This window comes from Oncorhynchus kisutch, linkage group LG24, assembly GCF_002021735.2.
Source record: "Oncorhynchus kisutch isolate 150728-3 linkage group LG24, Okis_V2, whole genome shotgun sequence".
Classification (NCBI taxonomy): Eukaryota; Metazoa; Chordata; class Actinopteri; order Salmoniformes; family Salmonidae; genus Oncorhynchus; species Oncorhynchus kisutch.
In genome coordinates this window covers 14,434,878-14,506,966 of record NC_034197.2, presented here as the reverse complement: position 1 = coordinate 14,506,966, position 72,089 = coordinate 14,434,878, and the positions used below count along the sequence as shown (strand labels likewise).

General features: G+C 41.5%; 2 protein-coding genes across 2 annotated transcripts; both read left to right on the top strand.

Annotated features, from left to right (window-relative positions):
- The first annotated feature begins 40,611 nt into the window (after window positions 1–40,611).
- On the top strand, window positions 40,612–49,593 carry scrt2 (scratch family zinc finger 2). The gene is made up of 2 exons (XM_020460080.2): window positions 40,612–41,142; window positions 45,147–49,593. Exons 1-2 carry the CDS (start codon window positions 40,983–40,985, stop codon window positions 45,962–45,964), a joined length of 978 nt encoding a protein of 325 aa, XP_020315669.1. The 5' UTR covers window positions 40,612–40,982; the 3' UTR covers window positions 45,965–49,593.
- An 11,306-nt stretch (window positions 49,594–60,899) lies between these two features.
- srxn1 (sulfiredoxin 1 homolog (S. cerevisiae)) lies at window positions 60,900–62,938 on the top strand. Its single transcript, XM_020459468.2, has 2 exons — window positions 60,900–61,288; window positions 61,740–62,938. Exons 1-2 carry the CDS (start codon window positions 60,968–60,970, stop codon window positions 61,947–61,949), a joined length of 531 nt encoding a protein of 176 aa, XP_020315057.1. The 5' UTR covers window positions 60,900–60,967; the 3' UTR covers window positions 61,950–62,938.
- The last annotated feature ends 9,151 nt before the right edge of the window (window positions 62,939–72,089 follow it).

Here is a 72,089-nt window from a genome sequence, read left to right as displayed (position 1 = left end):
ACCACACTAATGGTCTTGTGGCTGATTGGAAGCAAGTCCCCGCAGCATCTAGTGGAAAGCCTTCCCAGAACAGTGGAGGTTGTTATAGGAGCGTTTGCAAAGGTTTACAGAGTCAAGTATATTTTTCAAGGCCTCAATTGTTCTTTGTCACGCACCATTCATTCTCACTGTTGATAATTCTAATGTTGTAACTTAATAGTAATAATAGTAACTGTATCCACTGGCGAATTGGGAGAGAGTGAGGTGAATGCCATATAAGAGCCAACATCTTTTTTTCCGGCAGTGCTGCCTGCCAGCAGTAATTGTCTCTGATTTATTGAGTCATTAAGTAACATAGTAGATGCAAAGCATTGAATATTTACATTCATTCACTTTGAAATGGAGTAACTTTGACCCATAAGCATTTAACTGCAGGGCAATCACACATCCTATGAAGGAATGTGCCTACCTGATTTAGGGGACACAGTGAGCAGTCGGGGCAAATTTAATCTTAAAACGTTTCGTTGGTGTTAAATACAATCTGTTAACAAACTTCAATGTATAAGGTGATGGTTCGGATTATGGGATGCCAAAGTCATATTTTTCATATTCTGTTCGAGTTAAAGGGTTGTTCATATTTACTTAGATCTGTGGACCATAATTATTTTAATGGCTAGCTCAGAATATGAGCTTTCAAAAAGTTGTTTATATAGTATAGAGATCAGCCCCTTTGGGAGTCCAGGTTCAGTAGTTGGTTCTCCCAAGGGACTCCATAGACCAGCATAGTTGACCTAAGTTGTACATATAGAAAAAAAGGAGTTGCCTGTAATGTGCCTTTCAAATTTTGGAGTGTTCTCAAACCATTACTGTCCTTGATAACGGCAAGGATACAGATTCCACATTTGGACTATTGGGGGGAATGCAAAAGGCTACCCTCAAAGATCGCAAGGCATTATAGTGAAATATTGAAGTATGAGCATGCCATTTTGATTCTCAGTTACATTGTTTTTAAATGTTGTGCCAAATAGAGATTGCTTAAGCAATAATGGCACCAAACAGTAGTTTACATTGTTTAACAGATATATTGGTTAAGACCAACACGTCCATGGCAATAGAAGACATAATATTTCTCTATATACACAGCCAGGGGGCAGAAGAATCATGTCTAAACCAATTTAGGATGGTTGACTTTTTTCATACATGTATGATTATTTTAAACCAAGTTAAATATGTGGAATAAGCAGAATCCAGATTCACTCAAAATCAAGTCAGTTAAGTAAATAACACCTTATTAGATCAATTATTAAACAGACACAAGACTGTTTATCAGACAGATGATGTCACCTTGTATTGCTACTAGTGAACCCACTGGGCTCTTTGCTGTGTGTAAATGTTTCCCATTGCAACTCATGATGGCATCGCTATACCGTGTCAGAAAAAAAGTGCCTACAATTCTTTGCATTCCTCTGGCACCCCAGCAGATTCTCTGAACACAAAGTACATTTAATTACACTTTGTCCATTTAAGACTTCTTGTATAACGGCTTTAATATCTCTATGTTTTTGTGTGTCTGTGAAAGTTTTCAAGAGCTTTCCTTGTAAGATCATTATGTGACTTGCACTGTTGATTGTTTTTGTAAATACAATACAGATCACACAACGTCATGTGTCAATATTGTCAACGTCATGTGTTCACTCACATACAATGTGGCTTCGAGACATACTGTGGCTATCATGTATGTCTGAGAATTGGATTACTGCAGATTACAGCACCTTCTCTCAGGAGGATGCTGCTCTTCCATGGGAAGCGTGATGTCCCCATCAGCAGCTGTTGTTCCTTCAGTCTCTATCCCTCTATCCCCTTCCCCTCAGACGAGTGGAGGACCACAAATAGGTCCCCCCAGCAGCCCCAGGTCTGAGGAGAAGCCCAGGGAGGGGGTTACTAATGAAGGGAGGTCAGAGTAGAGTAGGCAGTCAGTTGGCTGTTGGCCCTGTCGCTGGTCACTTGGGAGCTTCGCTGACCCCGGCACTGAGTAAAAACAAAAAAGAAAGAGGGCAATGATTATCCCCACCCTGCCTCTGGGTCAGCTGAGGATCAGGCTAAGAGCAGATGTGACTTTCTCTCTTGGATTTGAGGAAAGGAAACCGCCTTTTCCTGAAATCACTGCAGTGGTTTACTCACATTGTTGACAATGAATAAGCCTGAGCTATTTTATCATTAGTGGATTATATCATGTAAAAGAAAAATGTAAAGGTAGTTTAAGATAAAGTATTACATGAAGTTGAAGATGAATCAGAATTTGTCTGTATTCATTTTTTTATTTGATATAAAAGCTCCCTTTTTTGTTTTGGGCACTTACACAGCTTGTTACGCACAATTCACTGCATCTTGCATGCTAATGTCGTTCCGCTTCGCTTCACAACGACCATGAATATCTCAGTGCAACTAAGAGGTTTTCTGCTAGCTTCATTAGCTGAATTCCTTGATTGGCCTGGGCTTTTGTGGCGAGGCATTGACAAGGCAGCACAAAGCAGCAGCAGCAAAATAAAAAAGTGTATCATTTTCATCAGATGGCCCATCGCTTCTCCAGCTGGACAGGAGGGGCTACGGCCACCTGGATTCCCTGTCTTGGTCCTGTGAGATCCTGCAGTCTCCTCTGCCATGCGAGGACTCCACTTACTACGCCACTGAGAGGCCCATCTGGTCGGGACGACACCTCCCAGTGTGGACCCCCACCCTCACACCCATAAAGAACCCCCACCCTCACACCCAAACGAACCCACACCCCACTGAACCACCACCCTACCCAGCCGCTTCCCCTCCCAGCTCCCAGCTAAATGAGCAGCGCGTCAAATTGAATAGGGAATTTACCCTCTTTAATTAACAGAATCAGAGGATGAATTCAGAGAGTTATGACACAATGAACTCTAAACCACCACTCTAAATAAATATTCTATCTGACTAGTTGCTGAATCCACAGATATGTCACCTGTGCCTGACACTGTGATTATATGATCCCCTTTGTAAAGTTGGTAAAACAACAGTCATTTAAGAATTCATGATTAACATTAATACTCAAATTTACTAACCAGCTAAAAAGTAGCATAATTAGACTAGTAAAATTATAAAGCTGTTTTGTCAAAACGTCAACAAAATCCAGAATGTGGGGGAAATTTGCATGGGGACATTTTTGCTTGAGCAAACCCAGATGGAGACAAATGCTGGCAGCTGATATTCAGGTGAACAGCTTGTGGAAACCAATTGCTGATGCATGCAGACAATCAAGTGACAGACACACAAGGAAATATTCAGACATTAGTACTTCAATAAGTACGCCCCATCTCCTATCAATTTCTATTTAAATAATGCTATCCCATAAAATTTGATTGAACGTTACAGCCCTCTGTCATTTCCCTATATTCTCTCCCTGTAGACAGCAGTGCTCATGCCTGCTCTTCTTTTTCCATCAGCCGATATTGATGTTGGTTTAATGAAGTGCCTACCGCTCCACTCTTGGAAGGGACAAGTCTGTCAGCATATGTAAATGCTTCCTGCTTGTCAATGTGGCAGGGGGTTCTGCAGGGGTCAGCATGCACCCACCAACCCCCTCTCTGGGAACCCTTTGTTCTGGGGGCTGACTGTGCCATATGTGGGGACCAATGATAGAGATGCACAGCAGGGAGGAGGGGAAAACTTGTTACGCTGTTGTAGTGAGCTAATTACTACACTTACCTAGTTGATAGAAGAGTGCTCATGAGTGAGTAACTAAATAGACAAATGTTTCACCTATTCTTCATGGGATGTCTGTCTGAAAGCATGTTTACTAAAATGTCAGTGATTTGGACTGTAGTTAAATTCTTACGGCACTTTGATGATCAATGTTTGGGAAAAGGTTTTTCTCATTTTGTAACCATAAACAGGTACAAATGGTAGATAACAGGATATAAAGTAAAATCCTCACAGTGCTTCTTTGCATTGTACTGTGCAATTCAAAGGTAATTGACTGGTTCATAGTACCTGACTGCCAGCCCCATAACCTTGAGATGACATAAAGAAATGATATCATTATAATGTATAGCTTCCCTGATGTGTCCCAAATGGCACCCTATTCCCTAAATAGTGCACTACTTTTGACCAGAGCGCTATGTGAATAGGGTGCCACTTGGGACACAAATCTCTGTTCCTAATGCTCCGAGTTATGTGATGAGGCATTGGCAGTCTGTGCTACATCAATGAGTACAGGATGAGTAGCCAGGCTAGCATTGATGCAGTGGCACAGTTGACATGCCAGGCTGTGCTCAATAAAGCAGCGGACTCTGGAGACCATGGACAGTACCAAGCAGCATACTGTACTGCAAGCAGTAATGTGGTGAGAGATCCCATAAGGGTCAAAGGACCTGTGGATTATGGTGACCGGCTTCCATTACCTAGGACCATTTTATCTTTCTGTGGACCACCTGTAGAATTAGCTAACCATTTCCCACTCGGCGCTGTGATGATCATGGGTTAAGATTTAACTATATAAGCATTATGGCCATTCCCTGTAAAACTAGTTTTTATATCTATGGTTATCAACAATAGAAGCATTGAGTTATTTATCGCTACTCTGATGGGTCCAGTAAGGGATGATTTGGGGCAACAATATTGGATGCCCCTTTTGGATACCCATATGATGATGGGGATTTTGACCCCCCTTTAACACTGAGAGCTCTCTCGTTGCATGGACCCCCCCCCCCCCCTTCCCCTACAGCACCCTACCCCCCCTTGACCAGTCTGGCACAGCTGCTGGGAGTTGCCAAGCCTGGCCGAGGCCGAGCTATAGGCCCTTTGTCTGTGGGGCCAGTCAAGTGGAAAATGGCCACTACAGAGAGACCACTTCAGAGAGCCGTCACCCTTTGAAGGGGATTGATGGCCTTTGACAGCCACAGTGTTAACATGGAGCACATAGGAACACAGCACGGCTATTATTGTGTTTACCAGTGCAGGGGGAGAAAAGAGAAGATAAAGGGGAGACCCCCTTGGTTGATATTTGCAGCCAACAGAGACAAGGGGCTTGTCTTACGGACAAGCATCACAGACAGATGACGTATGATATCTGACAGCCAGGTATAGCTGTATATCATATTTGCATAATATCTGCTGCTCCATTGGTACTGTAAACAAACCACTCGTCTGCTGAATTATATGTCCTCGACCAGGCCATCGTAGTAATATTAGGGACGGTTCGAAAACAAATGCACCCCCCTTCCCAAGGTAAAAAACATCTTCACATGACCCCCCCGCACTGTAAATTAAATGTGCACACCCTCCCCCTCATTGAATTAGCTCAAAATAATGTTAACGACCACACATAACAATAACTGTACCAACCTTGTGCTTATAAATGTGGATATCGACGTTGCCACTACAGCATGTTTTTGTAGTGGCAGTTTGATGCCACACATGGTTACGGGCCAGAAGGTTGGTGGTTCTTCGACTACTCACGCTCACTGCCTGTGTCATTACACTACGATCAAAGCCAGCTGCAGACAATGATCAGCTAGGGGAAATCAGATTTTCAACATTTTGATGGTATATTTATAATTACAGTGAGCTCCAAAAGTATTGCTGTTTTGGCTCTGTAATCTAGAGTTTTGGATTTGAAATGATACATTGACTATGAGGTTAAAGTGCAGACTGTCAGCTTTAATTTGAGGATATTTTCAAGTTTCTACTGTCACAAGCTTGATGTAGTCGTTGCATGCTAGGAATATGAGACCAAATACTTAACTTTTTACTACTTTAATAGTAATGTACATATAAGTGAATTTGTCCCAATACTTTTGGTCCCCTGAAATGGTGGGACAATTAATTTGTATGGTGTATGGTGCCAATGCACCATACAACCAATAAGCAAAGCATACCAACTTCGGGCACTTCAACATCAAGGTTAGCATTTTCAACACCACAATCAAATAGACTATGTCAATCTCGACAAACAGAAAATACATCCCTCCCTACCCTGTCCCCAATATTGAAGTATTGGCTATATGGAGTACCACCGTATGAGTCATAAAACCCGGGAAATGGTTCCAATCGTTATTTCACCATTCATTTTTCCATATGGGATTTTAGAACTACTGTATATAAGGTCTATGTTTCATGTAGGCTTACCCTGGCATTACGTTTTGATAACCGCGCAAATATTTAACTTTTATCAATAATTAGTATTGCACATTTTTGGAAGTAAATTGAGGTGAAAATATACCAAATGTACCTAGTCCAAGAGAGAATTACACGGCTAACAAAACGTCACGCCAAGGTAAGCCTACACCAAACATACAATTTATTCGAATTTGTTGTAAAATTCACGACGTGAAAAACGAATGGCGGAAAAAACCATTGCGAAAATTTCCGTGTTTTTATGGGTATTATGACGTGTCCACTGTTGCGGACTATTGAAGCAGGTCCCATGTGCGCAGTAAGCTTTCCTGAATAACTGGGACTGCTGAGAGCCACATTATTAAAGGACGACTTGGGAGAATTATGATCTGCAACGAACAGCGCATCTCAGTATCAGAAGTAAAATTATAGCCAGACTGACTTGCTACAATGCCTTCTAGAACTTATACATTGTTGAGAGTAGACCCACAACTGACCTATATGGAATAAATGGAATTAAATGTTCAAATCACAGGACTTTTGCGCTGTTATTCAAATGTCATTATTCACTGCCATTTACAGCCTAGAGGATAATTTTGTACTCACTTGTTGTAGGCTAGTCGAGATAATTTAATTGTCCCTAAACAAGATCAATGGGGGAGCTTTTTGAGTTGCGTGTCTCACGTCTTCAATGTTCTTTCATGCGCAATGACGTACCTGGCCACTTCGCTGCCTATCAGCTATTTCTCGTTGTTCTCGTGGATTTTTAATTGCAGCTTTTAATGATTTTAGTTGTGGTATGATTGCTAGTTAGCCCATTGCCGATCTGGACAAACGACCACCTACCTCTATTTTCACTATGAATGGTGGATAGAAGGCAGAATAGACAGTTAGACTGGTAGACTATATTGATCTGTGGTATATTTAGCGCATAGTGCATAATGGAAGTAGAAAAACACTTCGATAGGGGAAGCGCATGTAAACAGATTTGGAAATTTGGCTAGGATGGAAGAAATGATATAATAACACACTGTCCCTTGGTTATATAGGTTACAGTGAAACGTCTCAGCTGGTGTGCTTACAGTTGGTTAATTATTTACTCCATTTCCAATGTGTAGAGCAGCTGAATGTGCAACAGTGATTATATCTGCAACAAATGGTCTTGCTACGATATGTCATTATCCAGATTCTCAGTAGTTGGGCTATTTTCTGCCACAGATGCCACTGTTGTATTACATCTCACATGAGTTTGTCTGGGGGCCTAATATGGGTTTACTAGAAAAGAGCAGGAGGCGTCATTGTGTTAAAGCTCACCTGATCTCAGTCGTATGGCAGTTCCACCTTCTCACAGGTCCCTCTACTCAGGGCCCTGCCTCAGGGTGGTCCATCTGGGGGGATAGATGGTTAGGCTTTCATTATCCTCCCTCATGTTTAAGATCTCTCCCACTCCCCAGGTTATGGAACTGTTGTCTGAAGTGGGTGAGGGTGGTAACATATTACACAGAGACGTTAGTTGGCACAAACTAATTCTTAGACATCCATTGGAATGCAGCCATCAAGTCCCACTTTATTTCTGCACAATTTTACCTGGTAAAAAACAGTGAGACATCTGATCTGGAAAACACCCCAAAACCGTAGCTTACCTTGCATAACTTTATTTATTATTTTCTGCTGAGGCAGAGTTTTCCTCTTTGTCCTTGAGCACCTGCTGGTGTTATCTTCTCCTATAGTGTTCATTGTCAGAGGCTTTTGATGGTGCTGTGTTGTATGGCTTGAGTGTGCTTTGAATGGGAAGTTCTGTGTGTGTGTCACACAGCACAAATGTATAGGTCTTTGAAATAAAAATATTTCAACAACGATCCAAAAGGGTTTGCTGTGATTTTGGACTGTGGCGTGTATGCCTCTTTCTAAACAGGTGAGGGGACAGGACCACAGTTACTGGTTTATCCACCAGCCCACCCCTGACGACAGTGGTGCTTTGCATTAATGGCCAGATCAATGAATAAAGTTGTCTATTTGGACTCAGTTCAAGGGAAATGTCCTTGCGTGGTCTTCACCTTTCTGATTGAAATGTTGAACTTTGATACCTAGTATCTAACAGAGCACTCAATAAAAAGTGGTATTTTCATGGTTTGATGATTTACTTTCTCATTAATTTATTTAGTTGCCTTCTTAATTCCTGAAAATGTATGCCTATAAGCAGAATTATTGAAGATAAGAAATAAAGTATGTATTATGTTCATGTTGCTCTGTGATAATGTTCACTTTCCCTGCCGCACTCACTTTACTATTGATTTACTTCATTATGTGGATAGATATAGGATGCATGAAATAATGTAATATGCTAATTTGACATCTGCATACTGCCATGGCTCGGTGCCAGCTATAAAAGGACAAGAACACAATCACACTCTCTTTGATGACGACAATTGGCAAAGTCCCCAACCCTTAAAGTGACCTGCTCTGCTGTTGCTGGATGAGTCCAGTGGGGAAAGAGTGCACTCAGTATATCTATAGTACAGGGCCTAGATTCACACTGTCCAGCAGAGCAGACAATGTCCTTGAGAGTTAATGCCCTATTAGTTTATCTAACAGTTTAACTTGATCCTGTTTTCTTTCACAGCATTTATAGATCGCATTTTGAACTTTGTTTATGATTATGGATAGATAATCAAAAGCATTGGGGGATATCTTGACAAGTTATTTAAATGTGTGCCTCCCAAACATGCATTTCAGCAAATGCTAGTGAGGACAGCCAACAATCCCATTGAGAAATTAGCAGCCAGCCTCCTACCAACGACTCTCTGTTGTTTATGAATAATTCAGCTGTCAGAGAGAGGTGAAGGCTGGAAGACCTTGTCACTGACGTTTGACTAAGCACACTGTGGCCTGAGGGGGACACTCTAAACCTGAGAGATTGGTTCTGCTTAGTTTCTCCCAGGTTCTAATGCATACTCTGCTGATGTGACCGACTGGGTTTTGTTACCAACTGGGTTGAAACCTGGGTCTCTGGTGTGCCAAAAGAAAGTGTTAGCCTGCTGATCTAAAGCCTAGGTTTTTACCAGGGACCAGAAAGTTTCTGGATGTAAACTGAAATGTGGATTAACCACTAAAGTCCCACTGAAAGTCTGCTTGAAAAGTCAGTTGATTATCATCACAACAATGATCCAAATAGATTATACAGATGACTTGGGCAAGTGTAAGTTATTTTTACATTAAATCATTATAATTGCTGTTGTGCGGTTGCTGCCAAATTACTGTATGTGCTGTGTGTTAGCCTGGCCTGATTAATCATATTAAACCTGTTGTCATTATGACCTATAGGTCAGTCAGAGACAACTCTTCCTTTCTTACTCCCTCTCTCCCTGCTCCCCTCTCCCTTCTCGCTCTCTCTCTCCCTGCCTCCATCTGCCTCTCCCCCTCTCCCTGCTCCCCTCTCCCTTCTCCCTCTCTCTCTCCCTGCCTCCATCTGCTTCTCCCCCCTCTCCCTGCCTCCCTTTCCTTTCCTCTCCCCTCACTCACTCCCTCTCCCTCTTTCTTTCACTCTCTCTCTGCCTCTCTCTCCACCTTTACCCCTCGTTCTCCCTATTAACAACACATTCCTCCATTCCACTATATGCCACCATTCCCTCGCTACTGTCTTTCTACACTATGTTCTTCCATTTCTATAGCCTTTGTTTTTCACATAGACTACCAATGTATGCGTTATGCCCCTTGCTATTTGCCACTCTTATCTTATAGCCTTTGGAGTGAGAAGGCATTTTGGGACACTTACAAAAGAGTATTCCACATCCAGGTCATGCTGCCCCTCTGGGCTATAAGGCATATTTTCCTATAGGCCACAGACTCAAGCCTTAACAACACATCTGTTTGGCTCTGGAAGGATCCTTTGAAGTGGAAGGATCACAATGCAGAATGAGAATGAAGGACAATCTAAACCAAAATAGAAAGTTAGGGTTGAGGATCCACTCAATAAGCTCAATAGATTAATCTTTTTGATAGAGTTATTGTGGTTAATTGGCTTAACAAGCCAGCCCTATGGGTACACTGCAAAATGGATCAATACTACTGGAGAAAGAGAGCATTACTGTATTAGCAAATCTTCTCCAACAACCGCACTTCATAAATCAGTGTAAGGGTAGATGTCCTTTGATTGAGAATTCAAACAGGTGTCATCCTGGCTCATCCTGGTTCCTTGGAGGTGACATAAATGACAGTCTACTGGGCCGTAAACCGCAGAGCAGATGATGGGAGACTGGCCATATGTCCACTGTTTGTCTGTTAGTGCCAGCAAGCCACACTGGCTTGGTTTCTGATGGGAGGGATTCTTCTGGGAACATCTCAGTGAATGCTCCTCTGGGACAGAGAGAAACTTCATCTCTAATTGCTATATTTTGAGATAAGATTTTTGTTGTTGTTGCTGTTTTGACACGTTAGAGATGTGATGTTCCGACTCAACTTCTCAGTATTTACAATTAATGTGACATTATTAATGTAATGTGATTATTTGTTAACAAAAACCAGTGCCGTGTAACAGCAAAACTAGTGGCAACTGAGCTGCGACCAACTTGAAGGAGACGAAACCTTAACTTTGCTGGATTATTTAAGCACATCATCCTGATATTTTTTTTAACATTACATGGGGTGTTTTAACACCACTTAATCAACTATTGTGCAGCACCTTGCCAGGGACTGGGAGAACTAACAGAAAAGATTGAAAACACTATTTTGGTGTTTCGAGCCCTGTTTAGTGCAGAACTTGATACCTCTCTTTTGATGCTGTTTCCTCCCTCTAAAGCTTCTAAACACCGGTATGATGTTTTAAATCCTGCCTAGTGCAGAATTAGATCCCTTTTTCTGAAGTGTTTTAATGTTTAAGACTGTTTTATGTACTTGATCATTTGCCTTTTTATACCATTTTGGCAGGAATTGTCAAGCACAGTGTTTAAACCACCAGCACTAACAGGAGATTGAACTGCAAGAATAGAGGATTCTGCAGTTCACCATTGATAAATATGGATTTATCAATGGGTCAAAAACCCCAGCCACCCCAGCCACCCCAGTCATAGACTGTTCTCTCTACTACCGCATACCGGAGTGCCAAGTCTAGGACAAAAAGGCTTCTCAACAGTTTTTACCCCAAGCCATAAGACTCCTGAACAGGTAATCAAATGGCTACCCGGACTATTTGCATTGTGTGACCCCCCCCCCCCCCCCCCCCTTATCATCAATTAATATTTACGCTATATATGCATGTTTTGATGTTACCTTTTACATGCACTGAAATCCCAAAAAGTGTTATCACAACATTCCCTTAAAAACACCAATATTCAGGTTAAAGAACCGCTTACGGGTGTTTCAGAGTTCTTAATTTCTGTTATAAGATACAGTGCCTTGCGAAAGTATTCGGCCCCATTGAACTTTGCGACCTTTTGCCACATTTCAGGCTTCAAACATAAAGATATAAAACTGTATTTTTTTGTGAAGAATCAACAACAAGTGGGACACAATCATGAAGTGGAACGACATTTATTGGATATTTCAAACTTTTTTAACAAATCAAAAACAGAAAAATTGGGCGTGCAAAATTATTCAGACCCCTTAAGTTAATACTTTGTAGCGCCACCTTTTGCTGCGATTACAGCTGTAAGTCGCTTGGGGTATGTCTCTATCCGTTTTGCACATCGAGAGACTGACATTTTTTCCCATTCCTCCTTGCAAAACAGCTCGAGCTCAGTGAGGTTGGATGGAGAGCATTTGTGAACAGCAGTTTTCAGTTCTTTCCACAGATTCTCGATTGGATTCAGGTCTGGACTTTGACTTGGCCATTCTAACACCTGGATATGTTTATTTTTGAACCATTCCATTGTAGATTTTGCTTTATGTATTGGATCATTGTCTTGTTGGAAGACAAATCTCCGTCCCAGTCTCAGGTCTTTTGCAGACTCCATCAGGTTTTCTTCCAGAATGGTCCTGTATTTGGCTCCATCCATCTTCCCATCAATTTTAACCATCTTCCCTGTCCCTGCTGAAGAAAAGCAGGCCCAAACCATGATGCTGCCACCACCATGTTTGACAGTGGGGATGGTGTGTTCAAGGTGATGAGCTGTGTTGCTTTTACGCCAAACATAACGTTTTGCATTGTTACCAAAAAGTTCAATCTTGGTTTCATCTGACCAGAGCACCTTCTTCCACATGTTTGGTGTGTCTTAAACGACACTTTTTATGGATATCTTTAAGAAATGGCTTTCTTCTTGCCACTCTTCCATAAAGGCCAGATTTGTGCAATATATGACTGATTGTTGTCCTATGGACAGAGTCTCCCACCTCAGCTGTAGATCTCTGCAGTTCATCCAGAGTGATCATGGGCCTCTTGGCTGCATCTCTGATCAGTCTTCTCCTTGTATGAGCTGAAAGTTTAGAGGGACGGCCAGGTCTTGGTAGATTTGCCGTGGTCTGATACTCCTTCCATTTCAATATTATCGCTTGCACAGTGCTCCTTGGGATGTTTAAAGCTTGGAAAATCTTTTTGTATCCAAATCCGGCTTTAAACTTCTTCACAACTGTATCTCGGACCTGCCTGGTGTGTTCCTTGTTCTTCATGATGCTCTCTGCGCTTTTAACGGACCTCTGAGACTATCACAGTGCAGGTGCATTTATACAGAGACTTGATTACACACAGGTGGATTGTATTTATCATCATTAGTCATTTAGGTCAACATTGGATCATTCAGAGATCCTCACTGAACTTCTGGAGAGAGTTTGCTGCACTGAAAGTAAAGGGGCTGAATAATTTTGCACGCCCAATTTTTCAGTTTTTGATTTGTTAAAAAAGTTTGAAATATCCAATAAATGTCGTTCCCCTTCATGATTGTGTCCCACTTGTTGTTGATTCTTCACAAAAAAATACAGTTTTATATATTTACGTTTGAAGCCTGAAATGTGGCAAAAGGTCGCAAAGTTCAAGGGGGCAGAATACTTTCACAAGGCACTGTATATTCTGCTCCTTGAAACACTTACATTGGGTTTACATTCAAACCCCCTCCAAACACCAGATCTCATAATAGGTGCGCTACTTTTCATGGTTTCATTACAACAACCATGGGGTTTTGAGACTTTCCATTTTTACAGTGTATGATGTAGACCTACACCACATCCAATCTGAGTTTAATAATGAAAGGCATGTACGAACATGTATGAATATACATTACAAAAAGATTTCCAAATGCTTCATGTAACAACAAGCACATACTTTAACATTGTCTCATTAGCCTGCCTCTGTCCTCTCAATACATATTTACTACTGAGAGAATGCTATGAGGATTGCTGGGAGGTGCACACACACACAAGCACATGATTGGTGTTACACAAGGAGAGGCCATTCTCCTAGGAGCAACCAACTCCATCAGGGCCTAAGTAATTGGTCTGCTATTCATATTTCAGCAATAGAGCTATTCATACATTCACTCATGAACTAGATACACTGAGGACAATCAAAAGATGGGTTGACCTTAATGTCACAACATTTTTAGAAGTGGTGGACAGGTTGAGATGGAGAAACCTGGGTCTGGGGGGGGGGGGGGGGGGGGTGAATAGCTTATAGCCTTTTTTTATAGGTAGTTGTCATGAAGATCGAAATGGAGGTTCCTTGTAGATAACAGATAACTAGCCTTTAATGTTCCAAAAGACTAATTTCTTGTCAAAATTAGGAAACACACTATCTGAAATATACAGTTAAGTAAAATGTGACAATGGGAATTGATTTGAATTATATATCAACACCACTTTTAATAATAAGATTAGACTGCAACAGCAATATAACCTTTTATCAGAGATCACACATTCATAAGGAAGATTGCCTTATCCTCAGCAATACAACATCTATTCTTTCTCTAATATATTCAGTGAGTCATGAATTACTGTACAGCGGCAGTTCATGGTGAGTTATCTTCTTAAAAAAGTAAGAGCAAAAAACAAGCTCACCGCAAAGGCATTACCACCTACAGATATAGGATCTTAATTTGATTATTTGTTTGCTGAGGAAATGCAAACTTGAAGTGTATTCAAGGTTTAAAAAGTATTCTAGAGTTTGTAATTTCCACTTTAAAATGTCAGACTTGATTTGCCCTTATGAAAAATGTATCAACCCCTACACATTTTTCCATGAATTATAATTCACATAATAATTTGCATTGGCTTTTGCGGCAGGATTATTTTCCTTCTGTAGCAAACTGGCTCAAATAAAGATCCTACATCTGTATACACACACACACACACTCACACATATTCCTCTTGGCAACCATCCATCCATAGACCACAGCAGTAATACATTTCCATATTTCATCATTAATAAAAATTACTCATGAGGTATTACCAAAGTAATATTCCACCCCATTGTCAATGCAATGCAATGACCATAAACTCTCTTCCTAACAATGCTTACCACTTTAAACCTGTCTGCTATTCTACAAGTGGAACATAGATAATCAAAGGACAAAACCCTTTTGTTGTGAGTGGAGGTATAGTCTGTCTGGACAACATTTTACAGGACACAACACCTTTATCATCTGATCATTCCTCAACATGATGAATACGGTGGTCAACACATTGTCAGACAAATGCTGTCCTCTCAGTGGCAAAGGTTTTGGAGTGGTTTATTTATCATGGTTTGAAGAGGCGTCTGAGTCTATCCAAAGTACTGATTATACAGAGTGAAGAGGAGCCGCCGGCCCATTACCGGCCCGGAAAAAGACAATGTAAACACCCGCCTCCACCGCCTCTCCCAATGTAGTATGTCAGAGCTTGTCAGCTGCAGCGCCATTCATTCAATCTCAACAAGCCGTGTGCTTGAGTCCTCATTCGTTGTGTATCCTCTCCTCCTCTATCTCTTCTCCCCTCCCTTTCTTGGTTTCACTCTCCCTGGTACACCGCCTTCCATCAGGTCGGTCCCTCTTTCTTGCAGGCTGCACCCCTCCACCCCCCTGTCCCTATGAGCCATTGTAAGATCCAAGCAGATGGATGGGAACAAAGGGGGTGAAAGGGGGCCCCCCTCTGCTCTGCCTGTCCGCTCCCTCAGTATCACTGCCAGCCAGGCCCTGGGTAATCTTCTCAAGCTTTCACGGCAAGGCCATGAATAACCCCAGCCTCTTCTCTGTGACCCAGGCTCCACCACCGCCCAGCCGCCCCTTCTTATCTCCCCTTGTGCAGGCTCGCTAGCCAGACTCCGTGCTCCCTGGATAGCATCTCTCACCCTCGCTTCCCACTCACCATCTCTGACTCTCTGTCCTCATAGTCCTACGCACCCAAATATTTTTTTTTGTTTCTTCTCGGGGCTTGTTACAAGGCCTTGGAGATTAATTGGGGCTGTGGCTGTCTGACATCTGGTCCTGGTTTCATAAAGACCTGGGTCCTTGAGGTCTGCTGGGTTTATAATGAAGTGTACACATAAGTTCATTTTCTCACCAAAGACTACAATAGCAGTCTCCACACCGAATTGGGGATGATTTTGAAAACACAATTTTGACAGACTTGATTACTCAAATTAGTGTACCAACTCACACTCTGGTTTTTGCTATTTTCATAAAATCTGTGATTTGTATATTCTGATGATATATTTACAAAAACAGTATTTGAGAAATTGTGTCAAGATGAAAAGAATCCAAGTTTAAAGAATATATACACTTTCAGCCCAAGAACAATAAGCAACAGAAAATGTAACAGCTGTGAACCAATCAATTCAATTCTTAATTGTGTATATGAAAATAGAGTTGATAAAACAAAGGATGATAAATATATTTTTCAAACCACATATCACATGGAAATTCAATATAAATTCAAAAGAGGCTTTTACAATAACACCCATATTATTGTGGTGCAATTTCACACATCATTTGTTGCATCAGAAGTAATTTTGTCAAATAATTCGACTTGGTTTGAGCACGGAATATGAACCATAGTGCCTGGACAGTGATGGGTGAACTTGAGTGATCGGTTAGCCCAGAGGCTTTAAGAGCAAATTGCATGAATGGGGCTATACACTACCCATACTGTGGCTTAACAAAGACCAAATCCACCTGTACTAAAAAGGACCAGTCCCGCCATTCCATTCCCAGGCCTTCTTTCATGGCAACCCTGTTAAAATATTGAGCAGGTACTTAGTGCTATTTGGCCAAGTGTCATTTAGGCTGAAGGACCCTCCATCCACAAAAGACGTCTTGAAGTGACTCAATCAGAACTGGTAGTGAACCACAGACGAACATAAAGGTACTGAATTATTTACCGGCCATTAAACATTAATGCTATTGTCCCATAAACTAATAACCAGAGCTGGGGAAACATAGAATAACTTAGATTCACATTAAAAATGAGAAAATAAGACCACAATTATGTACGTTATCATATTTTTGTGGGTAAACCCTTACAGAAAAACCACATGAGTTCACATGTGGAAAATCACATGATTTCACATGAAAATCATGTGGTTTTGGAACACTTCAAATGTGACGATATTTCACATGAAGTTTCACATGGATTTTCACATTTGATCACATAACCTTTCACATGTGAAATCGTGTGAAACCATGTGGTTTTGGAACACTTCACAAGTGATGATATTTCACCTGAAGATTCACATGTGAAATCATGTTGTTTCTTGTGGATTTATACATAATCTTTCACATGTGAATTCACACATATCCTGCAAACAAAAATGTGTTGTTAGCATGTCCCCGGAATGTACATACTTGACACACGTGAATATATTTTGTATGTTTATTTATACAGTAATTATTATTCAACATTTTGTATGTAGTAAGGTCTGTTTATGCTCTCTTTTGTATTGCATTTGATTTATGTGGAGTGAAGTATGTTTATTTACTCATATCTGCTGTCCTGCACCTGACTCCTAACCAGCTACACACAGACCTCATTACACTACCTCTTGGTTCACGGCATTCTGATCTTCCTGCTACGCCATCATATCTGTGTCAATGACTGATTTCACCTGTATTCCAAATTCTACAATTTGGACTTCAAAGTAAATCTCATCTTTGTATAATACACTCAAGAAAAACGACTATATTTCTCAACATTAAATCATTAACATGCTTCCACCAACATTAGACAACTATACAGAAAACCCTCAAATTGCTGAAGTAAGTCAATTATATCAATGATGAGAGAATATTCAACTAAAATAACAGTGCAGATGGCTCTCTTTTGCTAAGTGCAGAGCTGTATTCTACACTGAGAGTACCAAACATTAAGGACACCTGCTCTTTCCATGACATACACTAACCAGGTGAATCCAGGTGAAAGGTACGATCCCTTATTGACAGTGGCGGTTTTAGCATGTAAATCTTGGGGGGGCAAATGCAATTTTTTTTTTAGATGCATGTCAGCAAAGCCACTACACAACACTAAACAACACATTAAATACTTCCTGTATATAGTATACTTACTTTATTGTTCTTAATCTTATTTTTCATGTTTTTTTTATAGAAATACATTGTTATTGATTATTGCATTGTTGGGTTTTGAGCTCGCAAGAAAGGCATTTCACTGTACATTAAAACTTGAAACTTAATTGCACTATAACGGTGAAGAACGGTGCCCACAAACTGTTAGGGCCTACATAAAGCTATCCCAACAGCAGACCATTTTTCAGCACCATGGTGTGAATCCATACCACCGCTATACCTGGCTATCAGCGGAGACTTGTCTGGCAGTGAAACAGTTAATTCAGCCTCATTTACTGCCTTTAAAAAAAACTGCTGATATAGCTGACTTGCTTAAACAAATGTGGTTTCTACTGACAATTGAGATGTACAAACTACGGCATAAGGGAACAATGAGGGGATAAGAGGCAATCCATAATTTCGATTATGACATTAATGAGCGAGCTAAGACAGATGTAGTCTGTCTATTTGTTCAGCACTTTTGAAATGTACAGCGAAGTAATTCAGAACATGGGCCGTTCTTACAGTATTCTCCTTGCACACCAAGTCAGAACCGTAGGATAAATAACGGGGGTATATAAGCAGACAATGAAAGCTCATACATTATTTGATGATGATATTTCTCTAAAACAGACTATAGGCTACATGTACACCACCAAGTGGTGGTCAAGAGCCGGTCATGGGTGCACCTCAGCCACACTCAAGGTACTAAACGATATCATAACCGCCATCGATAAAAGACAGTACTGTGCAGCCGTCTTCATCGACCTTGCCAAGGCTTTCGACTCTGTCAATCACCATATTCTTATCGGCAGACTCAGTAGCCTCGGTTTTTCGGATGACTGCCTTGCCTGGTTCACCAATTACTTTGCAGACAGAGTTCAGTGTGTCAAATCGGAGGGCATGCTGTCCGGTCCTCTGGCAGTCTCTATGGGGGTGCCACAGGGTTCAATTCTCGGGCCGACTTTTTTCTCTGTGTATATCAATGATGTTGCTCTTGCTGCGGGCGATTCCCTGATCCACCTCTACGCAGACGACACCATTCTATATACTTTCGGCCCGTCTTTGGACACTGTGCTATCTAACCTCCAAACAAGCTTCAATGCCATACAACACTCCTTCCGTGGCCTCCAACTGCTCTTAAACGCTAGTAAAACCAAATGCATGCTTTTCAACCGGTCGCTGCCTGCATCCGCATGCCCGACTAGCATCACCACCCTGGATGGTTCCGACCTAGAATATGTGGACGTCTATAAGTACCTAGGTGTCTGGCTAGACTGCAAACTCTCCTTCCAGACTCATATCAAACATCTCCAATCGAAAATCAAATCAAGAGTCGGCTTTCTATTCCGCAACAAAGCCTCCTTCACTCACGCCGCCAAGCTTACCCTAGTAAAACTGACTATCCTACCGATCCTCGACTTATACCACCCACCACTGCGACTTGTATGCTCTAGTCGGCTGGCCCTCGCTACATATTCGTCGCCAGACCCACTGGCTCCAGGTCATCTACAAGTCCATGCTAGGTAAAGCTCCGCCTTATCTCAGCTCACTGGTCACGATGGCAACACCCATCCGTAGCACGCGCTCCAGCAGGTGTATCTCACTGATCATCCCTAAAGCCAACACCTCATTTGGCCGCCTTTCGTTCCAGTACTCTGCTGCCTGTGACTGGAACGAATTGCAAAAATCGCTGAAGATGGAGACTTTTATCTCCCTCACCAACTTCAAACATCAGCTATCTGAGCAGCTAACCGATCGCTGCAGCTGTACATAGTCTATTGGTAAATAGCCCACCCTTTTCACCTACCTCATCCCCATACTGTTTTTATTTATTTACTTTTCTGCTCTTCTGCACACCAATATCTCTACCTGTACATGACCATCTGATCATTTATCACTCCAGTGTTAATCTGCAAAATTGTAATTATTTGCCTACCTCCTCATGCCTTTTGCACACATTGTATATAGACCCCCCCTTTGTTTTCTACTGTGTTATTGACTTGTTAATTGTTTACTCCATGTGTAACTCTTTGTTGTATGCTCACACTGCTATGCTTTATCTTGGCCAGGTCGCAGTTGCAAATGAGAACTTGTTCTCAACTAGCCTACCTGGTTAAATAAAGGTGAAATAAAAAATAAATAAAAATAAAAAATAAAAAATAAAAAAGTCAGAACAGTAGGCTAAGTGATGAGGGGGAAAGGGACAAAATGATTAGGGTGAGGCACATGGGCTACTAACAGCTTACTACACAACATACACTTAGTATTACTTTCTAAGCTACAGTATACATATCTCCCTGGCATATTACATAATTTATGCAGAGGTATACAAGACATTTTTGGACTCACCTTGTGAGGTGGCGCGCCGCTCCTTCTTGTGGACACATTTTGTCATCAAACTTTGTCATCAGAATCTGTCATTCTCTTGGTGCTTTGAAGAAAACTGTGAACTCAGAAAAAAAACAAGGTCGAATCATGACATCAGTGATCTTCAGGTCGGAGCTCAAAACGTATTTTCCCACACGGAGCTTGTTTCTTTCCGAGGTCCTAGTTGTCTTGAACTCACTGAAGTCTGAGATTTCCCAGATCTGAGTTTCCAGTTGTTTTGAATGTGGCAGGAGTCATGCTTCATAGACAGCATGGCCAATATATTCAACCTTTTCTGGCCTATGGTGTTGAATGTGAATGTTTATCCTTTTAAGCTGTGAAAAGAGACACTTAAATCCAGACATGGACCACACACCCTCTCCACCAAATAGCAGGCTAGTGATTGCTTTGTAATGCTTGCAGTTAGCCACTGACTCCTTCCACACTACTCATTGTTGAATTTGCGATTTCCAACTTGTTGTGTAATGTTTATGGCTGATGGCCGATGGGCACCGATACGTTTTATCTATAATTTGTCTTCATATGACAAGGATTGAAAAGGATTTGCCAGTAGATTGATTGATGATGATGACTGCTAGCTTGCTAGCTAAGATTTTGAAAGTATGATGTTGACATGATCAGTCCAATCAAAGCTACGGTAGATATAACGTGATTTGACGTCATTTTAACTGTGGCCAATGACCTTGAGCTATGTTGGATGGGTACTTCTAATGTAATTCTATGGCAGCACCCAAGGAGCTTGAACTTTCTAGCTCTCCCTGTAGATGTTGCGGTGACGTAGTGTCCCCATGAGTGACAGAACACTGAGCCAATCATGGAGCAACTAAAGAACAACTCCTATGCTCTGTATTTTCCGCTGGCTGCCCAAACACCACAGGAAGCACTGAGCTAGGCTGAAACAGCTGCATTTTGGAGCTGCCTTACTCAGAAAAGTAAAAAAGAGGACAGGTGGGGATTTATTAATGCAATTTCTTTCACATCGTTTTTTTACATTGCTCTGCCACACCTGCCCTGAATGACTGGTCACCACTGCTTATTGATGTCACCTATTAAACCCACTTCAATCAGTGTAGATGAAGGGGAGGAGACAGGTTAAATAAGTATTTTTTAACTTTCAAATAATTGAGACATGGATTGTGTATGTGTGCCATTCAGAGGGTAAAATGGGCAAGGAAAAATATTTATGTGCCTTTGAACAGTTTGTGAAACACATGATCACATGTGAAATTCATGTGTTGTTTTCCTTAAGGGACAATCTGATGAGGATAAAATATGGTCTATTTCTGAAATGCTTTGTTGTTGTGTGGGAGTATACTTACCTAGGCTATAACGTAATACATACAGCAAATCCTTTATTTTCTATTTTTGTTCGAACCTTGACCTACTGTAGTGGGATGTGCATATCTCTATTCATAGGTTTCTAACAACATAGAACCACAAAACACAGCCGCGGTGAACCTTGGCTATTGTACCTAGGCCTTCAGTGGGGAAGAAACTCTTCCAACAGATTGTATCAAACTCAAAAATCAACATAGCATCACTTAATGCGCACAACTGAATCAAACAGGCCTGAGGCTGAACCACACTTCGGGCTGCCACTCACACAGAGACAGCACCTGCACTGAAAATGCTATCAGCAAAAACAACCACACTGCTTACACAACCTATTGTAGCCTAACGCCATCACTATCACACTCTCACCAATTCAACAAAAGTGACACGTCATAGGATGTGAGTGTGACAGGCTGATGATGCTGAAAGGACAGTGACCGTAATGTGCAGAAACACACAGGGCCGATAGAAATACAACAGTCACACACAGCATGATGTTAAAAGATAAGCAGCCCATTCACTCGGACATAATAAGCCAGTAGGCCCCAATCATAAGAATACAAATATACAACCATTAGGCTAAGCGTTTCCCATCTAAATTTACAACCATTACTTCCCACTGCAAATATATTTTTCATGTTCAGCACACCACAAAGTCACCATTGATCTGAAGTTTAAATGCAACAACGTTTCACACACACAAGTTATTTTCAAAGATATAGCTAACAACAGCAAGCGAGCTGCAATAAGAGACACAGTTCCCCTCACCAGATGATCTTTTGAAGCTTAACTTCCTGTAGAAAGTTAATCTCGAAAAGGGCGTGGCTAACAAATCAAATCAAAGTTTATTGGTCGCTACACAGTTTGGCAAATGTTATAGAGGGTCCAGCAAAATGGTTATGTTAATAGCTCCGTACAGTGCAGTACACAAATAATTACATGTAAAAAAGTACAACAAAAACATGAAACCAAGAACGTCTGGAATTATTAGCAACAACACCCTCTTCGATAACACATGCTGCAGCCTCTGCACACTAGCCTGCAACAAAGTTTAGCTAGCTAGACCCTGGTGAAACTACTGCTCGTTATTGCGCAGGGACCCGTTGGCCTTCTAGAAGGCAGAAGTTTCCATACGTTTATAGGTGGTCACTAGTTAAGACACAAAGTCATTATTGTAGCTAAACCCTACCCATTTCTAAAACTGTTCTTCTTAAAATCTGCATTTAATCCTTACCCAATGATAACCTTATGCCTAACCTTCAATTAATACCAAAAAGCACATTTTTGTAGCCAATTTTGACTTTGTGACTCTGGAATCTGACTTTATGGTCAAGTTAATGTAAAATGGTCCCATCCATTACAAGTCAAAATGTGATTTGTTGATTCCATTGTCACTCCAAAATTCTTCCCTAGGACAGTTGAATGGCAAAGATGCCTTCTATAAAGTTTCTGAGTGCCTAGCCAATGGCTGACTTAGCGAGCTCAATGTATTTACCCAGAGACCAGTGTCTCTTAACACTTTCCTTTCCAACACAAACTGAATAGATGAAAGCAGAATATCATAGAAAATAATCATATAATGAAAATATAATTGAAATGTTATTGAAAAGATGAAATAGACATTTACATTCTAAAAATACAACAATTCGTTCATAAATCCTTAGGCCTTCTCTGAAGGTGTAGAATACCCTCATGGTTTCCCACTGCAACACATCATTATGCTACAGGCACTCATTCATTACCCAGGCAGCCTGTGGGTGCTGCTGTCCATACGTGTTCCTGACAAGGGCAAGATACAAATCCCTTATATTTTGTATACAGGAAATGTTACACACGTGTTGCCAAGCTCATATCAAAACATTTGAAAAACATTCCTGTATTGGGTGATTCACACTTAATAAATCTACTAATGCCTACAACCGTACTTGTTTGAGAGGATTCCTGCAAACAAAACTTCCTGAATGCCTTAAGTGTTGCTTGTTGCAAACCTGCTTGTCTGAGAAACTGAGCACCTTGCACATGTATACAGACTTTTGCTTTTTCATTTTTCCCTAGCATCTGTAACCAGTCGGTCATGTCCCAGTCCCTAACCCCCTCAGGGGACCCCCAGCCTATCAGCAGGCCCTCAAAACCTGGGGGGAGGAGGAGGGATATTTGATTTATGATGGTGTGAATTAACCTGAAAGAGATGGAGAGAATCCTTTTATCAGGCCTCAAACACAAGTGGATTAAAATGTAGTTGTACAACCCCTCTGTATAATTCAGCAGCCCCACGGTATCGCTGTGCGCCAGAAGTCCTGATGAGATACGCCTTCCTCCATCACCGACTCCACCTCTATGTCGGTGAACCAAGAAGACAAACAGAAACCTGTGAGAAAGGTTTTCAACAGATCCACATCACGAAGACATTATTTTCCAAGATCTCCCATGTAACATGTTCCATAATCTAACCTTTGATGCTCAAATTCCTAATCTCAGTGCACTTTCTGTACCCTAATTTACATTTAACTAGATAAACATATGTCATATTTTGGTTGGTCACAGTATAAAGGTGCCAGTGTACAAGGGTTTTTGGTTGTAGAATAATAAATGATTTTCTGAAAGAATGTAGTGTAAAGTGTAGGAACTACTGACTACACCGCCCACAGAAAATTGGTGAGGGACCATAGAGATCCTATAATTCAATTTAATTCTGTGTGCGAGACCTTGAAACGGAATATTCCACAATATATCACCTGGTTACATCTGTACTCTGGAGCTCAATATACAGTACATTCAATAATGGAAGTGGGGACATGCAGTAGCTCCTGGCTGTTTTAAACAGTGTCACCAAGGCATTCTCAATATTGCCCATTCCAGAGGCCTTAATGGGTCTGCAACATGTCTCTGTCTGTCTGGCAGGATACACGGGGAACGCTCTGCCTCTGACTCCATGGCTGTCCCGCTGTCCCGTTTTGTGCCACTGTATCATTTATTAGCCTCTTCTCGTACAGGCCTCTCTCTGCACATCCTCCTCTGCCTACTTAGGGAGCAGGTGAGAGTTCAGCTGTTTAGTTTAACACATCACTGACAACCAAGGCCCAGAGACCAGGCTGGCTCACTGCACAGACCGCACATGTGACAACTGCAATTAGAGGGAATTCTGAGGAACACACAAATTACTGAGAATTCCCGTTTTCTCATGCAGGCGGACAAGAGTAATTTATCAACGGGCCCCCAATGGCATCTCCTCAGTCCTATAGGCCTGCGGGGAATGGAGTTGCGCTGGTGTTGTTGTCTTTGTCTTGAGCTCTTCCCCTTCAGGCCTGGCCTGGTCTGTGAACTGAAGGATCCCTGGGAGAGCAGGATGCATTGTCGAAGAAGGATGCAGCCAGGGTTCACCGATTAAAAACAACCCCCTTACTTACCCCCTGTCGCCGATCTGTTTCATGGTCTGTTGTTTCTGCTGTAAACTAGTAGAGTATGATTGTTGCTGCAGGCTACTGCAGTAGTAGGGCTTAAAGATGGAATCTGCATCAGGGGAAACAGCGCGACTGGTTGTCCCACTACCTTTGTTATTGTTTTTATTTTGTTGAAAAACGGAGATGAGGACCATGGTATAAAACAAACACTGATGTGCTGCTGTTCAATCGCGCGTACAATGATGTCCAAGGGGAAAAAATTGTGTCCGCTGTTTGCAGTAACTTTTTTGTTGTAATATCCCAAACAGATGTTGCTGATTCACCTTAAGGATTCCAACTTTAACAGAGTGTAGTAGCACAATAGGGAAAGACATATGGGACAATTTGCTAAAATGTTCCCTTCCACCCCTACAGTATACAGTTAAAGTATGGGTTAGCATTGCTAGACATTCTTGTCTACTGTATATGAGACTATAATTATATTCTTTCCAGTGTTGAACACTGTCCAAGACGTGACTGACTAAAGTACCCCAGCTAGCACATAATGTTCTGGAAACCATTTGTTTCTTAGAGCTTGGTGAGAGCGTGGTTGTCCCATGGTTATTTTGCATACAATCTTCCCACAACATTCTGGGAATGGTGCAGGATACCCAGCTACAGTAGCACATAACGTTTCACTTTTTAGGTGGGAGTTTCAGTACTTCAGCATATCTTCTTTGGGAATTTCAGTGCTTCAACCTAATGTTTTCTACAGGTTTCCTCATGGATCTATTTAATGTCATGTTCTCAGAACATTAAGAAAACATTCCATTAAAAAAACACAAGAAAACATTAGTAACGTTCAATGAACGTTCTAAGAATGTTATTTAATTAAAAACATACATTCTGATCTCAGCATTCTCTCTCTACCATCTATCTTGTTGGCCACACCTGATTGGCCACACCTGATCTTAATGCGCGCTTGTTTCCTTTGAAATGGGGTCTGTTTGAATAAACTTAAATGAACAGCTTTGTATGAGTAAAAAAAAAAAACGTTGAACACTAGCTCCATTTTGGAAAATGTTTTGTTCTTAGAACGTTTAAAAAAACGTTCAGTTTTACCAGTCACGAAACTTATGGTTTCATTCCCAGAATCAATGGGAAACCAAAAACGTACATTCCCACAACTTCCAAGGAACCAAATGTGCTAGCTGGGACCAACCTGCTGCAGGCCTTTGTCCCCATGCAGTCTGAATGGAGCTGATAGATAGGATCAGAGTGACGAGGGCAAAGAGCATGACGATTTGAGCACTGACCTGGTTTCCACTGTAGTCATCATAAAGCACACAGTGCCAAGCTCTTGGTCCTCCAGGGGACGTGTAATAACATCAGGCTTTTGGTGTAATTCAGAAATTCAGCGTGCAGTTGGTTAATATAGTAAAAACCATTACCATTTGCTTTTACAATTCGTTCCTCTGTCCGTGGTCCCAGGCAGCCTGGATTTAGGTGACTGTAGTCCCCTCTAATGGAGTTCCATTGATAAGGACGGGTCTATTTATTACGTATGTGCGGTCGACCGTAGTGGTAACAGCTGAGCACGGGCAGGTGTTGAGCCCAGCGAGTGCTAAGGCACCACTGGCAGGCCACGGCATTCATTTCATGCACGTTAACGCCACACAAGCTGTGTTGGTAACAGAGGTCGCGGAGTGCACCATAGTCTATAACTGCTGAGTGATGAGGTCTCTTTATAGTCAAGAGAGGGAGTTTCCATTATTCTAGAAAATTGGTTTGTTTGGGAAAAATCAATAAATCATCATTATTGTTTTTTGGGGGGAGAATATCTGATTTAACTCGACATATGGCCACTTCTGTGCAATCATACACGAGATAGGAATCCTGAAACAACTTGGCTATAGCCTCACAGAAAGTCTTACGTCCAAAGAGATTGTGATTGAGTGGTTTGCTACTGTTCTAATTCATGATGGGGTTACCATTGGACAATGTATTGCTGCGGATCACCAATGAGTGCTAAATAAGAGAAGAGTTATTGGCTGCAGTATTTAAACGTGGTTTTAAAGTGTCTATCGAAAAGGCATAAACAATACCTGAGTGAAATCATGTACGTCAGAATGAACAAATGCGGGAAAATAATACCACTAGTCAGTCAATGTTATAAATTTAAGGTTAGCCGTTTCAGCTCTCACAGACATTTGACAAACCCTTGAGGGTACATTTTTACTTCAAATTACAATGTCTATTTGATGTAATATCTTAATAGGGATGGATTGGAGGAGAGGACTGGATGTATGGTGCTCGCTCTCCTCTCTCACCCTGAGGGGACAGACTGTCATTACCAACTCAGTCCTTCAGAACAAGCCCAACGGGAGGAAGAAGGTGGTTCCACAGGAAATGTTGCCTGTTTTGACAGGTGTCTTTTCTGGTTAATGTATCAGGCAATTATACAGAACTGCTGTACTGTCTGCTTCATTTGGGCAACCACTGGTGTTGATTTGTCATGTGTACATTCTAGAATCACACATCTATCAGTGGAGTGTGTTGAGGGAATATGAAAATGCATCCTGAATATCTTTATTGCTCATTTGTAAAAAATAATAATAATAGAGCCGAAGTCCGTGCCCCCACGGAAATCGAATTAGCAAAATACAACAATCCCCATCTAAATTGATTCTTAATTTTTTATTTTATTTCACCTTTATTTAACCAGGTAGGCCAGTTGAGAACAAGTTCTTATTTACAACTGTGACCTGGCCAAGATAAAGCTAGCCTTTTCTTTCCTAACTGCCTGTGTATATTGGTTCCTAACTTCCCTGAAAAGTTGCGTATCGCGGAGGCTATTCGATGCTAATGCAGTACGCCACAGGATGTTTTTGTGCTGGTCAAGGGCAATCAGGTCTGGAGTGAAACAAGGGCTATATCTGTTCCTGGTTCTACATTTTTTTGAATGGGGCATGCTTATTTAAGATGGTGAGGAAAGCACTTTTAAAGAATAACCAGGCATACTCAACTGATGGAATGAGGTCAATATCCTTCCAGGATCCCCGGGCCAGGTCGATTGGAAAGGCCTGCTCGCTGAAGTGTTTTAGGGAGCGTTTGACAGTGATAAGGTGTGGTCATTTGACTGCAGACTCATTACAGACGCAGGCACTGAGGCAGTGATCGCTGAGATCCTGGTTGAAGACAGCAGAGGAGTATTAATTAAGAGGGCAGGTTGGTCAGGATGATATCTATGAGGGTATGAGGGTACCCCTCTATGGAAAGATGAGTCTCTCAAAAACACCTACATGTTGGTTGTTTTGCTCTAGGACACCTGCAAGCCTCACAAGATTTTCCTGATGGCAGCCAAAAAATAAAATAATGGAAGTATGCACTCAGAAAGTATTCAGACCCCTTCCCTTTCCCACATTTTGTTACGTTACAGCCTTATTCTAAAATTGATTACTCCATTTTTATTCCTCATTGATCTACTCACAATACCCCACTATGACAAACCAAAAACAGGTTTTTAGAAATGTTAGCAAATGTATTATAAATAGAAACAGAAATACCTTATTTACATAAGTATTCATACCCTTTGCTATGAGACTCAAAATTGAGCTCAGGTGGATCCTGTTTCCATTTATCATCCTTGAGATGTTTCTACAACTTGATTGGAGTCCACCTGGGGTAAATTCAATTGATTGGACGTTATTTGGAAAGGCACACATCTATCTATATAAGGTCCCACAGTTGACAGTGCATGTCAGAGCAAATACCAAGCTAAGAGGTCGAAGGAATTGTCTGTAGAGCTCCGCGATAGGATTGTGTCGAGGCACAGATCTGAGGAAGGGTACCAAAACATGTATGCAGCAGTGAAGGTCCCCAAGAACACAGTGGCCTCAATTATTCTTAAATGGAAGAAGTTCGGAACCACCGAGACTCTTCCTAGAGCTAGCCGCCCGGCCTAACAGAGCAATCGGGGGAGAAGGGCCTTGGTCAGGGAGGTGACCAGAGTTCCTCTGTGAAGATGGGAGAATCAACTTTTACACCCCGAACGTTTTATCTGGACATGGTTCGTCAGGACCTCCACCAGCTGAAGCTAAGTAGTAACATTAACATAATGCCTTCTAATTGCAGTTGTGTATTCATAATATACAGGAGAACGATCGCCTTATGGCGAGGATAGCTGTGCTGCAAGCCCAGCTTCAGACGCAATCGTTAGGCAAGGGTAATTTAAGTGTAGGAAAGGATGAAACAGCGTCTGTGCCACCAGTAAGTACAGATAGTAGTTTAAATACCCTTGTTTAAATCTCCTACATTTTCTCATGGCTTCTGGAAGGAAATGCTGTAGGAATGCTGAATGTCGCTCATTCAGCCGACAGAAACTTTCAACCAGTTCTCCCCATTAAGCAACGGGTCAGAGTCAGAGGCCGAGCCTTCTCTGGGCTCTACTCCTCCCGTTACGGGGTCTGAGACTCCGAAGCCTCCCACCATTAGCTCTGACAAATTGAAAACCCTAGTCATTGGCAACTCCATTACCCTCAGTATTAGACTTAAAATGAATCATCCAGCGACCATACACTGTTTACCAGGGGGCAGGGCTACCGACGTTAAGGCTAATCTGAAGATGGTGTTGGCTAAAGCTAAAACTGGCAAGTGTAGAGAGTATAGGAATATTGTTATCCACAGCAGTCTCACAACTCAATCGCTGGTTGAAAACTGTTTTCTGCCCCTCCCAAAATATATAATTTTTAGATAATTGGCCCTCTTTCTGGGACTCACCCACAAACAGGACCAAGCCTGGCCTGCTGAGGAGTGACGGACTCCATCCTAGCTGGAAGTGTGCTCTCATCTTAACTCCCCTAGCTGCACAATGAAATAGGGTGCAGGCCAGGCAGCAGGCTGTTAGCCAGCCTGTCAGCTTAGTGGAGCCTGCCACTTGCACAGTCAGTGTAGTCAGCTCAGCTATCCCCATTGAGACCGTGTCTGTGCCTCGATCTAGGTTGGGAAAAACTAAACATGGCGGTGTTCACTTTAACAAACTCACTGGAATAAAGACCTCCTCCATTCCTGCCATCATTGAAAGAGATTGTGATATCTCACATCTCAAAATAGGGCTTCTTAATGTTAGATCCCTCACTTCCAAGGCAGTTACAGTCAATGAACTAATCACTGATCATAATCTTGATGTGACTGGCCTGACTCACCTGCTGGTTACACTAGTGACCATATCCCCCACGCATCCCGCAAAGGCGGAGGTGTTGCTAACATTTACGATAGCAAATTTCAATTTACAAAATAAAACCCGACGTTTTCGTCTTTTGAGCATCTAGTCATGAAATCTATGCAGCCTACTCAATCACTTTTTATAGCTACTGTTTACAGGCCTCCTGGGCCATATACAGTGTTCCTCACTGAGTTCCCTGAATTCCTATCGGACCTTGTAGTCATGGCAGATAATATTCAAATTTTTGGTGATTTTAATATTTACATATAAAAGTCCACAGACCCACTCCAAAAGGCTTTCGGAGCCATCATTGACTCGTGGGTTTTGTCCAACATGTCTTCGGACCTACTCACTGCCACAGAGTCATACTCTGGACCTAGTTTTGTCCTGTGTGTCACACCCTGACCATAGTTTGCTTTGTATGTTTCTATGTTTTGGTTGGTCAGGGTGTGATCTGAGTGGGCATTCTATGTTGGATGTATTGTTTGTCTATTTCTATGTCTGGCCTGATATGGTTCTCAATCAGAGGCAGGTGTTAGTCATTGTCTCTGATTGGGAACCATATTTAGGTAGCCTGGGTTTCACTGTGTGTTTGTGGGTGATTGTTCCTGTCTTTGTGTTTGCACCAGATGGGACTGTTTTAGGTTTTCTCACGTTTGTTGTTTTTGTTAGTTATCTCATGTGTAGTGTCTTTATAAATTTTAAGAACATGAATAACCACCACGCTGCATTTTGGTCCGCCTCTACTTCACCTAAAGAAAGCCGTTACACTGTGGAATAAATGTTGTTGTTACGGTTTTCTTCTATATCCTCCTCTGACGAAGAGGTAGAACAAGGATCGGACCAAAACGCAGCGTGTTGATTTAGATACATATTTAATGAAACAAAGAAAACACGAACTTACACGAACACTACAAAAACAATAAACGAAACCGAAACAGCCTATCTGGTGCAAACTAACCGAGAATACACATAGGACACTAAGGACAATCACCCACGACAAACTCAAAGAATATGGCTGCCTAAATATGGTTCCCAATCAGAGACAACGATAAACACCTGCCTCCAGTTGAGAACCACTCCAGACAGCCATAGACTTTGCTAGATAACCCTACTAGCAACAATCCCAATACCACCACCAAAACCCCAAGACAAACACACCACAATTACAAAAACCCCATGCCACACCCTGGCCTGACCAAATACATAAAGATAAACATAAAATACTTTGACCAGGGCGTGACAGTTGTGGATCTTAATGTTTTTCCTCATAATCCTGGACTATCGGAACACCATTTTATTACGTTTGCAATCGCAACAAATAATCTGCTCAGACCCCAACCAAGGATCATCAAAGCCGTGCTATAAATTCTCGGACAACCCAAAGATTCCCAGATGCCCTTCCAGACTCCCTCCACATACCCAAGGACGTCAGAGTACAAAAATCAGTTAACCACCTAACTGAGGAACTCAATTTAACCTTGCGCAATACCCTAGATGCAGTCGCACACCTAAAAACAAAAAACATTTGTCATAAGAAACTAGCTCCCTGGTATACAGAAAATACCTGAGCTCTGACGCAAGCTTCCAGAAAATTGGAACGGAAATGGCGCCACACCAAACTGGAAGTCTTCCGACTAGCTTGGAAAGACAGTACCGTGCAGTATCGAAGAGCCCTCACTGCTGCTCGGTCATCCTATTTTTTCAACTTAATTGAGGAAAATAAGAACAATCCAACATTTATTTTTGATACTGTGGCAAAGCTAACTAAAAAGCAGCATTCCCCAAGAGAGGATGGCTTTCACTTCAGCAGGGATAAATTCATTCAACTTTTTTGAGGAAAAGATCATGATCATAAGAAAGAAAATTATGGACTCTTTAAATCTGCGTATTCCTCCAAAGCTCAGTTGTCCTGAGTCTGCACAACTCTGCCAGGACCTAGGATCAAGGGAGACACTCAAGGTTTTTTAATACTATATCTCTTGACACATTGATTAAAACAATCATGGCCTCTAAACCTTCAAGCTGCATACTGGACCCCATTCAAACTAAACTACTGAAAGAGCTGCTTCCTGTACTTGGCCCTCCTATGTTGAACATAATAAATGTCTCTCTATCCACCGGATGTGTACCAAACTCACTAAAAGTTCTGGCCTGGTTTAGATCTTATCTGTAGGAAAGATATCAGTTTGTCTCTGTGGATGGTTTGTCCTCTGACAAATCAACTGTTCATTTCGGTGTTCCTCAAGGCTCCGTTTTAGGACCACTATTGTTTTCACTATATATTTTACCTCTGGGTCATTCGGAAACATAATGTTAACTTTCACTGCTATGCGGACGACACACAGCTGTACATTTCGATTAAATATGGTGATGCCCCAAAATTGCCCTCCCTGGAAGCCTGTGTTTCAGACATAAGGAAGTGGAAGTCGGCAAATGTTCTACTTTGAAACTCGGACAAAACAGAGATGCTAGTTCTAAGTCCGAAAGAAACAAAGAGATCTTCTGTTGAATCTGACAATTAATCTTGATGGTTGTACAGTCGTCTCAAATAAAACTGTTAAGGACCACGGTGTTACTCTGGTACCCTGATCTCTCTTTTGACAAACATATCAAGACTGTTTCAAGGATAGCTTTTTCCATCTACGTAACATTGCAAAAATCTGAAACTTTCTGTCCAAAAAGGATGCCGAAAAATTAATCCATGCTTTCTCACGTCTAGATTAGACTACTGCAATGCTCTACTTTCCGGCTACCTGGATAGAGCAATAAATAAACTTCAGTTAGTGCTAAACACGGCTGCTAAACACGGCTTGACTAGAACCAAAAAATGAGATCATATTACTCCAGTGCTAGCCTCTCTAGACTGGCTTCCTGTTTAGGCAAGGGCTGATTTCAAGGTTTTTCCTGCACACCTACAAAGCATTACATGGGCTTGCTCCTACCTATCTTTCCGATATGTTCCTCCCGTACATACCTACACGTCCGCTACGGTCACAAGACGCAGGCCTCCTTATTGTCCCTAGAATTTCTGAACAAACAGCTGGAGGCAGCTTTCTCCTATTTAGCTCCATTTTTATGGAATGGTCTGCCTATCCATGTGAGACAAAACAGAGATGCCAGTTCTAGGTCCCAAGAAACAAAGTACGGTATTTTTATAGTTGTGATGTAACTTTTTGTCCTGCCTATGTCTCATCGTTTTAAAGAATGACGAGATTGTGTCTTCTAGATTTGACATAACTCAAAATACCGGATACCGGATGTTCACCGGATGTGCTACCTGTCCCAGACCTGCTGTTTTCAACTCTCTAGAGACAGCAGGACCGGTAGAGATACTCTGAATGATCAGCTATGAAAAGCCAACTGACATTTACTCCTGAGGTGCTGACCTGTTGCACACTCTACAACCACTTTGATTATTACTATTTGACCCTGCTAGTCATCTATGAACATTTTTACTTCTTGGCCATGTTCTGTTATAATCTCCACCCGGCACAGCCAGAAGAGGATGGGCCACCGCTCATAGCCTGGTTCCTCTCTAGGTTCTGGCCTTTCTAGGGAGATGTTCCTAGCCACCCTGCTTCTACACCTGCATTGCCTGCTGTTTGGGGTTTTAGACTGGGTTTCTGTACAGCACTTTGTGACATCAGCTGATGTAAGAAGTGCTTTATAAATACATTTGATTGATTGATTGAAATCTTTGACCTGAATGCCAAGTGTCAAGTCTGGAGGAAACCTGGCACCATCCCTACGGTTAAGCATGGTGGTAGCAGCATCATGCTGTGGGGGATGTTTTTAAGTGGCAGTGATTAGGAAACAAGTCAGGGTCGAGGGAAAGATGAACGGAGCAAAGAGATCCTTGATGGAAACCTGCTCCAGAGCACTCAGGACCTCAGACTGGGACTATCTGTTTTCAATGTTTGAATCTGTTATTCAATTTGTCTCTATGGGATAATAGTAGTAACGCCAAATTCAATGTTTCATCAGACAATTGTTTTTAATCATTTTTTGCAGATACCTAAAGGGGTTCTAAAATTACAAATCAAATAGCTAAATTATCCTTGGTATGACCATCAGCCGTTCTGGATGGAGCAGACAGCAGACGGGGAAGGAGGCAGCATTTATGCACCCTATATAAAGGGTGACCCAGGAGCCACGGCCTTCTGTAAATGTGCCAACTTGCACGCTTCAAGGCAGCAACAAAGTGAACACAGCTTGCCTCTGACTGCCAGATGCATCGTCTGCGTGTGTGTGCCTCCTGCACAAAAGCTGCATGCCCTTTGAAATGTGCTCAAACACACAAATGTAGGTCTATGAATGCACACACACACTTACACACGCACCGATGTGCACCGCAAAACATGCATGGTTGCGCAGTTACATTTCAAAGTAAAGAATGGTATTTTATATGTTATGTACACTGAGTGTACAAAACATTAGGGCCACCTTCCTAATATTGAGTTGAACCCCTTTTTTTCCTCAGAACAGCCTCAATTCATCAGGCATGGACTACAAGGTGTCGAAAGCGATCCACAGGGATGCTCGCCCATGTTGACTCCAATGCTTCCCATAGTTGTGTCAAGTTGGCTGGATGTCCTTTGGGTGGTGGACCATTATTGATACACAAGGGAACTGTTGAGATTGAAAAACCCAACAGCGTTGCAGTTCTTGACACAAACCGGTACGCCTGGCACCTACTACCATACCTCGTTCAAAGGCACTTACATCTTTTGTCTTGCCCATTCACTCTCTGAATGGCACACATACACAATCCTTGTCTCAATTGTCTCAAGGCTTAAAAATCCCCCTTTAACCTGCCTCCCCCACTTCTTCTACAGTGATTTGAAGTGTATTCAACAGGTGACATCAATAAGGGATCATTGCTTTCACCTGGAGTCAACTGGCCAGTCTGTCATGGAAAGAGCAGGTCTTCCTAATTTTTTGTTTACTCACTGTATAATGCTACAGTATACAGGTACACAAAGAAACCATTTATTAGGACTACACATCATACAATTATATGACTTTTAATGCAGTGTTGATTAATGAATGTAACTATAAATATATTTTATGGCTAAATCTGCCCCCCCCCCCGCAGGGTAATTGGTCTTTGTTTTGTGGTAGCCTGTAGTCTATCTGTTGGGATAGAAGAGAGTGTGTCACAAAAGAGCAACTCCACCACACCAGTGCATTAGGATCCCAGTCTCCTAGCACCGTGATTATTGTCTGCCTCAGCGTTGTTCGTGGACAAGGGCCTCATAACAGGTGACAGAATGCCTGCCAGCCGCTCCCACCTCCCCACCCCCACCCCAGAATGGCAACTATTATAAACCAAAAACGTATGCTCTCAATATATATGCAAATGACGACCGGTCCCAAGGTGAAGTTCGTAAAGGCAGAAATGCTGCTCTGCTCGCCTCTGTTTTGCTCATTTGCAAAAATGTTGAGAGTAACAAAGACCACAGGAAATTGAAAAATTGTTGCTAAGTAGTAGAAAAAGCAATCATTTTCCACAGGCAGCCTAATCTGGGGGAAATTGATCCTCACCTCTCTGACAAGCAGCATTGGTGGGAAGGGAAGCACATAAGAGGAGAAAAAAGACGCCTGCTTCAATGTTGCCTGATGGAGAATTTGCTTGGTTGCAAATTCCTTCATTTTATTCATGAAAGGGCTTCGTTTTGGCAAACAAGGGCTCCATGTCTTGGTTTGTCCCCTAAAGCAAACAGGTGTTGCTCACACAGACAAATGAGCAACTGAAATGAGAAAATATTTTTGGACTTGCTACACAATTAACATCTTTGGTCTGTGTTTCGTCTATTGGGCCATTCCACTTCATTCATGCTGCATGCAAATATTCTAATTTGTTGTCTAATTTCAAACAGACTGATAGTATCACACTAATGCAGTTGCTCCTATTTTGGGGTCGGGGTACAAATTGCAAGAGACAGTCTATTATCAAGTGGTATGACCTTCTCCATGGAACATATTATGAAAAAAACCTGCAATGCCTTTTCGGGGATGGAGGATGGGGGATGGAGGGGGGTTAGAGGAGGGACTGTTGATGATTAATTAACCCAATTAACTTAGAATAAGATTACTGGAACAATCATTTAGAGATAACTTAGAGCAAGGTGCTGTGATGACAATTATAATTCATATTTAATTATCACTATAGAAAGGGAAACGGATGATATGAATACATAGGAAATCTTTTGGAGAGTGGCTTTTACATTTAAAACAATATCTTTTTTTTTTTAAATGGCACTAGGGTGCTTCTACATCATTCCTTTGGAAGGTACTGGGTTGTAGGTTTGCTTTTTGAGGAAATGTTTATGAATAATAATGTATTTTCTTTTGGTGTGGAGATGAACAATCAGATGTATTATTTAAGTCCAATCCAAGAATCTCTCCATTGACGGTTTTAGAAAATGACTTTCTCACCACGCTGACAATAACAGAGCACCTTACTGTGTATGGTTGTGGGCAGCTAGCTACCTACCATATGGTGAAGATTGCATATGCTTTATTGCTCTCACTTTCACCAGTGTTATTTATTGAACTGGCATCACGGAAAACACCCGCTCTGCACGGCCAGTGATTTCCTCCTCATCCATAATATGATAAAGGAATTTATGCCACTGGAACAGCGTACTGAGCTGCAGATTAAATGATATTAAGAAACATCATTCATACATCATATTGAATACATTTCCTACATTCCTGGGTTCTCTGTGATGGTGGCTATTGAGAGGAAAAGAACAACAGATTGGGGGCGGGGGGGGGGAATGGGGGCTAGGGGGAGAGAAGAAGGGAGAGAAAGAGAGAGAAAGCGTTAGGGAATGAGAGAGAGGGCGAGAGAGAAGGTGAGAGAGAGAGATGGAGGCAGAGAGACAGAGAGATGGAGACTAGGTTGTAAGTGTGCAGGAGGCTAAATTGGGAAGAAGTACTCACAATAGGACAGAGGAGGAGATTTCTTATTTTTTTGCACTGCAAAACAATTGTATATTTCTATATTGATCCCACCTTGGGCTGGGTAGATTTGTTGTTGTATCATTTCTGTTCAACATTTTTCTCATCTTATCACACACACCAAAGTATCTAAATATCACTGGGCAATGGGTTGTTATTCATGTTTATACATCCTAATTAAGTAGGCCTACTCCTTCCTTTCCTAACCACAAAGGGCCTCACAGTATGAGTGAGTGTGAGTGAGTGTATTTACCATTATATATTGATAGTTGTGGAACATTGAAAATCCAATTCTGTCTGGGCTCTGTCTGAGATATTCATTCATTTCCATGCAGCTGTCTTCTTGCAAGGTGTTGAGAAACAGCTTTTTCTAGAGGATGAAAAGGATTTTTCAGAGGGAGAATGAAGGGTCTGCTATCATTTTTAGGCAGACTGGAGCTGGTGGAGATGTTATTAGCATAAATTATCTCACCCACCAAAGAGAGATAGGAACATGTTAGCTTCTTTCTGCCTTTCACAGTTAATTGCCCCACTTATTGTACAGTTGCCTGTGGACAACAAAAGCGCACACACAGAACAACAGGCACACACAAGCCAAATAGGGCATGAGTGATATATGCCAACTTGCATTTGATATAGTGTGGCTATGTTGAGCCGGGAGTCCTCAACAAAGTACAAAATATTGTCTTCTCGACCTTCTTCTCTTTTTCTAGGGCTGATTGCAACAGAAGAAAGGGTGTGCATGACATTAGAAAGCGCCATACATAACAATGATTCATTTCAGTTTGTTGTAGTCTGGGTTTATTTATTTATTTGTATTCCAATGCAGAGCATATTATTCATCGTTCTCAGTTTGATAAACTATTATCGCGACCAAATCATCCCTATACGCTGGTGAGTCATCAGTATAGGATGTTTATCATAGAACAGCACAACAATATTTGCTACAGCACACGACAGAGCCTCTATGATAAAACAGTATGAGGGGGATATTGGCTTGCTGCACTAACCCAGTAAGGCAGAGCGAGGTGAATTATTGATGGTGGTTGTGCCTAATGGACTCTGAGCACCTTGACTCACACTCATGGTAACGTTATAAGTGGCACAATGGCCTGTGTCCTGGACTGCTTAGGCACCACTACCTTTTCAGAAGAAAAGCTGTTTCAATGGCTTTATTTTCTCTCTATTCAAATGAAACCATTGATTTCTAAAGAAGTTACTGAGATGAATTAGCCTGAAAGTAAATTAAGGGATTGAATTGCTTTACATGTGACTCCTTCTCCAATGGCTTTATTTCCTCTGTTTTGGTCTTCACAGCATCTCTAGTGGAGGAATTGTCTCAAACAAGAAGAAACCCAAGACATGTAACATTCAGCTGGCCAGCTTTCCACAGCCCTCTGAGGCTGTACAGTATGTTAATGCAGTTGAGATAGTGTCGCTGCCTCCCCCTCTGACCAGACTGTGGATACAACCCAAGCCCCTGCCCCGACTACTGGGGAGGGTAGAGCCGTCCCACTCCCACTAACCCTGAGGGGCTGTCACCATGGCAACACTTGTCCCGAGGCAGTGATCAGATGTCAGAGTGAGTCTGGGGGGGTTCTAATGGACTGGAACTCAGGGAAGGGAAGAGGAGTGATAGGGTGAGAGGCAACCTGTAACCTGTCACCTGTAACTAGCAGTTGTTGGTTTCAAATATGAAATCAGGATCATTCATGGTTTAATACTGTGTATCCTGTCGAAATATAGCCAGTTAAGCAAATGTTCAGACATAAAAGTTAACCACACAACCATTTGAATAAAACAAATAACACTGTAAAACCACTTAAATGTAGGACAATAGAACTGGGAGGACTGACACATAGGTGCTGAGGATGCTTCTTTCTCAATGGAGGTTTCCTTCCTCCAATAGGTTGAGTTGCTATCAGTGCCTCAATGTTTCTTCAGAGCATTATCTTTACGTGTGTAATGTTAATGTCTGCTTGCCATGTCTGAAGCAGAGAGGGGTGCCCTGGTTGTGCTCCACTGCACCATACAGAAAGCAGAAGAATGAGGAGGGCCTCTGCCACAGATAAACCGCAGACCGCAGAGTCAAACTAGAGGTTGGTTAAAAACTGCTGGAGAAGTTCGATATTAGTTTAAAAAAGTTAACTTTAATCGATTTTTTGTTGAAGTCAGAAACACTTGTAGCTTTCCAATGTCAAAATTACAATGTCTAAAACCCAGCAAGAGTTGTGCTGAATTTGGAAAGAACATTACTATTAAATAGACTCAAGAACCCTGAGAGAGTAGACCCAGAAATACCAGATGTGTACAAGACATGTGCCTATACAGTAAACTGTGGACAGCAACTTTCAGTAATTGGTCCCACACCATAAACCTTTGGGAAATCATTCATAGCATGATGCACAGTGTTTTCTCCATATTTCTCTATTTCTGCTCCTCCGTAGACTAGATAACTGAACTTGGCTGTAGCAAGTTTCTTAGAGTATGTCCAAATTGTTGAAACAAGCAGTAGCACAGTTATAACACTGTCACTTCCAATTTATGACTGTCAATTCAGCATGAAATTGTCCCATAGCCTTGCTACTGTATCATTGCAGCATGACAATGTTTTGCTGTATGATCCAGCATGGCTGTGCATGGTTTTCCTGATTGATTATTGAGAATGATGAGAGTTCATATGCATGACAGACATACAGTGTTCTACAAATGAGAAATCACGTCTTGTTATGTAAGATTTCTACAGTCTCCAATGTGTATTTGTCAGATACAGTGACACTTTCTGACCGTATTCTATAAGGAAAACTGTTCAATATTTTCGAAATAACAAAAACGACAGAATATGTAGCTATCGAAGTATTTGCTGCCAGCTATGCTTTAATATTATCAACCCGAATCAATCTATAATTGACCTCACTAATTAGCAGATGTGGGTCTAATTTTGCATTTCACTCTAATCAAAAATATGTAATTAAACAGATAATACATTTTCATGCATAGCAGGAAACACATCTGTGCCGCACCGCCAGGGAAGAAAATTCGAGAGAGTTTGCCAGGAACGCTCCTAATACATCCATGGATAAACAGATAAACAGTGCTGAAATCACTTTCATGAAACTCTACAGCGCATGTGTCAGGGTTGGAGTCAATTTCATTCCAATGCAGTCAATCAGGAAGGTACCTAAAAATCAATTTCCAATTCAAACATTTTCTCATAGGGAATTACGGAGGAAAATGTGAATTGTGGAATTACAGTAGGATATGTCCACGTTCGTTTCAGCCAAGGATAGTTTGGAATGGGGAGAGGTAGTGAGGTGACAGAGAGGAAAGAATGAGGAGGAAGCGAGGCAGTGCCTGTAACAAGGCAAACATAAACTGTGCCACTTCATCTGAAAACAATGGGAGACAGGACACTGAATGTGCTCTCATCCACATGTCTCCATTGTCTGCCCGCCCCTTCTTTTACTCCTCCTCTGAGCATGCCATGGAGCATAAGAGGGGGTGAAAGGGGGGTAGTAGTAGTGGGGGCAGTGTGTGTGTGGGGTGGGGGGGGGGGTCTGGCTGTGTTCTTTCTCCTCTGACTGTGTGCAAATGAATGCACAGACGGTTCAGTGGTAATTTGATGTGTGTCCCCGGGGACATTTGATGGATTAAAGCTAAGCAGCTCCATTTCGCAGCACCACCTGATCTTCCACTGCCTGTGCCCCATATAAAAGCTGGAGAGATCGCTGATCTCAGCTAGTCCGACAGTCTCTCTCTCCCTTCCCTCCTCCACGCTCTCTCTCTCTCTCTCTCTCTCTCTTCTCTCTGGTCCTTTAAGCCTGCTGCATCACAGGAGCTATCCAGTGCTGAACCAGAAGATTGTTTATCTTTTTGAAAGCTGGGGGAGCCATAGAGTAACACACAGCGTTGCCGTCAGCCTTGTTCTCCACTGGTTTCCATTTTCTTTCCTTCTCTTATGTTTTTTAGAGGTTGTCTTTTCATTTAACACAAGGATTACTACTACCGTCAGCAGGCTCCAGCTCTGCCTGTTTGCTGCTTTCTTTGGGGGTCCTCTCTTTTCTTCTCATGCGTGATTCTCGGGTCTGTGTGTTTTTTATTCTTTGAAACATGCCCCGTTCGTTTTTGGTGAAGAAAATCAAGCTTGATGATTTCTCTTCATCCAATGCTGCCTCTAATCACCATCACCACCTGGACGACTCGTTCACTCCTTTCTCACGCTCCATCACTGACTCTGTGACCAACTTGGGGGTTCGCCTCAGTGAGAATGGTGAGTTTGCATACCTCTGCACAGCACACACACGTTCTGCCTGCCGTTGTCTAGGGTGTGCTACTGTATCACTGCTCCCTTTGGAGAAACAGGTTTAGTTGTTGATTCCAGAATCAGAATGCCCCATGATATCAACATAGTAAACACAGTTGGAATTCTCTTTTGTTTGTGTATAAGTGGTTGTTAGGTGAAATAGTGCCTCTTCACCCCTTGACATGCCTGTTGTCTGGGAATTCATAGCAGATGTTACATAAAGCCGGCTGATTTTGCATCCGTATCGCAAATAATCCTCTCCAGCACCACTACCCCACCCCCATTGTGCTCCCAGACTTTTTTTTTTTACTCTGATGATAGGCAGACACAATTCAGGTCACAGCAGAGGATCGGCTTATGCAAATTGGGGAGCAAAACGTGCCGCACATCTGTAGACGTGTGTATCTGAATTTGTATTACTTGCACAAATTACTGTGTGCCTGAAACATACAGGATGACAAATTGAGATATTAACATATAGGATGACAAACTGAAAAATGTATGAACATGAAAGATGAGTGCCGGATGATACATTTGTCCTTAGCTGTTATTGTCCTTGAGTTTCCATCACAGTCCGAACCCCCCTCTGCCCCCCTCCCTTCCCACCCAACCACAGCATGCATGCACAGTCTCCCCACCCCCATCCGTCCGCTACATCTTTCTCCTCCTTCCGGGCGTTTGAAAACTAGCAGAGGTAGAGTTTCAGCCATGTACAGTACGGCCGGAGGGGGGGGGTTAGCCGGGGTGGGGGCGAGGAGGAGAGAGAGAGGGAGAAAAATACAGAAATGCTTCGGGCAGCATTGACGAGGGGCCACGTGACCAAGGGTATACAGTAAACATAGAAGAAAGGGCACATAGCTGCACAGTGGGCATCATTAGGACTGGGCATCACGCTAAGCCCAAGTCCAGTCAGAGCCAGAGCCAGAGCCAGAGAGAGACGTCCTTCACTTTCAGTCAGTCAGGTTTTAGCTCGCTCCCATTTTGTGGCCATATTTAGGATGCCAGACGTCTGTCTCTCTTTGTTATTTTGTCTGGCAATGAGCAGATAGCTTTACAGTTCAGCTCAATCTGTGAACAAACGATGCCCACTTGTTATTCCATCACATACTGTGATTCAGTGATTTTAGAGTTGCAACAGCAACCAATAACAAAAGCACATGTTTGTAATGTGTTGTTGTTATTCACAAATGATGGTTGTAGTGAATGGCCAATTTAACTAAATATATATTTTGAAATGATAGATTATGAGGATAAATAAATGTGTGTTTTCTTTACACAAATGCACAAGGTTATGATGAAGTTATGGAACCAGATTCATTGCAAAAACATGACTTCTTTACATAGACTATGCGTATTGAAATTACAATCCTTTATAAACATGTTAGTCTCATTCTATTGTCGTGTAAATAATAAACACTACTCCTCTTCCTTTGAGAAAGAAAGAATTTTGACTGGGGGAGAAAAAAAACATTATAGTCTATTGCATTAGGAAGGAAGCCTTCTCGTCTGCTCAATGAAATCCCAGAGAAATCATAACATTGTTGAAATGCCTTGCATCAGCACTTAGGCTGCGCCAACGGATTTCCCTCCATTGTGGAGACATTTGACTTGAAGTGTCAGTCGAACAACAAAGGAGGAAGGTGGGAGAGGGAGTCCATTAATTACATGCTTGCTCTGCATTAGAGGAATGAGTTGCTGTACTGCAAAGGTTGGTACAGCATTAGTTCAGCCACAAATGATGAACTCTCTGTCTGACCTTAAGTAATTGAAACCGGTCGCATATGTGCAATTAACCAGGGGAATAGAAAACAAGATGTCCACATACTGTATGTTCCAATAACAATCTGTTGCTGTTTACAGTATGTTTGACTCTTTTCCTGTGCTCTCTTTAGGGTACTGTATATTGGAGGAGATAGTGCCTCATTTTAGATGTTGGGAGACAATATAACAATGTGTTATATACTTGAAATGAAGTAAGAATTACCATTACCTTAAGAAGTATTTTTTAAATGATTTCTTTACTATAGGCTACATCTCCCAAATATCATAAGTCTAGTCAACAAGAGATGGTGCGTTTGACCAAATACCACCCCTGCCTTCCTGTAAGATCCCAGTCTCCCAGTCCCACAGTATCATGGTAATGCCTTTGACAAGGAATGGGCTCTGAGAGGGACCCCTTGGGAATGGAGACAGCGTTCTAAGAGAGCACTTAAATGGATTTTCGAATGACCTGATTCTTAAAGGCACTTCAGCGAGCTTACTGTTGCATACAGGTGACCCGCTTCACAAACACTATAGCCATTTTGTTCCATTGGTAATCCTGTTTATCGTGTTTCCGCTTAACCTTTCCATCACTGCACCATGTGCAATAGGCTATCATTGTGTTGTCCTCTCCAGTCAGTTTATTCTGTGCCCGAGCCTGCATTACTTCTCTCTTATTTCCCCTCACACAGTGTGTTCCAACCGCTGTACTATTTTACAGATGATGGCATATTGATCAGCAAGAAACTTAGAATTTCATTAAAAAACAGTCAATAGTTAATTTCCACCGCGTGCTGCACACAGTGCTTAGGAATGGGTTTATTTTTCTGCAGTTATGCACTACTTCTCCCAGGGCAGGATTTGGACCACACATTCCAATTGGAATCATATGTTTGTCCTATATTCCTGGAAGCTGTTAAAGGGGAACATGTTTAGATAAATGCATACAAGTGTGTAGATGAACTCGGCTAATGTTACTTCACATTCAGCCTTGTTTAGCTCTTTACAGCTGCCAGGAAACCTTTTAGCTTCACTTGGCTGCCTCACAATTATAGGAGGGACAAAAAATGGTCTAGACAAAAAGATTGCCCATCTGTAATGTAACATCAGTCAATAATCTAGTGAGAAATGTTGGAAATATCCTGGAAGTGCTACTCTGTTGAGATCAGAGGCATCATGCCCATAGGGGGCACATGCCCCATCAGATTTGTCATGTAAAATAAATAAAAATATATATATTTCTCTCTAATACTACTAGCCACCTAGCAATATTATGAAGTTGGCTTTAGCCCAGATAGGCTCCCAATCTCCAAACCTCATAACTATAGCTACCAAGAAGCCATGTCAGGCTATCAATCCAGTTAGAGTCGCTAGCTTGTCTAACTGTCTTAGCTGGCAAGGCTGGCAGACTTTAGAAAAGCAAGCAATTACTAAATGTACTGAATAAGACACACATTCTTTCAATCTTTTACCCAAATTTTAGCAGAGATATAAGAGAAGCATATTTGGTTTCTTTAAAAAAAGAACCACCACCAGTATATGTATATATATATATATTGATATAGAATTAAGCATAATGATTATGGCTCTAGATAGCAGGAAAAAGCTGTTTCAGGTGTTTGCATACTTTGTGCCCCGTCAGATTTATTTGGTGCTTGACGCCCCTGGTTTAGATCAATTAATTTATAGTGTGGTAGACAGTCAACCCAGACCCTTGACAGTGTGTGCTGTCTGATGGGCCCAGCGTGTTCAGGCTTAAATTGGGCAAACGCAGCAAAGAGATAGTCACAGAGGATTGACATACCTTATAGTGAGAAAAGTCTTATCGTGGGAAGAAAAGGTGCCTAATCAATGAGACCACGTTGTGTAATAAGAGGGGCCTTCTTTCACAGGTCTATTTAATGAGCTATTATCTGTATGTAGCAGCCACCACTCATCTGCACTGTAACTGTGTAATAAGGCTGAATGCTGTGAATAATGTTCGGCAGCAGCATAACAGTCCGAGGCCTGTGGTTATTGTTTATTTTTTGTTTTGTATGTTTTTATGCTATTGTTTTATAATTTACAAGAGGCAATCATCAATAATAATCGTGTAATCACATCACAATAGACATATCTACTACCACAACCCCAGGTCTACTGTAGACTACTGTAGACTGTGTGTGTGTGTTTTGCCTTACTCTAACTATTATTGTGTGTGTTTTCTCCAGGCTACATCCAGGATTACATCACACCATCGGTATACCAGGGGGAGAAGAAGATGGAGCTCAAGCTGGCCTCGCCCGTCTCTGACCCCCTTTACACCCAGGTGAGCAGCGGGGGCGAGGAGTACTGTGACCCTGACCTGGAGCACCCTGACAGCCCCCAGTCCGGCATGACGGCCAGCGGCTTCTACAGCGGCGAGGCGGAGGCCCCGACCGAGGGTTACACCATGGATGCCTTCTTCATCTCCGATGGGCGCTCGCGGCGGAAGGGAGACGGCGACGGCCGTAAGGGAGGTAGTTCTGCCACGTCCAATGCCGATGCCACGGAGGAGAGGGAGGCCGGGGCCGCCGGCACGGCCCGCCACTCCTGCAACGAGTGTGGCAAGACGTACGCAACTTCATCCAACCTCAGCAGGCACAAGCAGACGCACCGTAGCCTGGATAGCAAGATGGCGCGCAAGTGTCCCACCTGCGACAAAGTGTATGTGTCCATGCCGGCGCTGGCCATGCACATCCTCACCCATGACCTCAAGCACAAGTGCGATGTGTGCAGCAAGGCCTTCAGCCGGCCCTGGCTCCTGCAGGGCCACATGCGCTCGCACACTGGGGAGAAACCGTTCGCCTGCGCCCACTGCGGCAAAGCCTTTGCTGACCGCTCAAACCTCCGCGCCCACATGCAAACCCACTCTGCCTTCAAGCACTACCGCTGCAAGCGCTGCAATAAGACCTTCGCTCTGAAATCCTACCTGAACAAGCACTATGAGTCAGCCTGCTTCAAGGGATCTGGGGATGAAGATGAGGACGAGTCCTGCTCTGAGAACTAGCTGGCGGAACCAGAAGGACGGAAGCAGATTTTGGAACCCTAGGTTCTACAACCAATAACCCCCTTCACTCTGCCCTACATCCCTTTTTTCTTCCCTTTTATAGAAAGCAATATTTTCACTGAGATTACGTGAAGAAACTGTTCTGATTATGGCAAAGACAATTTCAAAATATGCTGGATCCCCCCCCCCCCCCCCCTGCACAGTAGCTAATCGTCCACAGATACATACAATCAAAACACCCATCCCCCACATAAAGACTTGTTTTTAGCTCACACACACAAACACAAGCGTACGCACACACAAACACACACCCACATACGTACACACACACAATTATATATGAGGCCTGGCATGTGAATTTTTATCAATGACTATAATGATATTGATATCAATAGTAATAATATTTAGATTCCTGATATTTTATAGAAAATACTACAGGAAAAAAAAGAAACAACATAAAAAAAGGACAGTAACAGTGTTCTTTTGTTTTTTAGAGACAAAAATGACCTCTTGTATTTTTATGCTGCTTTTTATTTGCTAAGAATTGAATTCTTTTGCAACTGCCAACATGAACTTTTTATGAAAATGTGAATTATGACAGTATTTTCAAAAAATGGGAGATCATTTAAAAGTTAAAAACATACCCTTTTTGTCACACATATGTTTTTAATTCAATAGGTGTTATTTTTCTATTGTCCGACTGAATTTGTTGTTTATTTTTTGTGCCAATTATTCCTTGATTTTTTAAAAGCAAAGCATCTTTGTAACTGTGGGTATTCCAAAAGCTTCCAGACAAACCTATTGAACAAAACCTAAAGGCAAACTACATCAGCTGAGAACAATTAGGATCATGAACCAGGGGTCATTGTCAGTTCCATCAGAGCAGTTGTTCTGAGTTGTTATGGGAAACCTGTTGAACAGGTTGTGTTATCACAAGATTCCGGCGGCAATCAGAATATACGCTCTTCATCATACTGGTAACTAGAACAAAAATCACACTGGGAGCCAAACCAAATCTACCGATCTGTTGTTATAAGTGCCATGTGCATTGTGCAGTGACCTGTCTATAGCAATGAAAACCATCCCTGTTCTTCCTCCACCGCAGTGGCTTGCATGAACTTTGCCACTCTGTGGTGTTTCCCTCAGTCTTACGTAATAAGCAATGTTCATTATACACTCTCTGACGTGCCCCCCTCTTTTTCTATTACCTCAATAAGGAAAAGGTATGATCTCATGACATGCACCCTCAGTTACAAACGATTCGTTTTTTGTATTTATATGTTGCTGAAAGCTCTTTCTACCATTAGATGTAAATCGTCCTACTACCTTGTACATAATGTATTTCTCTATTTATGTAACTATTTATTTATCTGTCAATGTATCTATGTATTTTATTTATTCATTTACATGATTGTTAATTTATTCATCTATTTATTTATGCCATTACAATATTTGTCTATTCACGTGTTGAAACCGGACTTTCCATTGACCTTGTAAAGATGCTGCTGATCTTTAAAGAAAAATGTTTATATGCATGAAACTGTAGAGAGTCCATTGGACTTTGTTTTTTTAAAGAGGAACAATGTCTCGTATCAGCGGTAACTTCAAACACATGATGAATGCAGATTATATTTGTTTCACGGCAATAATAACTTCACTGGTACGGCAATTGACATGTATATTAATAATAATCGAAGCTGTCCTGTTTGCAGTCAATTTAGGGCAATAAAATGAAACAGATGAACAAGGAATGTTAAGATATCCTGCCTCCCTCTGTGTATTGGCCGAAGATTGACCCTTAATCATGTCATACAAAACTGTAGCAAACGTTACTATTGTGTTTTATTAAGACATCCCATGAAATGTAACATTTTCCACATATATAACATCAAAGACTTCCTTATTCAACCCTCTGAATAGGATAGGGGGAATCAGGTTATTCTGAGACTCGTTCTATACTACCAGCTGGCTTGTCTTCCACCGCTCACAGAGCTGTATTCCAGAATCCTGACAGGTTGAGTTAGTTGGAAGGAGGACTGAGGAGCCCCAATTATCATGCCAGAGGAGATAATGGCAATGGGAAGGCTTTTTTTCCCAGGTGGATTAGTCAGGCGATAATAATAGCAATGCAGTAATTATAAAACAGTGTCGACCCCAAGGGGAAGGTCGAGCACCAGCAGGCAAATGCACTGTCAGCTATTTGCATATTCTACATGGATGACACAGTCACAGTAATGGTGAGTTCTCCTTTAAAAACCTGCAGGGAATAAACTGAGTCTCTCTCCTATCGTTTCATCTTTCCCTCTATTTCACCACTACCACTCAACTCATATAATGACCCTGACCTCTATATTAACCTTTGATTTTCATCCTAAAGATGTAGTTTTGTCTCATGATAGGCTTGGTGACCATACTGTATGTGTTGTGGAAAAACCACCTGTTTCCACAGCAACTTGTGGAATATGTGTTTACAGGTACTTCATTTGTAGAGTATTTTGAGTTAAAAAGGAAATTGTTGTTTTTCTGGTTACTGAAGCTCAAAATGATTTTGAAGCTCATTCTCCTACTTGATGGGGGGATCCATGTTTGTTCTGAGCAATATCACAACCAAACTGCACTGTATTTCCAATACAGATCTTGTTTTGGTTGTAAAATCTAATTTATATTGTTCCAAAAATGAATAGAAGCCCTAAATGCAGAAAATTAAGTGATAATTTGTTTTTTTCAGAGTTTGAGAAAGGAAAACATTGTTCCTCTTTGACGATTTTGTAAATATATTTGTATATATATATATATATATATATAAAATATATATATACAGTACCAGACACACCTACTCATTCAAGGGTTTTCTTTATTTTACTATTTTCTACATTGTAAAATATTGATGAAGACATCAAAACTATGAAATAACACATATGAAATCATGTAGTAACCAAAAAAGGGTTAAACAAATCAAAATATATTTTATATTTCAGATTCTTCAAACCCTTTGCCTTGATGACATCTTTGCATACTCTTGGCATTCTCTCAACCAGCTTCACCTGGAATACTTTTCCAACAGTCTTGAAGGATTTCCCACAGACTTGAAGGAGTTCCCACAGGAGGTCCTTGTCCTGTTGAAAAATAAATTATAGTGGGACTAAGCGCAAACAAGATGAGATGGCGTATTGCTGCAGAATGCTGTGATAGTCATGCTAGTTAGGTATGCCTTGAATTCTAAATAAATCTCAGACGGTGTCACCAGCCAAGCACCCCCACACCACCACACCTCCTCCTCCATGCTTCACGGTGGGAACCACACATGCAGAAATAATTCCTTCACCTACTCAGCACATTTTTGGGTACTACATGATTCCATATGTGTTATTTCATAGTTTTGATGTCTTCGCTATTGTTCTACAATGTAGAAAATAGTATAAATAAAGAAAAACCCTTGAATGAGTAGGTGGTACTGTATATATATCCCAGCAATAATAATGACAATGCATGTGGACATTTACTTGTTTGCTCTCTTTGTTTATGTTGTCTTTTGTAAAGAAGACAAATACAGGTATCAACTGCAGTGTGGGTGGGAATGTGAATCTGGGAAAGTCTTAATTAAAATCCATCATAGCTGCAACAAGCTCTCACAATCTCATGTCGGAATTAGTTCATCCGCGTTTCTCAAACATCAAATTTCGAAGTTGTTCCAAACATCAAATTTCAACGTGTTTAAGGTTAAGTTTAGGCATTAACTCCACATTTTTAAGGTTAGGTTTAAGCTTAGGCATTAACTCCGAATTCTTACCGTTAGGCATTAACTCCGAATGGTTAAGGTAGAGGTTAAGCTCTGGGATAGGCTTAAAGCAAAATCTAAAAATAAAAAAAATTCTCGCTGGAATCAAAGATGCAACCTTTGGCACTAAGGTAATGCCCATCTACCATCCCCATCCACAATACCCTAGCAATACTGAAACCTACTTGAAGGTAACAGTGCTCACTGTTGCCCCTAGTGGCCGGTTTCCTCTTCATCTCCTGGCGTCCTCAGACATAGATTGACGTCAAATACTGACTTGTATCATAGGTTACCAACAACACTCCATTACTCTGTGTATTCTGACTGGGAGATTGGTCCATGTTCTTTTTCTCTTTTCTTTTTTTCCTTTTATTTATTTGCCAAGCTTGGCTGCGCAATGATGAAAAGTGCCAAAAATTATTACCATAACAAAAGCCTTCAACATATGGTGGTCTGCTTGAAACCTTCCATATGGTCCTCAAAACATAGATTCAGATTTTCCACTTTCTTTCCATCACTTTTTCTGTCTTTAATATTTTCAACCAAGTGTGAATCAATTTAAGTCATGATTGCTCTAGGGTGTTTTGGTTTATTTGATTCTGCTACAATTAATAATGGTGATAAGTATAATAAAAACAATAGCACAAGTAAACTACAGGTCCGTTTTTATTTAACTTGATAAGGCCTCTGAGCAATCAGACAACCTATTCACTTCATACATAACACGTTGTTACAATATACTGGATGCTGCATCCTCTCTGATACTGATTCAACTGGAGCGGAATTAAGAAAATCATCATTTGAATTATGCTACTCTATCAATATAGCACATTCCTTGTTTTCAATTAATTACTTCAGACTGATCCCACTGAACACAGACGTCAGTTCAACGTCTAATTTTGATTTACATTTGGTTGTGTTGTCAACTAAAGTGAATTCAACGTGTGTCAAATGTCCCCATGTTATTGGATTTAAAATGGGTGGGAAAAAATACGAAATTCTCATACATTGACTAGTATTTTCAAATTCAATCAGTTTTCCACGTTGATTCAACGTCAACACATTGAATCGATTTGTTTAAATGACATGGAAACGTTGATTCGACGTTTGTCCAGTGGCATCCACATCAAATCACTGTTGTTAGACATAGTTTCTATGCCACTAATCTAGAGGCCAACTGGCCTGAAATGCTGCAAACATATCTATCAAATTCTCAGAAATATGACCATTATTCTTCCTAGTCCCCATATCAACTGATAGATAAAACAGACCCGATATAGGTGATGGCGATATATTCTGTGTAAGAGTTACTGAAACATAGGGTTATATTAAAAGCAGAGCCATCTGTTCGAGCGCTATAAAGCCATTCTTGATCATTACATTTTAATGGAACATTGATTTTATGCCGGAGCTCCTCTTTCACCAGTGACTCAAAAGCCAGAGAGAAAAATGTGGAACAAAATTAAAATGAATCATGGCAGCGGATGGGGATTATTATTCTGGTCTTTTCTTGATTGGTTTCCAGGGAATATACAAGACTTGAATTGAAATGGTGGCGGTGGTGGTGTCCTTCAGTGTCCTACAGCAGCAGTGAAACAGTATAATGAGACAGACAGTGGGCTACGACACGGGAAGCTTTTTACACTCAAGGGACAACCGGGACAATGGATCATATGTAAAAGTGTATGCTGCGACAGCAGTAAACTAGCCCTTCATTAGTGATATTCCAGAAAATGAAACATGTAAATACGTAATATTTATGTGCGTTTACCAAAACCAAGCTTTACAACAAGTGTTTCTAAATTCAATCTCTATTTACCTAGTATATATTATTGCTCAATTCATTCCACAGTGACGTATTCTTATATATTATATTTCAAAGAAAACATCGATACATTAAAAAAACAGATTCAAGCCCTGATTTCTAAAGTAGTTAAAGTTTCTCGAAGCAGATATTGTCCCTGGCCAGATTTAACGATAACAATAAATAGGTAATTTCATTAAGTGGGGATTTATGTGTAACAGTCTTGCTTCCGTCCGCCTCCTTTCCCAAACCTGTGCTCGAAACAGGGACCCTCTGATCACATCAACAACTGCCTACCATGAAGCATCGTTACCTACAATATGATAAATGCTTTGTAGGAGGCAGTTGTTGTGTTTAGAAGGTCTCTGGTTCGAGCCCAAGTTGGGGCAAGGAGAGGGATGGAAGCAATAGCATTGCTGCTGTGGACCCGGATCACTCAGTTGGGCTCTGCCCGGTTGCTGCGGAGAAGGAGGAGGTCAAAGGGGGTGAGTGTAACCAGTGTGAAATAGCTAGCTAGTTAGCGGTGCGTGCTAGTAGCGTTTCAATCTGTGGCGTCATTCGCTCTGAGACCTTGAAGTAGTTCTGCAAGGACCACGGTTTCTGTGGAGCGATAGGTAACGATGCTTCATGGGTGACTGTTGTCGATGTGTTCAGAAGGTCCCTGGTTGGGGCAAGGAGAGGGACTGAAGCAATGCTGTTACACATGGAATCCAATTACATCACCATAACTTCCCCCTGGTAGTACTGGCTGGGTGTAATAGGATGAGCTGTAAATGATCAGACTGTGAATCCTGAGAGAAATGATTGTCATGGCTCTGTCAAAATGGCACCCTATTCCTTATATAGTTCACTATGGGCCCTTGTCAAAAGTGGGAATAGGGTGCCATTTGGGACACACAATCATGTCTCTCTGGTGCCTAACAGGCTGCTGCCATCTCCTTCCTCCACCAACCGACCCTTCCATTAGGAGCACATAAACTGAATTATTGAATAGTACCTGCAATATTGAGCATGCTAGCTACACTTACTCTTCAAAGAGATTGACCTCAGATAGCCTATGTCTTTTAAGTAACTGTCAGAGAGGAAATCTGTCCCAATCCCCTATAGAGAGAAGAGGGGCTACGCAGGGAACACAACTTCAACATGGATCCTGTAAATCAGCACCAGGGACAGCGAAAGAGCTGTGTTACATGTTCAGGGTTGTCAGAGAAGACATTACATTACAACATGTTGTTGTGATTAGGATGTGATGAGCTTGCAATTCATTATTTTATTAGACCCTCAAAGAACAGTGTGTATCTTACAGAGAGTATTACTCTAACCACTGGGGTTTAGTAATCATGTACTGTTTCTTAGCATCCATATGCAACTGGCGCCATCTGTTGGATGATTGACTCACATGTAAAGGTCCCTGTCTCTTGACAAGTAAATACTCTGGAAATCAATACGATCCTTTAAATGTAACAAATACACAAAAATATATTTGTCCAAATGACTAATTATCTTCTTCATCCAAACGTAAACATCTTGTAGAATATTACCTTATCCCTCTGCTCAAAATCATTTAAATTTGTCTTTACTGTCAACAAAACACTGGGCACGCACTGGTTGAATCAACATTGTTTCCATGTCATTTCAATGAAATGACTTCGAATCAACGTGGAGTAGACGTTGAATTGACGTCTGTGCCCAGTGGGAAAGGTGTTTGCCTCACCAGTTGGTTCTTAGGCAATCAAGGCCACCCTAGCCATAGCTGTAACTGCCTCTTTAAGAGCTAACCGTTTGTCTTTGCACATTCCGTATGTGCATCACAGGACAGAGAAGCTCATTAAAGCCTCTCGATTCCTCCCTGGTCTGTTTCATCAGCTGAGACTGCCAAGCTCTTTAGCTCAGTGTTCTTGATGTTTGTGCTGTTTATGTAAAACCCATCTGTTAGCTCCTCTCTCTCTTGGCAGAGGGGCCACCTCTTCCTTCTGTTTCTCTTTTGAAGTCATGTCAAAATCAGGTTTTCATGCATTTAAAGCATCTGAGCTTCACTTTTTTTTAATCAACATTCAGGCAGAAGTTAAAAAAGGGCACTGCTTAAATAAGGTACAAGCCCAACATCTCGCCAAACAATAGTTTTATTTTTCTCCCCATTATTTTTGAGGAGAGCAACTTTATTTTCCTGTTTTTCCTGTTTTGGCTGCAGAGTCCACATAGAGTATGTGTTCGTTTTTGCATTCATGCATGTTCAACACAGTGTACGAACACAACAGATCAGTCTAGCTTCTCTGTAAAAAGAGCTACATGCAGCAATGACAATAATAATGCCAGTCACAATTAAAAGAGACTTAAAAAAAAAAAGATAATTAAAAGAGACTCTCTCAAAGAGTTCATTTTAAAAGACTGAACATCACCGTCAGAATAATTATCGCTTTAAAAGCACACCATTGTGTTATAAATAAAAATAGCTCATAGCCCTGCTGTCAGAGAGTTGGCAGATCATTTTCCTGAAGAGCTCCAGCGTGACAATCCCATGGGGGCTGAAATCTAATATTAACAGCAAATCATTATGTGAGAACTGCTCTTCCGTGACCCGATGCTGTACCTGTATGACTAACTCAATCTTGGTAATAGAGATATGTTCGCTACTGTACTGGGATGGAGTGCTGCTGTGACAGTTAAGGGTTATAGAGAGTGCATTGGGACTTCTGGAAATACTTACTGTAGGAGTCATTTACGTGTCTGTCGGATGTGAGTGACAAGGTCTCTTCCTCTCCAGTGATGATCTAATGGGGCACCGTGGTGAAGTCAGGGTTTGTGTGATTGACGGCAAAGCAGTGACTTGATTGTGGCGTTTCATGTATAAAGAAACTGATGTGCTGACAGTGGAGAGATGTGTTGCTTAGATTTGTAACCTCACATAATATTCATATTTTCAGCTCAGATATTCAAAACCTACACACGTCATGCAAATATTTATATCAAATAAGTGCTTTGCCTATGAAAGGGAAAGTACAGTTTTGTTTTAATTCAAGAACATATACAGGTAATTGCCAAAATAAGGAATGAGGGATATAAAGTACACTATATATACAAAAGTATGTGGACACCCCTTTAAATGAGTGGATTTGGCTATTTCAGTCACACGTGTTGCTGACAGGTGTATAAAATCGAGCACACAGCCATGCAATCTCCATAGACAAGTATTAGCAGTAGAATGGCCTTATTGAAGAGCTCATTAACTTTCAACATGGCACTGTCATACGATGCCACCTTTCCAATAAGTCAGTTCGTCAAATTTCTTCCCCTGTTAAGTGCTGCAATTCCAAAAGTGGAAACATCTAAGAGCAACAACGGCCCAGCCATGAGTGGTAGGCCACACAAGCTCACAGAACGGGATCGGCAAGTGCTGAAGCACCTAGCGAGTAAAAATCATCTGTCCTCGGGTGCAACACTCACTTCTGATTTCCAAACTGCCTTTGGAAGTAACGTCAGCACAAGAACTGTTCGTTGGGAGCTTCATGAAATTAGTTTCCATGGCCGAGCAGCCGCACATAAGCCTAAGATCACCATGCACAATGCCATGCGTTGGCTGGAGTGGTGTAAAGCTCACCGTCATTGATCTCCGGAGCAGTGGAAACGCTTTCTTTGGAGTGATGAATCACACTTCACCATCTGGCGGATGCCAAGAGCAGCAAAGAGGGGACCAACTCCATGTTAATGCCCATAATTTTGGAATGAGGTGTTCGACAAGGAGGTGTCCACATACTTTTGGTAATGTTTTGTATATTGAAAGCAGGTGCTTGCACACAGGTGTGGTTCCTGAGTTCCCATCATGCTTAGGGTTCATGTATAAAAACGCCCAGTTGCCCATTATTTTGACTACCATGGCTAGAAGAAGAGATCTCAGTGAGTTTAAAAGAGGGGTCTCAAAGGACCATAGGGGGTTGAAAGGGTGGGTGTGTGTGTATGTGTGTATGTGTGTCAGTCATCAGATCTCATTCCAATTTAACACTTATTGGAGATTCTGGAGCGGTGCATGAGACAGCGTTTTTTTTAACCACCATCAACAAAACACCACAAAACAACACATCTTCGAAGGATGGTGTTGCATCCCTCCAATAGAGTGAGTTGACCAATAGAGTTCCAGACACTTGTAGAATCTATGCCAAGGCGCATTGAAGCTGTTCTGGCGGCCCAACATGCCCTATTAAGACACCTTATGTTGATGTTTCCTCTATTTTGGCAGTTACCTGAACATCTGTGTCATTATATTCCACAGAATAGTAGGCCAATGCTTTGAGCACTGAGCATATCCTTAAAACTATATATGTAATTTGCTTTGTTCTATTACATCAATCAAATCAAATCAAATTTTATTTGTCACATACACATGGTTAGCAGATGTTAGTGCGAGTGTAGCGAAATGCTTGTGCTTCTAGTTCTGACAATGCAGTAATAACCAACAAGTAATCTAGCTAACAATTCCAAAACTACTACCTTATAGACACAAGTGTAAGGGGATAAAGAATATGTACATAAGATATATGAATGAGTGATGGTACAGAGTGGCATAGGCAAGATACAATAGATGGTATTGAGTGCAGTATATACATATGAGATGAGTATGTAAACAAAGTGGCATAGTTAAAGTGGCTAGTGATACATGTATTACATAAGGATGCAGTAGATGATATAGAGTACAGTATATACGTATACATATGAGATGAATAATGTAGGGTATGTAAACATTATATTAGGTAGCATTGTTTAAAGTGGCTAGTGATATATTTTACATCATTTCCCATCAATTCCCATTATTAAAGTGGCTGGAGTTGAGTCAGTGTGTTGGCAGCAGCCACTCAATGTTAGTGGTGGCTGTTTAACAGTCTGATGGCCTTGAGATAGAAGCTGTTTTTTCAGTCTCTCGGTCCCAGCTTTGATGCACCTGTACTGACCTCGCCTTCTGGATGATAGCGGGGTGAACAGGCAGTGGCTCGGGTGGTTGTTGTCCTTGATGATCTTTATGGCCTTCCTGTGACATCGGGTGGTGTAGGTGTCCTGGAGGGCAGGTAGGGGTGCATTGTTACATTGTTGATAAGCTTTTTTTGTTTTTCAACTCTTTTGAACATACAATACAAGTGGGCCATAAATTGCAGCTGATCCCCCTTGTGACCAATTAATTAACTTTCTTTAACTAGGCAAGTCAGTTAAGAACAAATTCTTATTTTCAATGACAGCCTAGGAACAGTGGGTTAACTGCCTTCTTCAGGGGCAGAACAGCAGATTTTTACCATGTCAGCTCAGGGATTCAATCTTGCAACCTTGCGGTTACTAGTCCAATGCTCGAACCACTAGGCTACCTGTAGCCCCAACATAAAACTAACATACTTAATGCACTATCATATTGTAGTTCAAAGTATTTATGATGATTTAATGCAGTGACATGCTCGTCTTTCCAATAAATCAATTTCTAATTGTCTCATTTGTGTTATAACCTGACTGGGTTGGAGAAACCAACAATTGTTCTATCGTCCTCACTATTTTGCAGCTTCCCAGTAATACCTGCATAGGTAAAGCACTGAGCCCAGATGTCCTTTTAGTCACCACAGCAACCTAGCTGGCTCTTTGAAATCCCTACAAAAATATGATTTTTATCGCTCCTAGTACTCCAAGTGTTCTTTGACGGAAAAGGCATTATATCATGTACTAATACTTCAAAATTCTAAACATGCACTCACCTCATTATAAAAAGTTAGTCACCTAAAGATTCTGCTCGCATATTTATTCTGTTTGTTTATTCTTTTCAACTGTATGACTAATTGCTAAGATTAATGTTAATGAGAGTCAGTTGGGATATGAGTAAATTGACTGCGGGTTCTGATTCAAAGGTGTATTATCTATAGAAGCAGAATATTTACAGAAGTGTGACATTTCAGATTGTTTGTTGAACTACACTCCTTAGGGCGCAGCGGTCTAAGGCACTGCATCTCAGTGCTAGAGGCGTCACTACAGACAACCTGGTCACTACAGGCAACCCGGCTGTGATTGGGAGTCCCATAGGGCGGCGCACAATTGTCCCAGCGTCGTCTGGGTTTGGCTGGTGTAGGCAGTCATTGTAAATAAAAATTTGTTCTTAACTGACTTGCCTAGTTAAATAAATAAATATATATATATATATATAAAAAGGATACATATCAGCGCTTTGAAATCTTGCTTTGAAATTTCTCTCCATCATGTTGAGAAGTGACACAATTAACTTTGGTGAAATAACTTATTTTCATTCACAGCAAATGTATTTTTTATGATTTGTATAGTAATGCAATAATGCATAAAAATCCAACTCCATAGTTTTTCCTTTGCCACTTAACAAATCAGAGAAATAACGTTATGGCTGATAACTGAGACCGCTTGGTATCAGGGTCGTTCCATGAAATGAGTACCTTTTGTGTCCCTTTGATATTTTAAGTAGAAATTGTGCAACAATATTGAATGAATAGCCTGTTATATTCAATGAAGTGCGTTTCAATATAGACCACATGTAGAATTCAATAAACTATTTTGACATGTCCGTCCATGCACCCCTCTGTTACTTCCAGGAAGATTTTAACCCACATAACCCCAACATTTCCCCAAGTTTTCACCATTATTGTAAAGCCTTTGTTATTTTGATGCTTTGACAAATTCATTTCTGAAGATTATTATTTATTTAATGTGATTATTCATTCATTTTAAGGTCAACCAATTCAGAACAATCCTTGTCCTGCAATGAAACATTATTGTGGAGTTTATAGTTACGTGATGCCTCAAACCCTATTACGGGGGATTAGTCACTAGTTTACTGGTGCTCTTCCATGACCTCCCTAGGAGGGGTGCGTCTCTTGAGGGGGTTGAATCACTGACGTGATCTTCCTGTCTGGGCTGGGGCCCGTCTCGGGTTCGTGCCGTGGGGGAGATCTTTGTGGGCTATACTCAGCCTTGTCTCAGGGTAGTAAGTTGGTGGTTTGAAGATATCCCTCAAGTGGTGTGGGGGCTGTGCTTTGGTAAAGTGGGTGGTTTATAGCCTGCCTGCCTGGCCTTGTCCGGGGTTATTGTCAGACGGGGCCACAGCGTCTCCCTACCCCTCCTGTCTCAGCCTCCAATATTTATGCTGTAATAGTTTATCTGTCGCGGGGCTAAGGTCAGTCTGTTATATCTGGAGTATTTCTCCTGTCTTATCCGGTGTCCTGTGTGAATTTAAGTACGCTCGCTCTAATTCTGTTTCTCTCCCTCTCCCTCCCCTCCCGGAGGACTTGAGCCCTGGGACCTTGCCTCAGGACTGCCAGGCCTAATGTCTCCTTGCAGTCCTCAGTCCACCTGGTCATGCTGCTGCTCCAGTTTCAATTGTTCTGCCTGCGGCTATGGAACCCTGACCTGTTCACCGGACATGCTACCATGTCCCGGACCTGCTGTTTTGACTCTCTCTGAAAGCTTGGCTGACATTTACTCCTGAAGTGCTGACCTGTTGCACCCTCTACAACCACTGTGATTATTATTATTATTATTTGACCCTGCTGGTCATCTATGAACGTTTGAACATCTTGGCCATATACTGTTAGAATCTCAACCCGGCACAGCCAGAAGAGGACTCGCCACCCCTCATCCCTCAGAGCCTGGTTCCTCTCTAGGTTTCTTCCTAGGTTCCTGCCTTTCTAGGGAGTTTTTCCTAGCCACCGTGCTTCTACATCTGCATTGCTTGCTGTTTGGGGTTTTAGCATGAGTTTCTGTATAGCACTTTGTGAAATCGGCTGCTGTAAAAAGGGCTTTATAGATACATTTGATTGATTACATTCCCCACATACCTTAAAAAGTATTCAGCATTCATAATTGATTTGAAAAACACAATTTCTACCATAATTTCTCGTAATAAAAAAGTTAAAAGAAAAAACATACCCTGTCGAACAAATAAAAATGTTGATCTTTGGAAAATGTCTCCTATATCTGCCGTGTCTATTACACATGTTGCAATACATTTTTTTTTTGCGACATTGCTTTTGTTGAATGAACCCGGGTTAATGGAAACCTGTGCCCACTGGCATGATCAGCAGGCTAGAATGGCGTCTTTTTGTAGGCACTAACTCCACCATGGTTTGTTGGACAAAGCCTACGGGGAAATGAATGGCTTTTTGGTAGGGTTTTTAGATAAATGAAAATAAGGCATGTGTTAAACACAGGTTTAGGGGATTTTATACGTTTTGTTCTATGAGATAATCTTCATCAGCTAACATCACTTTTTGTGAATTTTGAAGAATTTATGTTATAATTATTTTTTTTAAACAAATCCCATAAAGGCTTCATAATGGTTATGTTAACTGACTGCTATTGCCTCATAGAACAACACGTATAAAATCTCATAAACCTGTGTTAATCTCAGACCTTATTTTTAGCATTTATTCCGAAACCCTATTCTTTCCCATTCATTTTTCCCATAGGGATGGATGAACGAACCAGAAGTAACTAATTTCCGGGTTTTAGGACTACAAGCAAATATTTGTCATAATTAACACAAGATTAACGACAGGCTCTGGTCACAATGGGAGCAAATTAATCATAGTGGCCGGAACAAGCAAAGAGGTTGGAAGAGTCAAGCACGAGCTAGTGAGATCCTATTGGTGCGATCTAGCATTTATTTGCATATTTCCGTTAGAGAACGCCTACTGTAAAGTGCGCGTGTGCAAAAACTAAATTCTCCCTCACACTCCTAAACAACGCAACTTTTTTTCAACTTTGGAAAAGTGTAAAGTCTACAAAACGCAGTCCACTCTGTTTACTACAATTTGTAATTTTGGAAACAAAACTGTATGGAGATCAAATGTTTCTTCAATGAGAAAATGTGCACAATGTCGTGCAAAATCCATCTTCTCGCATGCTGGCCACTGGGCTTCATCTCATCACCATATTTGGTAATGAGTGGAAACGCCAACTGGATGATTCACATTTACACAGCCTGTAAAATATCTGGCTCATTGTGCTACAAACTGGCGACACAGAACAATGATCCAGATATTTCACCAGATGTATAAGTGTGAAGCATCCGGTTGGCGTTTCCACTCACTACCAAATATGGTGATGAGAGGAAGCCCAGTGCCCGACATTAATGTTAATTTTCTCATCAATGAAACGTTGAATCTCAATACAGTTTTCTGTCCCAAAACTACAATCTGTTACGAACAGAGTGGACTAAATTGTGTAGATTTTACCCTTTGCCAGGGCGAATTTAGTTATTGAACACGAGCACTTCACAGAGTAGGCGTTACCTAACGGAAACATGAAAATATGCTAGAACGCGCCAATAGAATATCGCTAGCTCGTGCTTGACTCCGCCCCTCCTTGTTTGTTATGTTCACTGTGACTAATCTGTTCCCATTGGAAACGGTGATATATCCTGGGTTACACAATGGTGTTGGCGAATGGAAAGCTGCATGCGCCACTACGCATGAGTTTACACTACTTCCTCGTTTACAAAACCGTACGGCTCCAACTAAATTACACATTTCGATTGTTAAGGAGTGGGTGCAGTGGAAACCACACATGTTTACCTATCAGACAGTTGAACATCTCTCTTAATAGAATGGACAGCGAGAAGAACATTGAAAATAGGTCTATTCACTCGGACAACGTCGAGGAAGTTCATAACGTGCCAATGGAAGTTATCATACGACCAATCCCTCCTCTACTAGATGAGTCCAAAGTTCAGAGCCTTATGGGTACAATCCAGGTAAAAATGTGTCCTAGTTTTGCCAAGATCAAACCATAGAGTTCAGATAAGTGCTGATGTTAAAACAGATTGCAGAAAATAAAATTGTGAAGATTCTCTTGTTGATTGGGAAACATCTGACAGACTAGGCTACTGTATTTGTAAGCCTTGAACCCTCTAGGGGGAATTACATTTTTTCCATGTTTAATGTATCAAAAGCAGGTTAGCGTTTTTTCGTCATGAATCTTGTTCTGGAGGCAGCTCTGCAGATTGCCTGACAATCAGACTGATACCTCTGGTTCACGGTCTGAGATTATTAACGCCATTAATTTGTTTGGACATTTTCACCAGACAAGCAAGAGTGCTGAATAAAATTGTATTTTAACTTACTTTACCGGTTGTCTGTGTGGTTGGTCTTATTGCAGGTAAGAATGTGTGACAATATATCCTCACTTATTATTTTTCCTCATAGGAATCTACAGACATCAGCATTGTTCCTCCTATTGATATACTCTGGATCAAGGGCATGGAAGGAGGGAATTACTACTACTCCTTTGGAGGCTGTCACCGGTTTGAGGCATACAAACGGTTGAAAATGAACACCATTCCAGCAAAGATCTTCAAATCAAATGTTGCAGACCTACGCACTTACTTGGGCTCTTCAACCCCAGACCTACATTGAAGAAGTTGGGGTGGTAGGGTAGCCTAGCGGTTAGAGTGTTGTACTAGTAACCACAAGTCTGTCGTTCTGCCCCCTGAACAAGGCAGTTGAAAATAAGAATGTGTTCCTAGTGAAATAAAGGTTTTAAAAAAGTTTAATTAACTGAGGACTGTTTTTGAGTCATAGTCAGTATGAGGACTGTATATGTGGGTATACTCTACACGGAGTGTACAAAACATTAGGAACACCTGCTCTTTCCATGACATAGACTGACCAGGTGAAAGCTATGATCCCTTATTGATGTCACTTGTTAAATCCACTTCAATCAGTGCAGATGAAGAGGACAATTGAGACATGGGTTGCGTATGTGTGCCATTTAGAGCGTGAATGGGCAAGACAAAATATTTAAGTGGTGGTAGATGCCTGGTGCACCAACTTGAGTGTGTCAAGAACTGCAAAGTTGCTGTTTTTTTCACGCTCAGCTGTTTCCTGTGTGTATCAAGAATGGTCCACCACCCAAAGGACATCCAGCTAGCTTGACACAACTGTGGGAAGCATATGGGCCAACAGCCCTGTGGAATGCTTTTGACACCTTGTAGAGTCCATGCCCTGACGAATTAAGGCTGTTCTGAGTGGAAAAGGGGAGTCAATATTAGGGAGGTGTTCCTAATGTTTTGTACCCTCAGTGTATGCAGATCAGGGGTTTCAGTCATAATTGTTTGTAAGTACTGGCCAGCAGGTGGAGATGTGACGGTTTTATATCATGACATTAAATTAATTTCCCTCATGTATCACCTTAGACGCTGAAAGCTGGAACATTATATTTCTACATACAAATAGCCCCAATTAAATTATATATCATGTATAGAATTTTTTTAAAGATTAATGAAGAGATTAACTTAATTTGAAGTTGTAAACTTGCTTGTATTCTATACTGGCTGGTGTTTCTATCTGCAATGTAAATGTTAAGTTAAATGATTATGATGCAATTAAAGACAGTGTAAATTCAACAACAAGACTTAAATAATTTATTGAAGTCAATGGAAGATTTAAACGAAAACTTGAGTTAACCACACAAATCTAAAGTCAGAATATGGCCCTGCGTCTCCATTAGTCCGTGATATGAGCTCATGGACAGGATGACGAGAAGAGGTCAAGGGTCAGATTCCATAAGAACAGAGTGCGTCCAAGCTCCAGACTTACTGAAAAAATAGTTTAAAAAAAAAACAGGATTAACTCGCTCCACACTACAGGATGCTATTTTGAGGTATGCATGCCCCCTTCCTCTCTGTGGCTGGCCATTGGTCTTACCCAGCCAACCAAAGTCTGTAAAAAGGACGCCTTTTGTTAACCTCGTAACCTCCTCTAGGTTGTGTTTGCCATAGTGGGCGAGGGATGAGGAGTATTTTTAGCTTTCTCAGGGGATGTGTGGCCGAAGGTGAATTCATAAGGAAGAAAACCTTCACAACAAGGTCCCATTTTTCTTTTGCTCTTTGATTTCTAAATATGTCTTGACATGTTTCTGTCTAATGGGGTCATTTCTGGATGTTATTTATGTCCATTTAGGGGCAATAGTTCTGTATATCTCCAGAGAAAAAAGTTCAGTATAGTCTCTTCAAGGACAAAGAAGTGCATCACTTTGGTATGCAGGTTTACAGTGCCTTGCGAAAGTATTCGGCCCCCTTGAACTTTGCGAACTTTTGCCACATTTCAGGCTTCAAACATAAAGATATAAAACTGTATTTTCTTGTGAAGAATCAACAACAAGTGGGACACAATCATGAAGTGGAACGACATTTATTGGATATTTCAAACTTTTTTAACAAATCAAAAACTGAAAAATTGGGCGTGTAAAATTATTCAGCCCCCTTAAGTCAATACTTTGTAGCGCCACCTTTTGCTGCGATTACAGCTGTAAGTCGCTTGGGGTATGTCTCTATCAGTTTTGCACATCGAGAGACTGAAATTTTTTCCCATTCCTCCTTGCAAAACAGCTTTGTGAGGTTGGATGGAGAGCATTTGTGAACAGCAGTTTTCAGTTCTTTCCACAGATTCTCGATTGGATACAGGTCTGGACTTTGACTTGGCCATTCTAACACCTGGATATGTTTATTTTTGAACCATTCCATTGTAGATTTTGCTTTATGTTTTGGATCATTGTCTTGTTGGAAGACAAATCTCCGTCCCAGTCTCAGGTCTTTTGCAGACTCCATCAGGTTTTCTTCCAGAACGGACCTGTATTTGGCTCCATCCATCTTCCCATCAATTTTAACCATCTTCCCTGTCCCTGCTGAAGAAAAGCAGGCCCAAACCATGATGCTGCCAACAACAACTTTTGACAGTGGGGATGGTGTGTTCAGGGTGATGAGCTGTGTTGCTTTTACGCCAAACATAACGTTTTGCATTGTTGCCAAAAAGTTCAATTTTGATTTCATCTGACCAGAGCACCTTCTTCCACATGTTTGGTGTGTCTCCCAGGTGGCTTGTGGCAAACTTTAAACAACGCTTTTTATGGATATCTTTAAGAAATGGCTTTCTTCTTGCCACTCTTCCATAAAGGCCAGATTTGTGCAATATACGACTGATTGTTGTCCTATGGACAGAGTCTCCCACCTCAGCTGTAGATCTCTGCAGTTCATCCAGAGTGATCATGGGCCTCTTGGCTGCATCTCTGATCAGTCTTCTCCTTGTATGAGCTGAAAGTTTAGAGGGACGGCCAGGTCTTGGTAGATTTGCAGTGGTCTGATACTCCTTCCATTTCAATATTATCGCTTGCACAGTGCTCCTTGGGATGTTTAAAGCTTGGGAAATCTTTTTGTATCCAAATCCGGCTTTAAACTTCTTCACAACAGTATCTCGGACCTGCCTGGTGTGTTCCTTGTTCTTCATGATGCTCTCTGCGCTTTTAACGGACCTCTGAGACTATCACAGTGCAGGTGCATTTATACAGAGACTTGATTACACACAGGTGGATTGTATTTATCATCATTAGTCATTTAGGTCAACATTGGATCATTCAGAGATCCTCACTGAACTTCTGGAGAGAGTTTGCTGCACTGAAAGTAAAGGGGCTGAATAATTTTGCACGCCCAATTTTTCAGTTTTTGATTTGTTAAAAAAGTTTGAAATATCCAATAAATGTCGTTCCACTTCATGATTGTGTCCCACTTGTTGTTGATTCCTCACAAAAAAATACAGTTTTATATCTTTATGTTTGAAGCCTGAAATGTGGCAAAAGGTCGCAAAGTTCAAGGGGGCCGAATACCTTCGCAAGGCACTGTATGTACAGTTGAAGTCGGAAGTTTGCCAAATACATTTAAACTCAGTTTTTCACAATTCCTGACATTTAATCCCAGTAAAAATGACCTGTCTTTGGCCAGTTAGGATCACCACTTTATTTTAAGAATGTGAAATGTCAGAATAATAGTAGAGAGAATAATTTATTTAAGCTTTTATTTCTTTCATCACATTCCCAGTGGGTCAGAAGTTTATGGCCAAACAGTTCTATTTTTTGTTTCATCAGACCAGAGAACATTTCTCCAAAAAGTACCATCTTAATTAAATCAAATGTATTTATATAGCCCTTCGTACATCAGCTGTACAGAAACCCAGCCTAAAACCCCAAACAGCAAGCAATGCAGGTGTAGAAGCACGGTGGCTAGGAAAAACTCCCTAGAAAAAAATAAAACACCAAGATAAGGGTCTCCATCCATCCATATCTCTAGTCTTTGCAAGCTCAGACCTGCCTCTTCGCCTCCCTCTGCAGCCGTGGAGGAAGTGAAGGGAGACTGGGGGCAGCTTTTGCTGAATAGACCTAAAGGACTAAATTTCTCCAAAGAATCGTCGCGTGTGAGACGATTTCCTGTTGCTCCCTCACTGCCTGGAAGTAACCATATCCTCACAGGGTTCTTGACACGCAAAATCCTTGTTCAGAATTTTTTTTCTTAACATCCATGACAGATTGCACCTGTTACTTTAGGGGGTTCATTCCATGGGTGCTAGATGCTGTATCTTTGAGGTTTTAAAGACGATATGGGGATCAGGTGGAAAGTTGAAGGAAGTGTTTATTTAGAGACAGTGTGGTCCCATTCTTTCTCATTCTTGCTCTTTCTGTTGTTGCTCCTAAATAGCCAACAATACATTTTGAATTAGTAATCTCTAGTAATGCAGTGGTTCATGTGTTCTATGTTAACTTCTTGATCACTGGTGGTTCTGCAACATGATCCATTCCAGTTGTGAAATAAAAAAAGTTCCTCTAAGAACCGTGTAATTTCTCCTTTCCTCCCTGTACCCAACTCCAAACAGGAGTCTTTAATTGCTCTTCTTGATCCTTATTGCCTTGCAGAGTGAGTCTCAATAAAACAGGTGAGCAGTGACCTCCGGACGGTAAACCAGCTCACCCATTTGTTCCACTTAGGGAGGGATTACGTCCAAGTCCTTTTGAGGCCTGAGCTGTGTCCTAAATGGCACCCTATTTCCTATAGGCCTATAGTGCACTCCTTTTGACCAGGGCCCATAGGGCTGTGGTCAAAAGGAGTGCACTATATAGGGAATAGGGTGCCATTTGGATGTAGCCCTGTTTGTTCGGCTGAGGGGTTATGCCTCTCCAGGGCTCCCTATCAGGAATTCCTTCCGACTGCTGGCCACCACAGGCGTGTAATTCATGCCAGACCAGTGTTTCCAACGCTTTCTTGACCGCATTGCAAACTCATGTATAATTCTGCCTCGGCTAGAACATTAGACTGATTTTAAACTACAAATGTCAACTGATTTTGAACTGTGGTTGTAGGGTATTTACAGTTTAAGATAAGTCACATCTCTATCTTAAAACATATAGTAAGTAGTTGGTCTCTTCTGTAGTCAATACTTAAATTTCTATGCCCACTCCATAGTATTGCTTTATCTCCAAAAACAACAACAATGTTGAGATCCTACACTACACATGAATGGGCTTTTTGTCCATCTTTAGTTGGTTCCTACGCCTGACCCTTTTTATAGAGTTCAGTGAGACTTAGTGAGGGATGCTCTCTGAAATATATATATTTGACAGTTTGAGGTTACCTCCTCTCTGACTCTACGCTGCTTCTCAGTTCCCATGTTATTCCCCGGCTGAATAACAGGGGCCTCTGCAGGTGGTGAAACCAATGAGCTGTCACCTCACCACCATGGATAAATGGGAACACTTCCTCCGGATGGACATTAAGAGCCTTGAGAAATCCTGTGAAAAATGACTGTTGTTCATAAGCATCTCTTAACCAACCCACATGCTGACAATTAAGGCATATTTCAAACACCTCACTATTTTTGTCAATTACCACGGATTATTTCCATGGATAATAAATTACTCTATTAATTAGTGCTCCCTGTACAATTCCCTGCTTCAATTCTCTTTAGGAAGAAGAGTGTATTTACAGAATGGTATACAGCATATTATATATTTTTTTACAAACTTATTTTGGGTCTTTGTAGAGGCATTCTGTGCCACTTTGCTTGATGAGGTCATAGTAAAGTAAGAACATATTTTGTGTCATTGTACTTGTCATGCCCTGTCCTTAAAATAACGCTTAAAATGGTCTCAGTCAGTGCTTCTTTATAGTGGGTTTGAATGTCTGGTGGGTCAGCATTGTTGATGCAGCTGAGGCACATACCAGTGGTTTGATGTGTCGGTTGGCAGGCAGGAGGTGGTGGGGACATGTTTGTGAAAGCTGCCCTGGTGACTGGTGGCTGTTTTAAAGTCAGGGTTTCTAGGCTAGCACCCATTTGCCTCAGTCCTCACTTTGTTTTGTCAAAGCTGGCCCCAGAAAGTGGACGGGTGTCCCTGGTTCACCCCTGGTCGGTCAGTCGGACATCTGCTCAACGTTTATTTACTCAACACTTCACTTTCTCCCACCGCCCAAGAAAACCCTCTCAGCATGGGGTGAGGGTATGTTAGCTACTGAGGGAGATGGGTTTTAGGAAAGAAATCACGTTATTTTTTATTTTTTTTAGTTCACCAAGAAAGAATAGAATGTTGTCCTTGATACAGACTACACCTATTATTATGAAAAATGTTTTATTAACTGATTACATGTTTTTAAAAATTAATTGTTCATTTGTGACAGATGATTTATATTGTGTCAGCAATGTTAGCAAATTTTGAGGATCAAATTTGAAGGGTTTGGGCGGGGGTTCTCTTCGACATAAGACAGACCTCTCCACCTCACTGACTACAGCTTCTTCCACTGGGCCTACAGGAGCTGTTTGTGACAGTGAGAAAACAAACCTCAGCGGATGACAGGACCATAAACTTCAGACAAACATGCCAGTCACGCAGGACCACGTTCCTTCTCTCTTCTCTCTTCAAAAATGTGTAAACCTTTCTTAACTATCTCAGCTCAAAATAATCAATGGAGAAAAGTAAGTATTCAATAAACATAAATAGCCTAGATTAAATTGTGTGATTATCGTTTTGATGATAGCTAAATAATGGGTTTAGTGCTGCACATTTTGGGAAGCTCCGAAGTGAAAGGTCACACAATGAATCAAAGCAAATGTAATTTGTTCCATGCGCTGAATACAACTGGTGTAGACTTTACCGTGAAATGCTTGCTAACGAGCCTTTCCGAACCAGGCAGTTTAAAAATAATAATACAAATTAAAATAAAATAGTAACACAAGAGGAATCTCTTAACCATCTACACACAATACCCTATAATGACAAAGTGAAATCAGGTTTTTAGAAATGTTAGCAAATCTATTCAAAATAAAATACCGAAATGTCCCATTTACATAAGTATTCACAACCCTGAATGTTAGAATCACCTTTGGCATTGTGTACAGATGTGAGTCTTTCTGGGTAAGTCTCTAAGAGCTCTGCACACCAGGAGTCTACAATATTTGTAACTTATTATTTTATGAATTCTTCAAGCTCTGTCAAGTTGGTTGTTGATCATTGCTAGACAGCCATTTTCAAGTATTGCCGTAGATTTTCAAGCCGATTTAAGTCAAAACTGTAACTAGACCACTCAGGAACATTCAATGTTCGCTTGGAAACCAACTCCAGTGTATATTTGTCCTTGTGTTTTAGGTTGTCCTGCTGAAGGATAATTTATCTCCCAGTATCTGTTGGAAAGCAGACTGAACCAGATTTTCTTCTATGATTTTTCTTATGCTTAGCTGTGCTTAGCTGCATACCCATAACATAATGCAGCTGCCACCATGCTTGAAAATATGAAGAGGGGTACTCAGTGTTGTGTTAGATTTTCCCCAAACATAACACTTTGTATTCAGGACATGAAGTTAATTTCTTTGATATCTTTTTTGCAGTTTTACTTGAGTGTCTTATTGCAAACAGGAAGCATGTTTTGGAATATTTTTTATTCTATACAGGCTTCCTTCTTTTTACTCTGTCATTTAGGTTACTATTGTGGAGTAACTACAATGTTGTTGATCCATCCTCAGTTTTTTTCTAGCACAGCCATTAAACTTCAAGTGTTTTAAAGTCACCATTGGACTCATGTTGAATTCCCTGAGTGGTTTCCTTTCTCTCCGGCAGCTGACTTAGGAAGGATGCCTGTATCTTCGTAGTGACTGGCTATATTGATAGACCATCCAAAACTGTAGAACATTTTGAGGATCCGAGGGCCCAAACCAAATATTTTCAGCCTCCTGAGGGGGAAAAGGTCCTGCCGTGCCCTCTTCATGACTGTGCGGGTGTGTGTGGACCATGTTAAGTCTTTAGTGATGTGCACGCCAAGGAACTTGAAGCTCTCGACCCACTCCACAACAGCCCCGTCAATGTGGATGGGGACATGCTCTCCCCTCTTTCTTCTATAATCTATCATCTACTCTGTAGTCTTACTGAAGTTGAGGGAGAGTTTGTTGTCCTGGCAACACATTGCTAAGTCTCTGATCTCCTCCCTGTAGACTGACTCATCGCGGTCGGTGATCAGGCATACCACCGTCATGTCGTCAGCAAACTTGATGATGGTGTTGGAGTCGTGCGTGGCCACACAGTCATGGGTGAACAGGGAGGACAGGAGGGGACTAAGCACACACCCCTGAGGGGCCCCCTTATTGAGGGTCAGCGTGGTGGTGTTGATGCCTACCCTCGCCACCTTGGACATGCCTGTTAGGAAGTCCAGGGTCCAGTTGCAGAGGGAGGGAGGGGTTCAGTCCCAGGGTCCCTAGCTTGGAGGGAACTGTGGTGTTGAACACTGAGCTGTTGTCTATGAGCATTTTTACATAGTTATTACCCCTCTTATCCAGTTGAGAGAGGGCAGTGTTGGGGCGGTCTGCAAATTGGAGTGGGTCTAGGGTGTCTGGAATGATGGTGTTTATGTGTGTTATGACCAGCCTTTCTATGCCCACTTCATAGTATTTTAGATGCAAGTGCTACAGGGCGATAGTAATTTAAGCAGGTTACCTTGGCGCTCTTGGGAACATGGACATTGGTGGTCAGGTTGAAACATGTTGGGATTACAGACTGGGACAAGGACAGATTGATAATGTCTGTGAAGACACCTGCCAGCTGGTCTGCGCATGCTTTGAGAACGTGCCCTGGTATTCCGTCTGACCCGGTGGCCTTGTGATTGTTAACCTGTTTAAACGTTTTGCTCACATCGGCCAGGGAGAGCGAGATCACACAGTCATCCATAAAAACATGGGCTTTCATGCAAGGCGCAGTGTTATATTCCCCGAAGAGAGCATAAAAGGCATTTAGCTCGTTTGGGAGTTCTGCATCGCTGGACAACTCATGGCTGGGTTTCCCTTTGTTTCCCCCGTTATCGTCTGCAAGCCCTGCCACATACGATGAGCGTCAGAGCCGGTGTAATAGGATTCAGCCGTCCTCCTATATTGTCCTTTTGCATGTTTGATGTCTCGTCAGAGGTCGTAGCGGGCTTTCTTGTATGTATCCATGTCTGTCTCTCATTCATTGTAAGCGGTAACTCTAGCCTTTAGCCCAGTGCGGATATTGCCTGTAATCCATGGTTTTTGATTTGGATACGCTCTTATAGTCACTGTGGGGAAAACATTGTCTATGCACGTATTGATGAAGCCTGTGACTGTTATGGTAAACTCCTCAATGCTATCGGATGAATCCCAGAACATATCACAGTCTGAACTAGCAAAGCAGTCTTGTAGCCTTGCTTCTGCTTCTTCCGACCACTTCTGTATTGAGCACATCATAGGTACTTAAAGTTTGAACTTTTGTTTGTAAACAGGAAGCAGAAGAATGGAGTCAAGGTCAGATTTGCCAAAGGGAGGATGAGGGAGGACCTTGTTTGCGTTTCTGTGGGTAGAATTAAAGTGGTCTAAAGTTTTAGAAGTCCTAGTGGCGCAGGAGACGTGTTGGTAAAAGTGAGGTAGGACGGTTTTAAGTCTTCCCGTGTTAAGTCTTCCCGTGTTAAGTCTTCCCGTGTTAAAGTCTTCCCGTGTTAAAGTCTTAACCCACCGGAAACGCTGCCTCTCGGTGAACGGTTTCTTGTTTTTTTATGGCCCCATACAGTTTGTTGAGTGTCAGAGTGGTATTGACTTGTGGAGCGATGTAGACAGCTGTGATAATTACGAATGCGAACCTTCTTGGTAGATAAAACGGTCTGCAGCTCACCATGAGGTATTCTACATCAGGTGAGCAAAAGCTCGAGATTTCCTTCACACTTGAAGCAGAACACCAGTTGTTATTTAGGAAAAAACACACTCCACCTCTTTTTGACTACCCCGAAGCCGGCGTCTGATCCTGCGGCTGCATGGAGAATCCACTGAGTACTACGTGCATAGCGTCCTCATCCAGCCACGTTTCAGTAAGACATATAATATTGCTGCTTTTCAAGTCTCTCTGATAGGAGACTAGAACGAAGCTCATCCATCTTATTCTCGAGTGATGGAACATTTGCCAATAGAACGGAGAGGAGCGCCGTTCAGTTTTCTCTTTGCCTAAATTTCACTAGGACTCCACCTCATCTCCGGCGTCTACACCTGCAGCGTTTTGGTAGCCCATGGAACAAATAATAGGATCCAGTATGAACAGTGGAACAGCTGATTTGGAGTTGAAGACGTATTTGAATTCAAAATTGAGGTGAAACTGGCGATCTGATGTCCAGAAGTGCTTGGCGGTCAAATGTGATAATCATATGAACTTTCTGTACAAAAAAAAGTAAAGATAAACAAAATAAAAGTCAC

Bases quoted from the DNA above. Each gene is read 5' to 3' on its own strand.
- scrt2 (XM_020460080.2), top strand. From the start codon at position 40,983: ATGCCCCGTTCGTTTTTGGTGAAGAAAATCAAGCTTGATGATTTCTCT. The intron at 41,143-45,146 runs GTGAGTTTGCAT...TGTTTTCTCCAG, and splicing joins GGTTCGCCTCAGTGAGAATG to GCTACATCCAGGATTACATC.
- srxn1 (XM_020459468.2), top strand. From the start codon at position 60,968: ATGGTGTTGGCGAATGGAAAGCTGCATGCGCCACTACGCATGAGTTTA. The intron at 61,289-61,739 runs GTAAAAATGTGT...TTTTCCTCATAG, and splicing joins GCCTTATGGGTACAATCCAG to GAATCTACAGACATCAGCAT.